The 71,458-nt window shown below is 45.0% G+C and overlaps 1 protein-coding gene across 2 annotated transcripts; it reads left to right on the top strand.

Moving 5' to 3' along the window:
- Positions 1-11,465: 11,465 nt before the first annotated feature.
- Positions 11,466-61,708, top strand: vps37d (VPS37D subunit of ESCRT-I). Of its 2 annotated transcripts, none has more exons than XM_080482520.1 (4): positions 11,466-11,676; positions 30,247-30,418; positions 51,461-51,543; positions 58,858-61,708. In XM_080482520.1, exons 1-4 carry the CDS (start codon positions 11,554-11,556, stop codon positions 59,386-59,388), a joined length of 909 nt encoding a protein of 302 aa, XP_080338646.1. In that variant the 5' UTR covers positions 11,466-11,553; the 3' UTR covers positions 59,389-61,708. The 2 variants fall into 2 exon arrangements, with proteins under 2 accessions (XP_080338646.1, XP_080338647.1); XM_080482521.1 differs by having other exon boundaries at positions 11,508-11,676; positions 30,253-30,418; positions 58,858-61,134.
- The last annotated feature ends 9,750 nt before the right edge of the window (positions 61,709-71,458 follow it).

The following is a 71,458-nucleotide window of genomic DNA, read 5'->3' as shown; positions in this document are numbered from 1 at the left end:
GGGCAATGTTGGGATTTATGGTTTGTTATTAGCATTAAAATACTGTAAGTAATAGATTACTGAAAGTAATAAATCATAGGAAGTAATTTATGAAAATTTGAAATTATTATTAAAGGTCTTTTACTCATTAACAAATCCTAAAGTAATTGAGCAATTACTTAAAAATAATTTATAAATTAAAAATTATTAATGAAAAATTATTAATTTGAATAAATTTGTTATTGATCTATTAATAATGAAAAGAGGGCACCACCAGATAAACTGGAAATAGCAAACTACAAACTAGTACATTACAAACAGTGAATTGTCAACAATAAATACACAATAATCCCCAAGAATCGTTCAATTCAGCTAACAGGCGTTTATTAACAAAAAAGTATTAATTCATAAATAATTCCTAAATCATCTCATAAATCAACACATTCAAATAGCAAACGACATCTAACACGGAGATCTAATCTATTAAACAGCAACACTATGTACAAAGTGTGTGTGTGTGTGTGTGTGTGTGTGTGTGTGTGTGTGTGTGTGTGTGTGTGTGTGTGTGTGTGTGTGTGTGTGTGTGTGTGTGTGTGTGTGTGTGTGTGTGTGTTGAGTGATGAGGGTGAATGGGCAGACGTTGGCGGGTCAGTGTGGTGACCGTGACGACAACTAGGGGCGTGCGGCAGCGCGCAGAGGGTGAGCGCAATGACTTGATGCGTCCACCAGGTGGATGTCAAGAGAAATTGCGATGACCCACGCGACCACTAGAGGCGTTTGACTCGCTTTTTCTGGGGATGCGGCGGTTGCTAAGCGGCCAGATCAACAAGATGTCGGTCGAGTGCGCATGCACGAGGGCGGTCTCGGAGTAAAGCAGTCTCACCTACTGTAAACGAACGGGCGGTTCCGTTTTCACGGTTCTGAGCGCCGGAGTTCTAAGTGGATGTCTGGACATGCAGTTAGAACCCTGGTGATCGAGGCAGATGTGGTCTTTGCAGCATCAGATAGCAGTTGGTTGCTACATGTAGCTGTGTGTGTGTGTGTGAGCTTATCTTGATTAGAGCGCAGGGGAAGTGCAGACCCGGGTTAGTGAACGAGGGGAGAGAAGAGAAAGGCAGAGAATTCTGGCGAGGTTCGGTTCTGAACCCTGGTTCCTCCACACAGAGATTGAAGTAGCTTCTGGAAGCTCACTTGGACCTCTGGTTCTGAGGTGGAAAACCCGAGTCCCGGACTTGGTTGGTGTGCGTGAACGCGCGTACACAAACATCTGGGCCGCGACGGCTTTATTAGCGGCACATTGAAACACATTGCATGTTAGCTTCACGCTAATGTAACATTTGCTGCCGAGACAAAGCTCTTACTGTCCTGCTGTGTTGGACAGCACCGCCCGTGGTGCTGTGTTGGACAGCACCGTCCGTGGTGCTGTGTTGGACAGCACCGTCCGAGGTGCTGTGTTGGACAGCACCGTCCGAGGGGCGGTGCAGTTCGGTGAGGCAGCGGAAACTGGTTGTTACCGGGTCTGAAATCAGCGCCGTGAATTCAGAGGGGGTGGGGTGGGGGGGACGCCGGCTCGCGTCTCCAAAATCCCCCAAAAAAGGAAAAGGGAAAAGAGAAGAAGTAGTCCAAACTGTGTCCTGCTCGTCTAGCGGGCTGAACTGGCTTTGGTCCTATGGTTCCACTTTTGTGCGCTCTCTTCCGTCCCGAGGCAGCAGAGACGTGCGTCTCTCTCAGTGGTCGGATCGAGAAGCGGGGGACAGTTGGTAGGAAGGGAGTCTCACCAAGTTGACTTTTGGACCCCTGTGGTGTCTGGGTCGGGTTCGACCAGTACCATTGGTTACCAACCTGGGGGTTGGGGTCGTTGCTTCCTCCCTGCTGCTTTATGACCTGTTCATTGTTCCTGGTGTTTCTCCTCTGGGGGAGAAACTGCTGGAGGAGTTCAATGGAATCTTAAGGCCAAACAGCGAATAGAGCAGAAGTCAGTTTTAGATTTGTTTTAAAACATTCTTTTGACAGATGATACCTTAAATCCTTCACTCTAGATATTTTGTGATTGGAAGGAGGACAGATTAGGGCCTCGTTTACCTGAAAGCAATGTGTGTTCACGTGCTGTCGACACCAGACAGAGTCGGAGCGTGTGTGTGTGTGTGTGTGTGTGTGTGTGTGTGTGTGTGTGTGTGTGATATATACATATTTATATATATATATATGTATATATACAGTATATAGTACGATATGTTGTATGATTCAAAAGAAGACGGGGTAATTAGGGTAACTTCAGTTGCCACAATGAAAAGATTTTAACTGAATTACATCATGAATGTCTTTTTTTTAATTAGCTCATTTTTTTAAATTATTTTTGTTTCATTTGAAACTTAAAAATACTGTGTCCTGTACATTAAATATGCCAAACACTGTCCCTGAGGTGGAGAACTCTGTACAGCCTGACAGCACGGCAACAACTTTTATCTTCATAAAATGTCAAACAAAGTCTGTTTTCTTTCTTCTTTTTCTTCCTGTTTGCTTCCAAGTTTGTTTTCCAGCCTCTCATGTCCCCGGGTGATTGTGTTTTCTTTTTTGTGGGATGTTTTCGTCATGCTTTTTGAGTTCACTTATCAAACCTCTGCATATTAAAGCTTTTAAATTATGCAGAGCAACATTCTTCTGTTGCTCTGAAGGGAACAAAGTGTTACGTTACGCTCTTGTTATGAAGAACATAATCAGGTAAAATCGGTAAATGATCCATGAAATGCAAAGTTGGTTTATAATTATCAGGCTCCTCTGCACCCTCAAATTGAAAACACAATCTGCTCTATAATTAAAGAAGCTGCAGAGTCGCTTCTGAGAGTCTCTTCAACTCTTAACTCTCATGTTGGACTAAAGAAGAAGGAGAGCTTTCCCCTCCCGGAGGTTTGTTTGGGTGGAGGAAGAGCTTTCCCCTCCCGGAGGTTTGTTTGGGTGGAGGAAGAGCTTTCCCCTCCCAGAGGTTTGTTTGGGTGGAGGAAGAGCTTTCCCCTCCCAGAGCTTTGTTTGGGTGGAGGAAGAGCTTTCCCCTCCCAGAGGTTTGTTTGGGTGGAGGAAGAGCTTTCCCCTCCCAGAGCTTTGTTTGGGTGGAGGAAGAGCTTTCCCCTCCCAGAGCTTTGTTTGGGTGGAGGAAGAGCTTTCCCCTCCAAGAGGTTTGTTTGGGTGGAGGAAGAGCTTTCCCCTCCCAGGGGTTTGTTTGGGTGGAGGGAGAGCTTTCCCCTCCCAGAGGTTTGTTTGGGTGGAGGGAGAGCTTTCCCCTCCCAGAGGTTTGTTTGGGTGGAGGGAGAGCTTTCCCCTCCCAGAGGTTTGTTTGGGTGGAGGGAGAGCTTTCCCCTCCCAGAGGTTTGTTTGGGTGGAGGGAGAGCTTTCCCAGTCGCCACCATGGATTTGCCTCGTCCACAAGAAAGAAGGAGAACTTTGTTCAGTAAAACCAGAAGTTTATGTATTTTCACCACTGAAGTGGTGGATCTCCACCTGCCAGCCAGAACGCTGGGGGGTCCAGCAGCTACATCCAGATGAGCATCGTGCTCCAGACAGCGGCCTCCACCTGCCAGACATGAAACCACACCAAGACGGAGAACCATCTAAACACTTTCCATCAACGGCGTCTAAAATCCTTCAGGTTCCCTCAACGGGTCGGCAACCCAGAGGTTCTGTGGAGATCAAGATAGTCATGAAGCGCTGCTTCCTTCTCCTGCACCTCCCACAACACCACCCAGCCACAACACCACCTACCCAAAACCCCACCCACACAGAACCCCACCCAGCTACAACACCACCCACCCAGAACACTATCCATCCAGACCACCACCTACCCAGAGCCCCACCCACACAGAACACCACCCAGCTACAACACCAACCAACTAGAACACCACCCATCCAGAACACCACCCAGCTACAACACCACCCACCCAGAACACCACCCATCTAGAACACCACCCAGCCAGAACACCACCTACCCAGAACACCACCCACACAGAACACCACCCAGCAACAACACCACCCACCCAGAACACCACCCAGCAACAACACCACCCAGCCAGAACACCACCCACCTAGAACACCACCCAGCCAGAACACCACCTACCCAGAACACCACCCACACAGAACACCACCCAGCTACAACACCACCCAGCCAGAACACCACCTACCCAGAACACCACCCACACAGAACACCACCCAGCTACAACACCACCCAGTGAGAATGGAGATGATGTGGAGTCCTCATGGTAGAGGGAGGAGGAGCTAAACACTCCAGTTGCCAGCTACTGGCAGCGGGAGGATATTGATCCATTCATGTTCCTGACAGAACAAACCAGACTGAACTGAGTGTTGAAAGAGGAAATCAGAGTCCAGTCAGGAATTATTACAAATTTAGAATCTGCATGTGAGAAATGTACATAATCACATTCTTTGATTGAATTTCCAAAGTAGTTGAACTCCCTGTGAAGGTAGAAATGACTTTCTCCACCTGAACCTCGCCTCAGCTTCTGGCTGCTCTCTGACTGGGTTTGATGTGAAAGTAGAAATATAAGTGTGAGCGCCACAAACCCCAACATTCACTCACATCTCACTACTGAGGCGAACTAGGCTGTGTGCTGCTCACGCAGAGGTTCGTCACATTTCATTGGACTTTTTGATGAAGCAAAGAAGGTTTCTCATCTTTTTTAATGAGTGGAACTCTTCTGTTGCCTGGACCATCCTCCTCATGTCCGCCAACTTTCCTCTCAGTGGCCTTCAAGACAAACGGCGGGGAAATATTTACTCTTTTAGATTGTGTAAATCAAAACTACGAATTACAGCTGTTAAAGAGTTCAAATCAAACTTTATTTGTAGAACACTTTTCATACAGAGAAACTGCAGCACAGAGTGCTTCACATAGAATAGAAAAAATAGAAGAAAATAAAATAGAAACACTAGCATGAACACACACACACACACACACACACACACACACACACACACACACACACACACACACACACACACACACACACACACAAAAAACCTGACATCAGAGGGATGTCACAATGTCCGGGCTCTGATGATCCACCCTGGGGGGCCGTCCACTCCGGGGGCTTTTCCACCAGATAGAACCAGGTTCTAGTTCTGGTCCAGGGCCAGACTCAGCACCAGTTCTTAGTCTTTCCACTACCAAAGCCCCGGACTACCAGGGGCTCAACTGCTGCTACGCTGGACCCACTTCATTGCTGGACCAGAGCGGAGCCAGACTGGGACCCGACACGTCATCAGCTGGGGGCGGAGTTATAACTGGAGGTATCTCTGGAGTTATCTCTGGAGGTATCTCTGGAGGTATCTCTGGAGGTATCTCTGGAGGTATCTCTGGAGTTATCTCTGGAGTTATCTCTGGCTGTATCTCTGGAGGTATCTCTGGAGTTATCTCTGGAGGTATATCTGGAGTTATCTCTGGAGTTATCTCTGGAGTTATCTCTGGCTGTATCTCTGGAGGTATCTCTGGAGTTATCTCTGGAGGTATCTCTGGAGGTATCTCTGGAGTTATCTCTGGAGGTATATCTGGAGTTATCTCTGGAGTTATCTCTGGAGATATCTCTGGAGGTATCTCTGGAGTTATCTCTGGAGGTATCTCTGGAGTTATCTCTGGAGGTATCTCTGGAGTTATCTCTGGAGTTATCTCTGGAGATATCTCTGGAGGTATCTCTGGAGTTATCTCTGGAGGTGTCTCTGGAGTTATCTCTGGAGGTATATCTGGAGTTATCTCTGGAGTTATCTCTGGAGTTATCTCTGGAGGTGTCTCTGGAGTTATCTCTGGAGGTATATCTGGAGTTATCTCTGGAGTTATCTCTGGAGGTATCTCTACCTACAAGGCAGAAGTGAGGCTGTACTGTCTTTCTGAAAACTCAAGCAAACACGGAGCCCCAGAGTGGTTATAGAGAAAAATATAAAAATAATGCGTGGGAACGATATAATAAGTCGTTCCCTGAAGTTAATAATACGAGGGAATGGGATTATTTAATCTGTGTTCGCTGAGCCGCGGTTCTCAAGAGTGCTGCAGAGCTCCACCTGTCAGTCTGCTACGTCAGATATAATTTAGAAGCAGTTTTCCATTGTCGTATATTTTTCACACTTTTCATGGTGACATTATTCTAACTAACGTCACGTCCAGGTCTTGTTTCACCTTCTGACCGCCGGCTGAGGAGCTGCAGCCGCTGAGCAAGGCAGTGTGAGGCAGCAGGGGGCGCTCCGCTCTGCTCCGAGACGCTCCAATATTATTTTATAACCACAGAACTTCTTTATAATAAATACTTTGGTTCATTAGCAACTAAAAAACAAACTACAAACTACTGTAAATGAAAGTTGGAGTTTTTAGACAGAAAATGAGTCTTTTAATGGCTTCATGTGAAAGAGAACTTTAATCAGAGTGTTTACGTAGGTTACCATGGAAACAGTTTTCAGAGCTTCGTTCTATCATCATCAAACACCAATAGAGACACGAAGAGACGTAATGTCTTCTGGCTCTTTGGTGCATCAGAGGTTCAGGTCAGACTAGATGGAGCGACCCGGACTAAACCACTGGTACGGTCCGTCTCCTGGTTCCTGGATGAGGCTGTCAGCGCCAAATAGGTGAAATCAGTGACGTATCACGTTTTGGAGTGACGCAGTGACGAGGCTCTACTGGCTCTGTTAACGGTGGAAAAAGAACCGGTTCTTTGGTGGTGCTCATTTAAGAACCGGCCCTGAACTAGAACCTGGTTCTTTTTGGTGGAAAAGCCCTACCTGAGAGGACCACAGCCTACAGCTATGGGGGGCCGAGCCACAGCGGACCTCCCCGACCCAGCCGGTCAGGAGCCCACACCACGGTCAGTGCTGAGCTGCACCGCCGTGGCCAGAACGGTCCCCGGGACGACGCCCCCCACAGGCAGAGCAGAGACAGCTCCTGGTGCGGAGCGCCCCCGTGAGGACACACTGGGGTAAAATAAATAGGAGTGAATAAAGTGAATCAATAAATGAAAATTAAAGATAAGAAAATAAAAAGAATAATCGACCAATAAAAATAAATAAATAGGAGTTTATAAAATGAATTGATAAATGAAATAAAGGATCAAGCTAAAACATTGACCACGTTAGATAAAAGAATAACAAGTAAGTAAAATAGTCAACTAATTTAAAGCTCAATTAAAAAGGCGTGCGTGTGTGTGTGTGTGTGTGTGTGTGTGTGTGTGTGTGTGTGTGTGTGTGTGTGTGTGTGATATATATATATATATATATGTATGTATATATACAGTATTAAAGCCTGTTAATCTAATGTGGGCCATAGTGACAGAACGAGGTCTCACCATAGGTCCTGGTCCTGACACTAGGAACCCTTAACGGGCCGGACCCAGAGGACCTCAGGGACCCCGACCCAGCAGGTCCTGGTCCTGACATTAGGAACCCTGAACAGGCCGGACCCAGAGGACCTCAGGGACCACGAGGGCTCATATCGTAAAAGCAGGTCAGAAAGATAAGAAGACCCAAGACCATTAAGACATTTAAAATCTAGTAATAAAATGTTAGAGTCCATCCTGAATCACAGGGAGACGATGCGGGGACTTTAAAACAGGTGTAATGTCTCGTCTTCTGGTCCTCGTCACTCGTGCTGCTGAGTTCTGGAGCAGCTGAAGGCTGCTGGGAGTTTTCTGGAGAAGACCAGAGAGCAAGGCATCACAATCGTCTCAGCCACTGGAGATAAAAGCATCAGCACCTCCTGCTGGCCAGAGAGAGGAATGGCGGACTCTGGCTCTGTTCTTCCAGTGATAGAATCCTGTTTTGGTTCTCTAAATGTGGGGAATCAAATCCAGCTCAGAGTCAGAGAGATGGCCCAGGTTTAAACCCACAGCCAGGGGTTCCAGTCCTGCAGTGATGGTAGAAGCCTGTCTCTCTGGCCTTCAGGACCGAGAACTGAAACCTCAGTTTGGTCCTTGCTGAGCTGGAGGACGTTCTCTGCCATCCATGATTTTAAATCTAAAATACAGTTAAAAAGGGCGTCTCATGGCCTTGTGTCCTCAGGAGACACGACATGTGATTAAGGCTCCATCTACACGACGTTTCACTCATCATTTCTGTGTTTTGGTTTCAGAGCAGGTTCACACACACACACACACACACACACACACACACACACACACACACACACACACACACACACACACACACACACACACACACACACACACACACACACACACACACACACACACACACAGCAGAGAACAATGAGCTCTAAACAGGAACAGTGGGAGAACGTGGACATTCTAGTGGACAGACCACCAAGTTGGATAGTTATTATGGTGACTGTCAAAATAAAACTACCAAGTTGGATCGTCATTACGGTGACTGTCAAAATAAAACTACCAAGTTGGATTGTCATTACAGTGACTGTCAAAATAAAACTACAAAGTTGGATAGTCATTACGGTGACTGTCAAAATAAAACTACCAAGTTGGATTGTTATTAGGGTGACTGTCAAAATAAAACTACCAAGTTGGATAGTTATTATGGTGACTGTCAAAATAAAACTACCAAGTTGGATTAATATTACAGTGACTGTCAAAATAAAACTACCAAGTTAGATTGTTATTACAGTGACTGTCAAAATAAAACTACCAAGTTGGATTGTTATTACAGTGACTGTCAAAATAAAACTACCAAGTTGGATTGTTATTACAGTGACTGTCAAAATAAAGCTACCAAGTTGGATTGTTATTACAGTGACTGTCAAAATAAAACTACCAAGATGGATTAATATTACATTGACTGTCAAAATAAAACTACCAAGTTATATAGTTATTATGGTGACTGTCAAAATAAAACTACCAAGTTGGATTGTTATTACAGTGACTGTCAAAATAAAACTACCAAGATGGATTAATATTACATTGACTGTCAAAATAAAACTACCAAGTTGGATAGTTATTATGGTGACTGTCAAAATAAAGCTACCAAGTTGGATTGTTATTACAGTGACTGTCAAAATAAAACTACCAAGTTGGATTAATATTACAGTGACTGTCAAAATAAAACTACCAAGTTAGATTGTTATTATAGTGACTGTCAAAATAAAACTACCAAGTTGGATTGTTATTACGGTGACTGTCAAAATAAAACTACCAAGTTGGATTGTTATTACAGTGATTGTCAAAATAAAACTACCAAGTTGGATTGTTATTATGGTGACTGTCAAAATAAAGCTACCAAGTTGGATTGCTATTACGGTGACTGTCAAAATAAAACTACCAGGTTGGATTGTTATTACAGTGACTGTCAAAATAAAACGACCAAGTTGGATTGTTATTACGGTGACTGTCAAAATAAAACTACCAAGTTGGATTGTTATTACAGTGACTGTCAAAATAAAAGTACCAAGTCCAGGAGAATATGGACTGGGAGTCGTGACACCACAGAGGAAACTTTGTTCTGATGGTCTCTACTGAGCATGTGCAGAACTACTGGTTACTTCCAACATGGTGAGCAGGACCAGGTAGTAGCAGAGTTTCAACCGTCGACCTGGAGTCTTTATCAAAAAGTCGTGTTCTCAGTGACTCTGAGCACCGTTGTCGTGTAACAATGACAGTTTTGTGTTTTCACTGAAACAGTGTCGCGGGAACGGGGAGTAAAAAGACAGCTGAAGCTTGGTAACCTCGGTATAATTCCATCCAATACTCTGATGAATATGTTTAAGTTATGCTGGATAAAATAACCCATCAGTTTATCATCAGGTAAGGCCACTGATTGTTATGGCTTTTCAATGAAAAACATCATCGATGTAAATATTTCAAACTCTCTTAAATGAAAAAGACAAGTGCTCCGATATTCCCTGTTCTTTTTTATTGTCCAAATCTGCTGCTGCTTCGTCTGTTGTTGTACTGAATGCAGAACTCACGACACCATCAGCAGCCTTTCCACTCTTTACACGGAGACGTTTCCAGAAAAAGAACCTTTTTGTCCCTTTACATGACAATGGAGCTCCAGATTTTTCAAGAAGTTGCTCCAACTCTGTCCACCTTGGGAGCGGTTTCCAAAAAGTTGTGTATTCAGTGGGTCCGAGCAGCGCTGTCATGTAAACAGACACCAAAACGAACGCAATGAAAGCTTTGTGTTTTTATTGAAATGGTTGTTGTATAAACGGCCCTCAGAGACTCCGTCTGAACGTCGGGAGTGAACGGGTTCAGTGAGTTCACAGGCAGTTTGGACCTCCGGGTGTCTTTGGGGCCCCCTGCTGACTGCTGTGGGCCCACAGCTTCTTCAGTCCGGCCATGAGAGTCCAGACTCTCCATATTTAAATTCAGAAAGCATGTCTCCGTTTATGAAGAAACCACTTAATCTAACAGCTTGGTGACCTACATTCAGCTAATAATCCCTCATGCTGGCCACATAATAACATGCTGTCAGCCTCCAGTCACTACTCACCTCACACTGGGATGTTTGTTAGAAATAAATGGATTTATGATGATTTAGAGGGAAACAGTGCTGAGCTGCAGCGCAATGTGAGCACAGTTTACTGATCAGCATGTATTTACTGTGCATCAAACCAATTAATAACAGAATATTGGCTCAAACATAATAAGTTAAGAAGATTAAAACAACAAAGAACATTAATAAGTCATTTGAACTGTTGAAGAACTGAAATATCTTTAAATTTTTTAATTTTTTTCATTTATTTGTAATAATTTATTTTAAAATGACCAACTGGCCGTTGGCATCTCAGTGGTGTAATGCCACTCTGTACCACAAGATGGTGCAGTGAGTCACTTGACACTCAAAGAAGCAACAAATTCTTACAAAAACTGGAAAAAAATAAAACTTTGTGAAACTCTGAGGAACACTGAGTGATTATTTAGACCAAGAGCCTAAAATTGGCATATCTAACCCTCTCATTGATAAAATCTTAACCGTATTTCACATTATGACCTGTCCTCGTCATTATTAGGCAACCATGTGGCGGAATGGCTGCTGGTAGATCCATATACGTCTGAATCTAATGTGGAAACGGGGGAAATGTACTGTCTCAAAACTCTATGACTCTGTCACCGCATTGACAGTAGTGCTGGTCCTGGTCCTGGTCCTGGTCCTGGTCCTGGTCCTGGTCCTGGTCCTGGTCCTGGTCCTGGTCACCACGGGCGTAGTAACTATATGCGTTTTCACTTGGCCATATAATCAAGAGGATCTTCACCTTCGCTGCAGTGGTTTTACAAACCCGGCCCAACGTGCTCACTATGTTGTTTTTATATTCCTGTCATGTCTGTGTAAGCCGACATTGTTTTCAGAACCTTGCTGCATAAACGTGAAACCTTTGAAACGTTGTCGTGTGAACGGGGTTTAAATAATCCCACAGATCTCTACTTCACATGGTAGTTGGTCAAACCGGTATATTTCCGCGTTGTAACATTATTATGAAGGAGCGTGCCGGAAGTGCTCTGATTGGCTGATTGACGCCTTGCGAGCTCGTAGCATTCCAATGTGCGCGAGATGTAACGGCGGTGAGGCGGACTCCGGTGCTTCAGACCGTCTCCAGGCGCTTTTCTCCCGGATAAAATGTCCCAGCTGGCGGAGGCGGGCGGCTGTCCGGACGGTTACCGAGCTCTGAGCACCGCGGAGCTGCGGGAGCTGCTGCGGGACGACGAAAAGATGGACCAAATCATCCGCCTCAACGAGAAGGTAGGGACCCCGCAGGCAGGCAGCCGGAGAGCCCGCTTCGCCCCGCGGCAACCCGCCTCTTCTCCCCCAGCTGTTCCCCCGCAGCTGCCTCGAACTGCGGCTGGAAATCACGCTTCATGTGCGGGGGTCGTAACGCAAACCCGCTTCCAGCTCATCGATTGTGTGCGTGGCGAGCGGTCTCCCTCCAGTCCCCCTGCGCAGCCCCCCGCTTCACCTGCGGGGAACGATTAGTTGTGAAAGCTGAAGGAAAGACCGAGTGTTTTCCGTGTGCGTGCTGAAAGAGGGATTATAATCTGCTACGTGCGGGATTATTGTGCAGGAAGCATCATATCGGGGTGCTGAAGCCCCGAGACGCGCCGTTTTGTGGTCTGACTCCGTCCGCAGAATCCTATTTAAAAATCTTGCTTTTTAAGATGTACCTCCTTTATCTTGTGAAGAGCCTATCAGGCAGAGGATGCCATGAAGGAAAAGTGAAGTCTGACCTCCACTCTTCAATTCGTCTAAAATAAAATACATGTAAATGGGGGAAATGGCAACTTTTATAACTGGCTGTCGTCGCTCCTCTTGGCCAAAAAGACACCCTGCAGCGCGGCTGTGATCGCCTTGGATTCTCTCCAAACCGCACTTTAAATCCAGTAATTTGCCAATTTGATGTAATTAACTGAAGCCGAATAGAGCAGAAGTCCCAACCCTTAAGGAAGCCGCTCACATGTTTTCCGCATACTCACAGTTTAACGTTTAAACTTGTCAAATAATGAAATAGCAGGTTTTTAAAGGGAATTCCTCATCAGTTACTCTCCCAGTAAGAGGCACATTTAGGGGTTAGTAGTGACCTTCCTGGCGTCAAGGGACACCACATCCCTCTTGATATCACACACACACACACACACACACACACACACACACACACACACACACACACACACACACACACACACACACACACACACACACACACACACACACACACACACACACACACACACACACACACACACACACACACAATGCTGTGTTTCCATAGCTCCACAGGGCTTTACATTGACATACATTCATTTCCTGGAGACTTAACTATAGCTTGTGCTTGCCCACCCTTGCTTTCTAAAGCAGACACCCTCACTCTGAAACTGATGGTTGACTTTCCGGGGGCTTACTGTTTGTCTCCCACAATGGGACTGTTTCAACACAGTTTCAATGCAAACACAAACCCAAACACTGTCCTGTTAACCTCTACAATGACAGGCATTCATCCTCAGGAACTGTTGCCTCCAGTTAAGACTTCCCCTGACTTTTAGGTCCCACTTCCAAGGCAATGTTTCAAGTGAAAACTAATTGTATTTGCATTTTTCTGAGGTCAGACGACCAAGTTGGATTGTTATTACATGACTCCCAGTCCAGGCACCGTGGAGGAAACATTGTTCTGGTTGTCTCTACTGAGCATGTGCACAACTACTAGTTACTATGACTTTGGTGACCAGGAGCAGTAACGGCATTTCTGCGTCCGATCATTTTAAAAAGTTGCATTTTGTGTAAAAAACGTTTCTTTTTCACTAGAAAACGTGTTAACGGGACCTAGAAATGCTGTAGAAAGTTTGGTAACCTAGGTATAATTTAAACCACTCAAAACTGTTTTATCTCTTTTAAATGCAAAACTTTATTGATGTACATATTTCAAAATGTTTTTGATAAAGAATGTAAGTGCTTGTGATATTTCCTTTTTTAAATGTCTAAATCTGCTGCTTCTTCGTCTGTGTTTGTACTGAATGCAGAACGGGGTGTAGATTGACTCACTACACCATTTTGTGGTATGAAGTGGTATTGCCAGTCTCATTGGAGTGCAGCTACCTTTTTAACATAGTTTTGGTTTCATGAAACTCAACATGTTGATGTCCTTGTTCGTCTTAATAACAGTACTCTTTCTCTTGCCCCTTAGGTTTTTGGGTTACCTAATGAAACTCGGTTCAGAGTTTTGAGTATTGCACATGTAGCTGTCATGATACATTTTGTGATATATTGTTCATTCTAGTTTAAACTACTTTAAGTTCCATATTGTATTTAAATACTAAACAAACCATTAGTGTTGTCACGATACCAACATTTTGGTATCGATACCGATACCACCATGTAGTGCGATACTTTCCCAAATAAAAAGAAAACACAAAAAATGTCATTAGATCCAGCCTGTCTTAAGTAGGATCAACGTCTTTAAATGGTACTATGCAGTAATCTTTATAACATTAAATGGCTAAAATAAAATATTTTCACATTATATTCTTTTATATTATTTATTATATTATATTTATGATACTAATATTTATAATAGCTTACTTTTTTTCCAGAGCTATTTTTTCATGGTATATAAGTTATTAGATGTGGTTCTGTGAACTCCTTCTGCAGGTCTGAGTGTTTGTCCTTCAGGAGGTTAGCAGGTTAGTAGGTTAGCAGGTTAGTAGTGTAGCAGGTTAGTAGGTTAGTAGTGTAGCGGGTTTGTAGTGTAGCAGGTTAGTAGGTTAGCAGGTTAGTAGTGTAGCAGGTTAGTAGTGTAGCAGGTTAGTAGTGTAGCAGGTTAGTAGGTTAGTAGTGTAGCGGGTTAGTAGTGTAGCGGGTTTGTAGTGTAGCGGGTTTGTAGTGTAGCAGGTTAGTAGTGTAGCAAGTTAGTAGTGTAACAGGTTAGCAGGTTAGTAGTGTAGCAGGTTAGTAATGTAGCAGGTTAGTAGGTTAGCAGGTTAGTAGTGTAGCAGGTTAGTAGTGTTTCCACTCTGGACCAGACGTGTTCTCTAACACTGTTTACACAGTGGAGCTTCAGTGTTGATGGAGACATCGTGCTCTTTTGTTTTGAAGCCAAAGTACTTCATATAGTACTTCTAGTACCTGTTTTTTCTACAAGTTACGGCCTTGTGGCTGTAGCAGTATTTCTCTCTCTCTCTCTTTTATTCCTCTCTTTCAAGAGACTCTTGCTCTTTGCTACTCCGTTAGTGATGAACTCTATTTCTTTTTACGGAGTTTCCACGGGTCATTTGATTCAGTTACACATGCTCACTCTCACATGGACACAAATACCATGTCATTTACGCATGTATTCTTTTCAAAGTACAAGCTTGGTTGGGAGAAGATTGTTTTGACTTTTATTTTGAAGTTGTGTCCAGGAATGTTGTTGGTAAATAAGGTCGAGTATGAAGCGCTTATTCAGTTGTGGATCTTGGGTCGGAGTGCGGGAGCGCGGATGCACCCCGTCTCCGCAGTTTTTTTCACACCTCTCTGAAACCGGAGTACAAAAAAAACGAACGCTGTTTTCCGCACTTTCGATTGTCCAAAACATCCCGTAACCCCCCCACGATCGCTGTCGATATCTCACGCGCACCCTCCTTCAACGATGGCTCTCCTAGAGGGCTTTTCCACCAAAAAGAACCAGGTTCTAGTTCAGCGCCGGTTCTTAAATGAGCACCACCAAAGAACCGGTTCTTTTTCCACCGTTAACGGAGCCAGTGAGAACCACGTCATTGCGTCACTCCAAAACGGCATACGTCACTGATTTCACAGATTTCAGGAACCAGGAGACGGACTGTATTCATCGGTTTAGTCCGGGTCGCTCCATCTAGTCTGACCTGAACCTCTGATGCACCAAAGAGCCACAAGCAATAAATCAATGTGTATTATAATAAACAGTTTCAGATTTATTATACAGAAATTGTTCTTTCTTATAGGCGAGGCTTATGTTAAGATAAAGTCAAATGAAGCATGTATTAATATGAAAGACAGTTTATTTATCTTCTACTTCAATTACAGTAGTAAACTTACTAAGTACTGTGACTTGCAGTATTGTAAGCGTTCACCACAACAAGCCAGCCGCTGGTCCATTGTGCTGATCAAAGCCCTAAACCAGGTTGGGTCACTATACTAATGCTGCGCTGGACATTAAGGATTTTGAGCGGTTTGCTCATCTGCACTGCAGTAGGGAAGCACCGATACACGTTTTTTCACTTCCCATCTGATCCCGATACTTAAATTTGTATATTTGCCGATACTATTCTGATAGCAGAGCTCTGTTTGCTTTAATATTATTATTATTATCATGATGACTTTATATGAGGCTGTAATAAACTCCTCTCTACAGTAAAGTATGAAATGTACTAATGTATACATGTATTCTCTCTAAAGACAACTTGAGGTTAGTATCAGGACAGAAAAGGAAGCAGTACAAAGTATTTTAGTTCCATGTGGACAATGTGGGGGTCTGCGTGACGTCATCATCTCATAATAAACTAGTTCTATCTTTAAAAGCTCAGAATGACTTTATTAATCCCTGGGGAAACTCTTGAGCAAGGCAGCAGCTACAGCAGTGCTTCCAGCTCGAACAACACAAATGATTGGGACTATTTTCAGAGAGTTTAGCGTGGAGGAGGACGCAGCTTCACGGAGGTGTGAATCGCCTGCTGACAGCCTGGAGGAGCTGCTGCTCATTGTTTTGATGTCAGTGCTGAGTCAGCGCCGTTCTCCTCGGAGAGCTGGAGTTTGAAAACGCTGACGTCTGGCTGCAGAGCGCCGCCTCGCTGTGCTACGGCTTTGCTAACATCCATGTTGCTGTGTTGCTTTGCTAACATCCATGTTGCTGTGTTGCTTTGCTAACATCCATGTTGCTGTGTTGCTTTGCTAACATCCACGTTGCTGCGTTGCTTTGCTAACATCCACGTTGCTGTGTTGCTTTGTAAATATTGCACGTTGCTGTGTTGCTTTGCTAACATCCACGTTGCTGTGTTGCTTTGTGGTGTTTTGAGTGTAAAATCCCTCCAAACAGCAACATGTTGCCATGAAAAGTTGGATAGCACAGTGCTACTTCCCTAGCCTGCTCGCTGGCTGCAAACTGTGGAATGGATTTCCTGACTCATTCCTCCTGGTCTCATTGAGACCCGCCTCCCTTCAGGAAATCCAGTCCACAGTTTGCAGCCAGCGAGCAGAGCAGCAGCAGGGAAACACTGGGGATCATTTCAGCACCATGAAGCAGACCAGGATCATGGATCAGGAACCTCTGCAGGTTGGACAGTAAATTCCTGATCCGTGAATTACGTCGATATCAGAACCCGATCCCGGATCGGATCGGCTCCATCCCTAAAAACCACGAGCCGTTCGGGCAAGGTGGGCAGATGACACGTGATGGATGCGCAAGTCTGCTTGTGACCAGATCACGTGAGCCGTCAAATCGCAGCCCTTGCGAATAGAAAATCTCATTTTATCATATCGCGATATTATCACAAATGCAATTAATCATTCAGCCCTAGTTTACACAACATTCTCAAAATGGGTGCCATGAATTTTCACACCTTCGTCTGGTTTGGTTTGTTCTCACGTTGCACCTCAGATAGCAGACAAACCCTGCAATTACAGCAGCTGCTCGTTTGGGAGCCTGAAACGAACACTGACCACAGAGGAAGTAAAGCATAACGAAGAAGAAACATGGCTCATTGATTGAGCCGGACCGACAGCAGATATCCAGCCCCTTTAGCGACTGGTGGCTGAAGGGGCTAATTAGCTCGTGGCTAATGGGTAGCCACAACCAACTGCTATATACTGCATAGTCTTCAGACTGGATATCAATATCAGTCTTCCTCACTACTCTACGTCTGCCCATGACACATCCTCCAATTTCTTTCCTGTGTCTGCTTCTTCAGATTTCTGCTGTTTGCTTTCTTTGTTTGCTACCCAGAATGCACTGCCCGCTGCGGCACATCCTCTCACGTAGTCGGCAGGAAAGTCCGCTGATTGTCCCTGACGCGTTCACGTTGGCCGTGAACCAGACCTCAGGTCACTTGCAGGTGAACCGAGGCCCACTCTTTCAAGTGGACCAGAGATCACTTGTTTAATCCGGATCAGAGTTCAGGGGGGCGTTCACACCTGCACAGATGAAGCAGACCTTCCCAGAAATGAAAGCTGGTCCGGATCAAACAGGGCCGGTGTGAACGCGGCCTAAAACTACCAAGTCCCAGGAGAATATGGACTGGGGTTCACGACACAATGGAGGAAACCTTGTTCTTATTGTTAATCTACTGAGTATGTGCACAACTACTAGTTACTCCGGCCATGGTGGCCACGACCAATAGGAGCATTTCTACCGTCTACTTGGGAGTGACCCAGAGTGCTTCAGAAACTGTCATTTTTGCCCGTCTATACAGCGATGGAGCCTGAGCATTTTCAAAAAATTGTGTTTTAAGTGGCTCTAAGCACAGTTATGTAAACTGACACCAAACCGCTGTGAAAGTTTTGCATTCTTTTTTGTGTAAACGGGTGTAAGCATTGATCCAGAAACAAAAATATCTCATTATAGACGCACAACTATAAATACACACTCAAAGGTGCACAGATCATTTTGCTGCAGAAGAAATCAGAACATTTTTCATGGGTTGCTCGTATATTTTATTAAAGACGGCAACATGTGAGTGATGTGTTATTCCTTTGCATGGAAACAAAGACGTTTCTTCAGTGCAGCCCAGAGCCAAAGATTTGGCATTTAACCTGCTGCTGCAACCGAATTAGAATTAGAAGGAGCCAAAATAGCTAGGAGGTCGCACTGTTTCCTCTGGGCTTGTCGAACACAGTGACCCAGAGACTGGGGGGGGGGTCTCTTGTCATTAGGTCATAATGCAGGACTTGTATTTGTAAAACAGACGTTGGGTTGCCTGCATTTCTGGATCCAAACAGGGTTCAGTCTGCGTCGTTCAGCTCCTGCTGAAACGGATGATTTCACAACTCGACTCTCATTTCCATACGAGCAGTGGGAGCAGCACGCTTCATGAAACTCGTGTGACTGAAGAATGTTATGTAAACCACTGAGTTTAATCACACATAATGATTCAGAATCATGAATGCTGCTGCCTGAGTTTGGCGCTGTGTTATTCTTACGCCCATTAATAACTGGCTGCACAATAAGCTGCACGTCATGTCGGGGAAACTGCAGCTGGATTACACGTTGCTGTGGTTTTTAAACAAACACAAACACCAGGTTTGTTTTTATCGTCGGCTTTGCAGGAGATTTGATTTCCAAAAATCTTCAGTAATCCTCTGAGGAGGAACCAGTTTACAAGTCAAGCAGGCCGCTATGAGCTGCTGTGACCTTTTGGCAGGTGGTTCTGGGTTGGTAGTTCAATTGAAAGGTCTCTTTCAGTCGTAATGGCAACAAACTGGAACCTTCAAGGAGCATCAAACTGTCCAGATCTGCTTCAGATTCTACAAAATTACTCCTGAAAAGCAGATGAAGGCCAAAACTGTCTTAGACGACAGGTTCAGGACATTTAGACAAGAGATGAACTGAACATTATAGTAAAGGGAACTACTGGTGGACACAACCTCTCCCACCAACATAACAATCAGTTTCAACAACCCCACAGCAGCTGAGGTTCAGATTTAGTTCAGTTCTCCATCCTTCAAATGCATTCATTTCAGTTGTAATTTGTTTTTCCAAAAAGAACAGGATTACTTTGTATTTTGCTAATAAAATCTGTGTTTAATTATTGTAATGTAACGTGTTATTGATGGTTCCATTCATTTCCTTATAAAAGTGGTGTTGTGGCAGCCTGCTACCTGTCATCCTCAGAGGAAGTGGCATTTCTCTAGCAGCGAGGCCACACTGCATACTCTGATACCATTATTTATGATTAGAACAGTGTTGATCAGAGACATTAAATTCAATGTGCTGTCCATCCTGGGGAGACTTCCAATGCAGCTCTTCATTTGACAGTTTGATGTCGACCGGTTGTAGGGTTGTAGGGTTGTAGGGTTGTAGGTCACTCTCGACAAGAAGACGGAGCCCGTGCGTTTCCAGAAAGTGTGGTTTTCATCCGTTTCCACAGCATCAGTCGGAACGCCAAAACATTTTCACCGTACTGTTTGCAGTGGGACAGAGTTGGGCTTGGGTGAGCTTTGTCATCCTGTACTGCTAAAAAGTCTCACCTCGGGAGCCGTTTCCAAAAAGTTGCCTTTTCAGTGGCTCTGAACGCCGCTGTGGCGTAAGCTGATGACCAAAACCTTCTGAAAGTTTAGCTTTTCCACTTAAAGTTGTTGTGGTAGGAACTGCCTGTTAATGTCAGAAAAAGCTTGTTTTTTAGCCTCATTGGGGACGAAAGACGAGCGCCTCTTTACAGACCTGTTGAACTACAGCCAGCAGCAGCGCTGCGTCTCGCCGTCTCCGGTGCAGAACGTCCGACTCCTTAAGTGCTTCCCAAATGTGTCATTTGTCAGTGAAGGCAAACACTGCCAGCCCTCTCCTGCGGCCTGCGCATCACAACGAGGAAAAGGCTTCCTCTCTGAAGGCTGCAGCGGTGGTTGTTGTTTAATAATCGGGGCAGACTGAGGCAGGAAATGGAGCGTCCGTTTGGATTCTGTTTGAGGAAAACGGGAGGGATGAGTGGGCTTTGGCTATTTATTCTCATGGTGTCTTTTCCCTGCAAACCATCTTTGGCTACGGGCACATTCTGCAAATTCCTCCAAACTGGAGCTCATACTTCCTTCTGATGACCCATAAAATGTGAGACAGATGCAGCGTACAGCGCCGGGCTTAGCGCTGTGGCCTTCAGGCTCAATGTGACAGACTGTTGAAAGAAAGCAAGTGAGCAGGAAAAGTATCCGTCAGAGGAATGCTGAGGCTGATAAAAGCAGCCCGAGTCGAGTCGGATTTCTACTGTGTGACGCTGCATTGAGTTCAAGACGCCATTAGTTAATGATGGGACTCTGTTGTAGGGCACGAATTCAAGGGAGTGGCATTAGTTTGAATAATTGATTGTTTTCCTATGGTTTGGTGACAGTTTGTTTATCCTCACCCTTCCCCCCGCACTCACCAGGTCCTCTCAACCGCCCAACATCACCACTGAATATCACCTTTACTACATTTAAACATCTTAAACTTTATTATTGTTTTAGTCTGACTGAAACCCCAGCTTTTCTAGATGGACTGCTGTTGGGTGCCCGGGTCTGGAATATGGTATAATGTGAAACGTGAAGGTCCGACTGCTCTGTATTCATGCAGATCCAAGGCAGGTCCACTTTAAGTCACATTATCTGAGTGTGTAACGCTTCAAATGAAAATATGTTTTAGGGTTAAATGTTTATGCTTTTTCGTTTCAGGAAAGTTTTGCATTGACAAGGCAATGTTTTGAAAACAATGTCCATTTTCATGGAAATGGCAGAAATGGTGAAAATGATGTAGTTTACATGTTGGATCAGTAGTTGGTGCCGTTTAAATTTGTAATGAAACCACACACACACACACACACATGCAGCAGAGAACAATGAGCTCTAAACATTAACAATGAGAGAACTCGGACATTGTCGTGGATAGACCAAGTTGGATTGTTATTACGGTGACTGTCAAAATAAAACCAACGATTCCCAGCAGAATATGGACTGGGAGTCACGACACGACGGAGGAAAACCAGGAGCAGCGATTTCGCCGTCCACACGGGACACAGCCTGAGCATTTTCCAAAAGTTGTGTTTTCAGTGACTCTGAGCAGCGTTTCTGTGTACATGGACACCTAAAAAAACACACAACAAAAGTTTTGCATTTCGCTTAAGATTGTTCTCAGCCACAAGCACAATGGCCTCTCATGCGCATTCAAAATCCTCCACTTCTTCAGCAAGGCCGCGCTGTGGTGAAGTGGTTAGAACAGGCACCACACAGCGAGGAATACCTGGTTAGAGTCCAGGTTGGAGCCTTGCTGTGCACAGTGAGTGTGTTCTCCCTGTGCTTGTGATCAGGTTTCCTCCCAGTCCAAAAGTGTGTGTGCTTTGCCCTGTGATGGATCCTGCCTTGAGCAGGATCACGCGGTTAGAAGACAGATGGATGTTGTTTAGTGAACAATCGTCTATGAAGAGCCCGGCCGGTCCGTGAGGATCACCTTGGAGCTTTTCACTCACTGCCAGACCTTTAGCGTTTCCTGCTTCATTATGAAGTGTCTTCACGCAGATGTCTTGTGTCTGTGGCCTGAGTCACTGCCGCCCCTCGCCGAGGCGCTTGCGTTGACGCGGCGAGTTTCCAAAGTACACAGAAGCCGCAAGCCACATGCTCATCAGCTGGGTTTCCAAACTCGCTCAACAAACTGCAGACTCAACACGTTAGCAAACCTTGACGGAGAAATGAACCGGGAGAGGCTGGGGACACGGCAGAAACCTTTTGTTTTCTGACTGAAACGTTCAGCAGCTGTCAGCAGCAGGGTTTGGTTGATGGCAGAGCGAACAGCCTCAGATGTAAAGAAACTTCTGCTCATAATCGTAGCTTCCAAGTGAAAGAGAGAAGGACGACAAGTTTTTGTTGGTAGAGACATGCTGAGTGGATTGAATGATGCATCCCGGCTCGTACAGCTGACTGTCCTGTCGGTTTTTAAAGATGTCCATCTCCTTAATGTCGGCTTTTTCTGGGGCCACTTCCTGTTAAATGATCGTCTTGTGTTTGTGCAGCTGATGAGTCAAGCTGTGGACTTCAGAGCTCACAAGCACAGCTGAAACTGTAGGGAAGGAAGTCGAAGCGCAGCTGTTGAGTTTATCTGTTGTGTGTAAACCTTTTACATTACTGTGTGATGTCTTTGGGGTGACTGTGGGGTGAAAAGGCCATTTATCTATCAAATATAACTGACACTCCAAACACACAGCAGGCGTCATCAAGAACTCACTCTGAAGAACAGACGTTACACTCTGAGGGTCCAGTTATATCAGACCCTTCATTTGACTATTAAACCATACTTAACTGTTCTGATAAGTACTAACCTTTAGCTACGTGCCGAAACTGTGTACTAGGGACTGTATTGGTATCGCGGTACTGACGCCTTTAAAACGATACTATACTGGGCCCGGCCGGTATCGGTATCGTTTTTTTTTTTACGTCGCCGTGTAGCGTCACTGTGTTGTAACCTGCCCCCAGGAGAGTTGTCAGTCTCTGTGGGGGGAGCGTCGGCCGGCTGCTACAATCTGCTTTACTTCATGTTACGTCTCCGTCGGGAAGTCACTTTGAATTAATGATCTGATTACTGATGAATTGGGTGTGTGTGTGTGTGTGTGTGGGGGGGGTATTACGGGATGTTTTGGACAATCGAAAGTGCGGAAAACGGCGCTCCGGTTTCTTTATTTGATTTTGATTTAAAAGAATTTCGTGCTCTGGTTTCCGAGAGGTGTGAAAAAAAAAACCGTCCGAGACGGGGTGCATGCGCGCTCCGACCCGAGAATAAGCACTTCATACTCGACCTTATTGACCGACAACATTCCTGGACACAACTTCAAAATAAAAGTCAAAACAAGGTATTTTCAAAACAATCTTCTCCCAACCGAGCTTGTACTTTGAAAAGAATACCGGATGCGCATGAGTAAATGACATGGCTGTGAGAGTGAGCATGCGTAACTGACTCAAACGACGGGAGGGAGAGGGAGAGGGAGAGGGAGAGGGAGAGAGAGAGGGAGAGAGAGAGACGCAACTGTTAAAGTATCGATAACAAAATGTTGGTATCGTAACAACACTGCTGCGTACTGATACAAGTTCTAATTAATTCTTCATCTGGCAAACGATATGTCACGGCTATTGTGGAGCTGCCAAACACCTCCGCACAGCCTCTGTGTCAATGCTACGTCACCTCCAACCGTCTTGAAGGCTCCAGTACACCATTAGGTCTACAGTAGCATAGCGCAGAGTGTAGCGTCTCCCTACGCTCTGCGCTATGCTACTGCAGACTGAGGGACCGAGCTGCTGGTAATGAGAGAATCAGTCACTCTTTAATCAAGGGCTCTGGAACTCTTTAGCATGTTGCATGTTGAGCAGGTCAACTAATGAGCGACATCAGGCTGCCTCTGCTGGTGATGAAGTTGCTGCTGTTGTAGGAACTTTCTTTCTCTTTCTCATTGTTGTTAAAGAATCTTCAAACAGCAGACATCACACTGACAGTGACGTCATGCAACACTCGCTGGGTTGTATCGGGAACGTTTTCAGAGTACTAGTACTCCGTTTAGTATCTGACCCCAGACTGGTATCAGTATCGTTGCATCCCTGCTTGTTTAGAGGTTTTTGAACTTTAATTCTTGTACACAGCATTTGTTGTGTAACGTTTTTTCAAACCTCCCTGACCGTCCATGATGTGATTCCCTGATTCAATCTCTGATTTGCCCCAAAAAACATTGTAAAGCCAAACCTTCAAAATGAAAGTAATGCAGTTTCCTCGCCCTTCCCAAGACTGTCTTATTGTGGTTTTCTTTCTTCTCTAACCACAAATATCCTGATTTTGCATGATCATGCAGCTGTGGATTGAAACCTTTCTTTAGTTGTGTACAGAGCTCAAGCACATGAACTAGAAGTCTGTGTGATGAGTTCCTTTGTTGTGTGTAAACACATTGGAACGATGTGTTGGCTATCGGAGGTGTTTGTACTGAGGGACGGAGCTGCTGCAGACGCTCCGACACTGCAGCAGCTCTCCTCCGGCTCTTGTTGGCATGCAGAGTCGGTGCCATGAATAACACAACATGTCAACCTAGAGTCAAAGCAACAGTCGTTTCCAGAGTGAATCCCAAGTTAAAGCTTTAGAAAATAACACCATCTTCATGTTCAGCTAAGCTTTATGGACTTTGACTTCAGCAGAACTCAGCCAGGCTTAACGTCTTTCTTCTGTCAAAACCCGACAGTCGTAAAAGCTTTCTTAGATCTGCTACTCTACGACGTGGTTGAAGGAACGACCTGGTGGGCACATGGAGGCCAGACGGCGGTCGCCAGACGGCGGTCACCAAGCTCGCTCTGGATCGACTGACTGCCTATTTCCTGCTCTGTGTTTCATGAGGAATAAATGAACGTCACAGTCCACACATACAAAGCATGAGAGCACTAAAAGTACGTCTGTGCAGCAGTAATAAATCTTTCTGCTAAAAAAAAAAAAAGGAACTTTATGAAAACATAAGTTTTGAATACCTTCTATAACTGCAGGTGCATCTCTAGAAGTGTGAATATTATTGAAAGCTTAATTGAGATATTATTTATTTCTAAAATTACAACAACATTTTCTTTATTTAAATTGTGATAATTATGAAACTTTTCTGAAATGCAAAAACTATGTGTTTTCACTTGAAATGTTGTGTAAATGGGACCTAAAGTTACCAACTTCTCTTGTCCGAAATGTGGCTTTTGGGGTAATCTCTGAGGATGCAGAGGAAACAAGACAATTAATTGCTGATTTACAGGATGTTATGTCAAACCACGGCGGTTGGTCTCCCGGGACAAAAACCTTCTTCACCACCAGAATAGAGTACCCCCATCATCAAGTCACCACATTCAGCAGTATCACCGCTGGAGATCAGCAGTGATACTGCAAGTTCCAGCCCATCCAGACATGGTGCTAAAGCAGCTGAACTTTTGAGCTGCATTCGATGAAAGACGATGTTCCAGGTGCTGATTTCATGATCTCCTACTGAAGTAACGTGCTTCTGTACCTCTGGTTGTGTCAGATCTGTGTTTCCGGTCATCTCCTCAGTCTGACATCGGCGTGCTATCCGAGTGGCATCCCTCAGTTGAGACTTTGATGTAAAAGCCACCATGTGGTTTGGATGTTTTTCGCTTGTGAGAATGGGACTTTTTACCCCGAGCCCCGCTTTCCCTCTGTCAGCAAGTGCTGCTGAGGTGTCTGAATGGCTCACGTAACCGCTAAATCACGTGCCATTTGTTGTTTCCCAGCCAGAGAAGACGAAGCAGACAGTCTGCACTAGTGATTGTGCTGGGAAACTCCTGTAAACACAGGATTTCCAAATCTGGTTAGGCTAAATGTGGGTGTGGGTGTGGGTCTATATTGAAGCAGTTTACTGCAGGACTGTGGCAGTGGACCACTTCAGGGGCGGCGTGCTCTGAAGGTTGCATTTGAAGATTGCAGTTGTGGTCAGTTGAAGTGCAACAAAGTTGCCTGAATTCAACAAAGATTCTTTAAATGTTGAAACGAATGTCTTCCACTTCCATGGCAGTGAATCAACCAGAAGCTCTTTCACAGCCTCACCTATCCCAACATTCAGGCCACATGTACACGGCATCGATTTCAAGTGAAAACACAAAATGTTAGTTGCATGTTTGGGTGTCCGTTTCCGCGGCATGCTCACCACGGCCGTAGTAACTTGTAGTTATGCGCATGCTCAGTAGAGACAATCAGAACAATGTTTCTTACCTGGTGTCACGACTCCCAGTCCGTGTTCTCCTGGACTTGGTAGTTTCTTTTGACAGTCACCATAATAACAATCCAAATTGGTGTTCTGTCCACTAGAAAGTCTGTGTTCTCCCACTGTTAAAGTTTAGAGCTCATTGTTCTCTGCTGCATGTGTGTGTGGCTTCATTACACAAACAAGAAACAGCCCCAACTAGTGGCCCAACATGAAAACTACATGGTTTTCAATGTTTGTGCCATTTGTGTGTAAACGTACATTGTTTTTAAAACGTTGTGTAAACGTGAAACTTTTCTCAAAAACACTGCATTGTCACTTAAAACATGGTGGAAACGGGGCCCACTGCAGTGGAGCGGGGTGAAGCAAAGTGCACACAGGCCCAACTCTGTTGCGCGGTCCCACCACAAAGGGTAGGGTTCAAATGCAGGGGAGGTTGTAAACGACGCTAGTATGTGACGTCATTAACCAATGGTAGTCGCGTGAGCAATGCAGAAGTGGCTGCAACTCAGGCGGCCGGCCCAGTAAAGCTGTGAGCCTCCTTTCTCTGTGACACAATGGAAAACTTTCTCCATCAGCAGCATCCAGCTCCCACTGAATCTCTTCTGTTACTGGGAAGAGTCCAGAGTGTCGACTGCGTTGTCGCTCCTTCTTATGAGACGCCTTCCTCAGTGCGAAGTTCCTCAACGGAGGGTGACAAAAAAATCATAACTGGTGGTTACGGTTTTTTTCGGTACCATCCACAACATTTGTCAGTGGCGCCGCACAGCAACCCGTTCCAACTCGGCACAGTGTGGTGAGAGTAGTGTTGTCACGATGCCAACACTTTGGTATCGATACTGATACCACCATGTAGTTCTATACTTTTCCAAATAAAAAGAGAACACCAAAAATGTCATTAGATCCAGCCTGTCTTAAGTAGGACCAATGTCTTTACATGGTATGTTACTATGCAGAGCTGATGTCTCAGGACTCCATGATAGGAGATTTTAACTGTCACCTTAATCCCTCCCTTGACAACTGTCCAGCAGGCTCTCACCCTCCTTCAAGACAAGCAAAGGCTTCTCACCTCTCTTTGTCATGAGCCTGGCTTCTTCGATGTGTGGAGGTCACTTCATCCCTCAGACCTGGGCTTTACTTTGTTTTCTGATACCAAAACTATTAATAACCAGTTTGTGTTATTTTATTCTAATTTATTTATATATATATAAAAAACTCCGATCAACCCGATAACGCCCACACTCTTATGCAGCATTTGTTTTGCACATCTGAATCTTCCTAAAGCCACAGAGGAACAACATCTGCAGCTTGATGCCCCAGAGCAGCAGTGACCCAGCCATTAGACTCTCTCTTGATGCTGAGAAGACATTCGACCACGATGAGTGGCAGTATCTGTTCCATGCTCTTACAGAATTTGGGCTCGGGGACAATTTTGTCAGGTGGGTCAGGATCCTTTACAACACACCAACAGCAGCGATCCTGACTAATGGGCTGAGATCCAACAACTCCACCGTGGCAACAGACAATGTGACCCATTTAGCCCTTTGCTTTTCCATATTGCTATTGAGCCACTAGCACAGGCAATAAGACAGAATGCATTAATATCCGGTATCTTTGTTGGTGACAGGGAGCATAAAATTGCATTATATGCAGATGACATATTAATTCACTTGTCCAACCCCCAAATTTCTATTCCCTGCTTGATCATGGTGATTTCATCTTTTGGAGTTTATTCAGGATATAAAATTAACTTTGCAAAATCTGAAGCCATGCCCCTGGGCTCTTTAACATGTGCTTCCAGTATAATGACGTCCTTTCCATTTCGCTGGTCTCCTGCAGGTTTTGTTTACTTGGGAATTAGGATAACACCTGTATTAGATGATTTGTTTGAGTCCAATTTTCCTCCCATATTGAATACTATAAAGGCAGGTCTGGACCATTGAGTCCCTCATCCCCTTTCTAGGTTAGGTAGGGTTGCCCTTATTAAAATGAACATCCTACCCAGACTATTATACCCTTTGCAAATGATTCCTATTTTACTTTCAAATAAGGTTGTCAGGGTGCTTGAAGACTGGCTGAGCTCCTTTATTTGGATCAAAAGGAGGCCCTGTCTTAAGATAACAAAACATTCAAATGGCAGGTATGGATGGTGGCCAAGATGTGCCAAATCTGAGACTCTATCAGCTGGATTCACACCTTCGAACGGTTTCAAACTGGCTTAGGAGTGACACCAACTCGATATGGCTCGACATCGAATCTTCCCTCTTTAAGTGCCCCCTGCTGAATTAGTTGATTCTGAAGAATCCTGTCTCTATTAACGACTTTTGCACCAATCCTGTTACTTTAAGTATAATTAGAGCGTGGAGGCTTGTTCGTGCTCTCGAAGGCCGTGCTTAGTTAACGTCCCCTCTCACTCCAATATCAAATAATCCCGACTTCCTGCCAGGTTGTGAGGACCAGGGCTTTGTAGTCTGGAGAAGGCATGGGCTGATAAAACTAGGTGATTTGTTCAGAGGTGAAACACTGTCCTGCTTTTGACAACTGGAACAACAATTCAACGTGTGCCGCAAGGGCGATTTTTTTCAGATTCCTACAGATTCGGGATTTTCTAATTAACACCACATTAAAAACTAATAACACATGTTGAAAACACTCTTTCTCTCTCCACAGATAGGAAGCATATCACAACTTTCTACAGAGCCCTCAACTTGAACTCACCTCTGACATCACAGCCCACAAAGCAAGCATGGGAGAGGGATTTAAACATCACCATCAGAGATTTAGAGTGGCAGAAACTCTGGTCCAATGCTACAAATATATCTGTGTGGCATTGAACCAAGTCAATACAGCTCAGAGTTGTGCATCGTATTCTTATAACACCTGCCATTAAGAACAAAATGGACCCCAATGTTTCACCACTGTGCTGGAAATGTAAATCGGAGAAGGGTAGTTATGCTCTTGTGTTAAATTGCAGCGATACTGGTCCTGCATTGTAAATGTACTGTCCTCTATTTTCAATGTCCCAGTCCAGCTGGACCCTAAGTGCCTCTTACTTGGTCTCACAGACAATGGTGTCACCAACAGAGATCACAAGAGGCTTTACAACATCATCAGGTACAATGAAGAGCAGTTCAGTGTGTAGTTAAAGGCAAGGCTCTGTGAACCAGACATGACAGAAGGTCCAAAACTCGCATAGAACCAACCGGAACCAACCTGGCAGGTTTGAGCATACATATGCCTGCAGACAGTGGCGAGTTAATGAAATCCAGCTGACAATCTTTGAGGATAGTGAAAGTGAGACGCATGGTCAGTGGAGCAACAGGATGCCTGGAGAGCCGAGGGACAGGACAGACCTGAAACCAACACATGGACCACAACATGAAGTAGGATGGGGGACGCCTTTGTCATTAGTACAAACCCAGCTTCACTGTTCTCTTATTGCACATTGTTTCACTCTTCTGAAGATTATACAGTGCTGTTATGGCCCTGGAATAAAAAGTTTTCCTCACTCTGTTAGTTCTGGACTCAAATGTCTACCCACAAGTAGTTCAGAGTGTGTTTTACCTGGAAGGGACTGATCCTTGACAATGAGAAAGTTTGAAGTTTCTCCAGAGAAGGAGGCCAGCCGGTGACGGAGCATAAACGTGAACAAGAAAAAACAACCTAATCCAGCTGCAGCGACTCAGAAATGATGTGAACATGAAACACGAGGAACCACGAGAGGATTAAATGATGTGGCACGGTGGGAAAACTTACCAAGACGACGCAGAACCTCTGTAACGTACCAAGACTCGACCTGTACCTGCATTCCCCACCAAAACATTACTGCCGGTTTACATCGCACATGCGCAAATAATTCAATATACCACATTTTCATTAGTTCATCACAGAAGCTGCAGGCAGAAGGAAATACTTTAATCACCTATTTTAACACAAAGTCATACGAGTCTTGAGTCTTTGGACATTGGTATACACACTTTTTGTTTGTGGTTGTCTCGTCGCAGGTCTTATCAGATACGTCTGTGATGGAATTTCTCAGATGTGAGTCAAAATCTGGATTTGACTTTCTATGTCATTTCCTCACTTGTTTGGCGTATCGAATAAGAGAAAAGAGGCTGAATACATTCTCAGAGCTCAAGGTGACAGCTTTAGATGTCGTCAGGAAACACCACAGTTCCAGAGATTCAATTTATGATAATCTGAGAGTCAGACATCGCTTATCAAAACAGACTTGTTTTCTCTTTTTGTAGGAAAGCAGTCCAATAAATGCCTCTCTCTTGTGGCCATGTATGTTACAGGAATGTATAATGCGATGTGCATAATTTAGTGAACAAGAGCAGTGCCGCTGCTCCACACTTGTGAATATTTAAGATGTTTTCATTGTGGGAAATGGCTGCTGATGTCTGGTTTTCTTCAGTTTCAGGAGCTCCAAGTGGACAGGGAGACGCTGCTGACCTCCAACAGGAGCCTAGCTGAGGAGAGCCTCGCCCGACGTCCCCGCCTCAACAACGGCAAACTCCAACTGGCGGACAAATACCGGGAACTGTCGAACCTGGCAACTGCATGCTGGGAAAAACAGAGTCAGCTTGGTGAGTTTACTGAAACGACGAAGAGGGAGTGGGGGGGCGGTATATATGGACGGGAGGCCAGAGACCGATCACTGTCAGGACATAAGTCATGAGGAGTGTGGTCGTGATGACGAGGCCAGTGGTTCAGATTCCCAGCCTGGACGGGTATGTGTTGCTTCTCTGAGAGAAAGTGAAGTACTGCAGAATTTTCTGATATGACGGACTTGTTTTTGTTTGTTTTATGAAGATAATGCCCAGAATCAAATCTAGTTTCTGTTGTCAGTCATTTCAATTGTACCTGTAGCGTCTTTGGGTTTCTAATTCTCGCTCAAACAGGAAGGAACCGAGAGCTTGTTTCTTTGTTGAAAAACGCTTGTTGGCAGTAAATCCGATGTCGTTTAAAAGCTTGTTTATTTCTCTTTTAAACAAAGCCACATTTATAGGGAAACATGCATTTGTGGGATGAGCAACTTAACTAAGTATTTACCCCTGAAAAATTAGCCAAATCTTCTGTACGACAGCTCATTCTGTAGCTACTGACTCCAGTTCTGCACTTCTGGTGAGTCGGACCTGCCAAGAGTCCCGACCGCGGCCTTGTTGAACCCTGCTTGGATCGGCTCGGTGACCAACACGTGCACGTTGGCTCTCCCACAGCAGATGACTGATTTTCCGTGTTGATCACCCTCATGAAAAAAACGAATAATGAAGCAATGGCAAAACAGCTGAAACTAAAGTTTCTCTTCATTAATAAAACCGGTCTTACAAATAAATAAAACCAATTAAATTTCATTCTCAGTGACGCAAAGGTCACAGGAAACAGGTTCATCCTCGTACCTGAAGTACTGGCAGGAATCAGAACAGTCGAAGGCTTTGTTCAAGTGAAGACGCATCTTGGTTCAAGGTTACTTTATTAGTACCCATAGGTAGACTAGTTTTACAGGTTTTGGGATCACTTGGCATGTCGTAACAAATAAAGACACTCGATGTCTCACTCGACCAATTATTATCTGCTTGTTTGGGTCAAGACAGACAAGACAAGTGCTCAATGTTCCACTATTCAGCAATAAATAATTAAGATCAGATCAAAAAGAAATGATAAGAAACCACAATAAAATCCTTTTCAGATAAGATTTGTGTTTATGCAGTAACATTTTGAAAACGATGTCCATTTACATGGAAATGGCAGAAATGCTGAAAACAAAGTTGTTCTCATGTTGATCCACGGTAATGAAACCTCACACACACACATCAGAGAACAATGAGCTCTGAACTTAAACACTGGGAGAACTCAGACATCCTAGTGGACAGACCACCAAGTTGGATTGTTATTATGGTGACTGTCAAAATAAAACTACCTTGTCCCAGCAGAATTTGGACTGGGAGTCATGACACCACGGAGGAAACTTTGTTCTGATTGGACATCAACTGAGCATAAATGTTATGCGCATGACTAGTAGCAGTGTCCTTGTCTCCACGGAGACGGAGCATGAGAGTTTTAGAAAGTTACGTTGTCCCCTGATTTTGAAAAGTTCCCCATTTTCAAAAAGTTGCGTTTTCAGTGACTGAACACCATTGTTGTTTAAACGGGATCCCAAAGCATAATGAAAGTTTTGTGTTGTCACTTAAACGTCATGTCAACGGGGCCTTAATGGGCCAAATCCACATCCTCAGCTGCTCATCCTCCAAATGCAGCTTCCTTTCAAGGTTGGCACCATTTAAAAGAGAATCAACTGGAGTGAGATGTATTGCCAGGAGTCATTTGTTACAACAGGGAGGTAATCTTAAAACACAAATGACCACAGACTTTGACTTCATTAGAAGAAACTATTACTCTCCCAATCAAAAGGTGGCGTCTGTCCCGCTTTCGGTTGAAACTCATTACTCGGAGCTCCCCCCATGGCTCCTCAATGTCTTCTCTTGTAATTGGAATAAGCGACGTGTCCGTTACCGAGACATAAAAGGCAAGGAACCCCCTGACATTTAAACGGTTTGACTCACTGTGACACTGGCTGGTGGAGAGAATGAGGGAAGTTTCACATCGGAGTGGAGAAAAGCTCGGCGAGTGTCAGCGAGACGAGCCTTCAACCGCTCAGCAAAAGCCTCAGCATGACGGCAGTTCGGTCATGGGAACGAAATGGAGCATATCAAATGCCAGCAGGAAGCTTGCAGCAGTTGTCAAGGAATTTGTGGGGTGAAAGGGGCCTTGTCTTTGTTTGGCCAAGTCATTGGTTCTGACGGGGCGGCTCCAGGGCGGCAGCAGAGGATGCCCCCTAAGCCCCGGTCCTGAATGTTAAGCCCCATGAGCGGGTTTCAAAAAAAAGTTCTTTACAGCGGCAGCCAAACCCGGTGATGAAATAACTCCGGCTCGATTTATTTCCATAGGTGAAGTGTTTATGAGTACCAGTGGAAGCTTCATGGTTGGCACTAATGAAAAGACACGAGCGGCGGCGCGATGGAAGCTGGAATGCTGGACTTCCTGCCCCACACAGACGCTGTCCCACCTCCCCAGCAACGCAGGATGGGCGGGGGTCTGTCTTTCCTCTGCCAAACATCTGAGTCTCGTTTGGTGTGACATGAGAAGGGAGGGGGGTGAATGAGAAGTGGTTTGTTGTGGCCAGAGATGAACTGAGGAGTGGATGAAGGCAGACAGCTGGGATGTTTAATGCTCCTTCAGTGGGAGCAGAGCTTGAAGTCGGCCTTGCGGCTGTGGTACGATTCCCTGATGGAGTTAGAATATTGATTATTTCTGCACTGCAGTTTCTCACAAATATTAGTGGTGTGTGTTTCACTGTTTCCCCGTCCTGCTGCTGAGCTGTCGACATACTGGTGACCGTATTCCTTCAAACATACCGCCTTCAGCTTCACTGGGAAGCCTGTTGGATTGAAACTGGGAGGGACACTGGTGTAGTGGTTAGCCCCATGGTCATCTCTGTGTAGAGTTTGTATCGTCTACCTGATGGTTCAGTTCAAACCACAGTTCTCTAAAAGCCACAAGAGGAACATTTAAAAAAAAATTAAAATCTGGATTTTATTACAAATACCTGCAGGATTGCAATATTAAGAATAACAACGTCACTAACTTGTGCTCCTGAAAGTGTAACACTTTGATACTAGTTGTGGAACCACCAGATGTTAACATCAAAATCTTTTAATGTGAAAACAGGAAGTCCAACATGAGTATCGAGAGTGTCTCTCTCGATTCGTTATAGTTGGCTACTTGACTTCACTTTGGATTTATTACTTTTATTTTGACAGTCACTGTAATAACAATCCAACTTGGTCGTCTGTCCACTAGAATGTACTTGTTGGCCCATTGTTAATGTTTAGAGGACATTGTTCTCTGTGTTTGTAATGAAATCACTCACGCACATGCAGCAAACAGCCCCCACTAGTGGACCAACATGCTAACTACATAATTTTCAGTGCCTCTGTCATTTCTGTAGAAATGGAAATCGTTTTTCTTCGTAAACACCATCCATTTCTGAAATGTTGTCGTGGAAACGGAGGCCTAATATTAGCAGCTGCTGCTTCTACTTCTTTTCTTTAGTGGCTCACTAGTCCATCTTGTGAAAAAATGTGGTATTACACCACAGCAAGCTGTTGCAAGTTAGTTTGATTTGGCAGTTATAGTAAATGGTCTTGATTAAGATTTTAATAGTTTGCTTATAAATGACACACCTTGTATCTGGTTCCTTCTATCATTTTTTTATTATCTAATGAGGATTTCATTCTTCCAAAGGGTAAGTGCATTTACAAATAAAATCTATTGTTACGAATGAGGTATTTCAGTGTCAAACTCTAAACAAATAAAGCACTTTTGTGTTGTTGAGATGTGTAATTATTCTCCCGAGTTTCACTTGAACTCATCAAAAGTGTTCCCTCGTCAGTCGACGTGACGAGCAACGCCTGAGGTGACGTGTTAATTTTGGAGCCTCTTTGTTTGGTGAATTAGTCGACTATAATTGTCATTTTTAGGAAGACAGAGCCGTTTAAAGGTAAACAAATTCATGGTGGTTGTTGTAAGGATGTGACTGATCCCACACAGCACTGGGTCTGTCTCTTAGCCCCTCTTGAGGTTTGTATTACTGATATTTCTAGGACAAGTGTTGACAACATCAGAGCATGCTGGGTATTTTTAGCTCCTGTACTATTTAAAATGTCCACACATGCTGTCAGATGTGGAATCAAAGCACTGCAGCGTCTTTGTGGACGAAAAACGTAGAAGTGTACACATTTTACAGGATGGTGACTGCAGTAACCGGCTCTCTATTTATAAGACATGTGGCCACTTTAAATTCCTCAGTGGGTGTTGAAAGACTTTCCAGGACTTCAAGGTAAAATCAGATGAGGTCCAGTTAAGGCAGGTTGAAGTAAAATCATTTTCAAACCCAACAAACTCTGTTCAGATTTCACTTTGCATTTTAAAGATGAACTAAAGTTAATAACCAAGGTCCAGATGTACAGTGTCAGGACAGCGCGCGGGTTTCAGACTCATTTACACGATGTTTGTTTCCACTGCAACGGCAGAAGCACTGTAAACTATGTAGTCAGCATGTTGGTCCACTAGTTGGCGCTGCTGTTTGATTTAGTACTGAAGCCACACACATCAGCAGAGAACAATGAGCTCTAAACTAGGGATGTCTGATGATGACCGGAATGATCCGATATCTACCGATCGGATCAGGGCCGATATTGGTGATTTGTGACTGATCGGGAATCGTCAAATCCAGCCGATCACCCCGCCGATCAAAAAAAAAAAAAAAAGGGAAAAAAGAACCTTTTCCCGTCAGCTGCCGTAAAGCAGCCCCGTGTGCCGCCTGCCGTAAACTGAGGTGAGCAGCCTGAAGCCACTGAGAGGATCAACCAGCGGTCTGGAGGGAGTTTAAGGTGGATAACTAAACCAGTCCTGAGAGGTGGAGCACCAGAGCTTCACCACAGTCCCGAGAGGTGGAGCACCAGAGCTTCACCACAGTCCCGAGAGGTGGAGCACCAGAGCTTCACCACAGTCCCGAGAGGTGGAGCACCAGAGCTTCGTTTAACACAACTAATCTGATAAGACATCTAAAAAGTAAACATGCGGCGGAGTACGCTCAGTTTACAACAACTATAGGAAAAGCTGCAGCGAAGCAGCAAACTCTCCACTTCAAAATAAAGGATTTTAAAATAAAGGTTAAGTCCCCACAGGGGAGCGATATGGTGAAGAAAAGAACCCAGAAGGTTCCTCTAGTTTGAAGGGAGACGGGGATATTCTGAATAAGTTTTTGAGAGTACTGTGTTCAGAGTACCTTTGTCAAATGGGTTTTACCACTTTGAAGTAGAATGAAGTGTTTATAATTCACATTGAAATGTAAATGTTTAGTGACATTCAGGTCAAACCTCTCATACTGCTTTAAGGTAAACTGGAATTTAATACACAAAGAAGTTACATTGGAGCCTGAGAGTATTTATGTTTAAGATTTATTGATTTATTTTTATTATTGTATTTGTACTTTTTTAGGACTTATTTTCAACCCAACCAGCCAAAGACACTTTGAAGTAGAATTGGGTTCTTCTGATTGGTTTGACTGAATACTGCTTATGTTGTAGTTTTTTATACTTTATATGTCAAACTGATTCACTGGGTTTCATTTTTAATTCTGTTTTTTTTTTTTTGCCACAAAATCCAGGTGAAGTAGTTTAAGTTAAGATAAATAAGAGAAACCAGACTGCAGAGTGTAACTGGGTTTTTGTTCTTCTGACTGAATAAAGTTTAAATAAGTTCTTAAGTCGTTCTGAGAAGAATCTTGATTCAATAAGTGAGTTTTACAATAAGTTCTAGGTAAACAAAGCTTCTGCCAATAGTACTTTTAGCTTCAGACATCTTAGTCGCTCCAAAAATACACTATTGAGTATCTTTGCTATAGTAATGCAAGTATCTGTATCGGCCGATACTCCATCCATCCATCCATCTTCTCCCTCTTATCTGTTCCCGGGTGGTGGGGGTGTCAGTCTGAGCACCGTCACCCAGATCACATTGCACCATTAAGAACCTTCCTGCAGGTGGAGAGCCCACAGGAAGGTGGCGCCCGGCGGGGGTCACGAACCCTCTACCCTGAGATTGTGAGTCTCATGCTCTACCTACTGAGCTAGCCGGTCGCTCGGCCGATACTCAATTCTGAAAAATGGGATCGGTATTGGGGGACAGACCACCAAGTTGGATTGTTATTATGGTGACTGTCAAAATAAAAGTACCAAGTTGCATTGTTATTATGGTACTGTCAAAATAAAACTACCAAATCTCAAGAGAATAAGGACTGGGAGTCAGGACACCACAGAGGAAACTTTGTTCTGATTGTCTCTACTGAGCATGTGCAGAACTACTAGTTACTGCAAACGGAGTGACCAGGAGCAGATTTTCAGAAAAGTTGTGTTTTCAGTAGGGACTGAGCCGATCTGATCCAGTATCTGTATCGGGTTCCGATACCAACGTAATCCAAGGATCGGAAAGTGTATTTTATTTTCCCAAGACTTTATTTATAGATTTTTCATTTTACAGGTATAAACATATGCCACCATTCCCAATCTCCCTCCCTCCCTCCCTCCCTCCCAATCACCCTCCCTCCCTCCCTTTTTAACGACTCACAATTCCAGAACATGTGTCCCAAAGTAGCCGGACCTAATTTACATGTTGAGCATGCAGAGCTGACGTTGGGATAGACGGTGCAACACTTCAAATTGAATTAGACTGTCTGATCCAAATAGAGGAGCTGTGAATCCGTCCTAAGCCAAGTTGCCAAGAGCTCTCTGTGATTTCAGTACTGAGGTTCCTCTCCCAGGATCATTTAGTTTTGGACCAAGATGGCGGCTTAATATTTTAGAATTTTGATGTATATTTGTGAAATGTTGACTTTTGTGTCAGGATGTAGCTCTAGTATTTCATCCATTATACTTTTATTACATGATTGTGGGGGTTTAAACAAAACTTCTAATTTGAAGAAATCTGAAAAAATGGGATTTGGGGATATTATATTTTCTCTGGAGTTTCTCGAAAGACATTAAAGGGATCGGAAAGTTCTGGTCCAACCTGCAGAGATTTCTGATCCATGAAGCCTCGTCTGCAACAGCAATGTGGATGTTTGTAAGGCAACACAACAATGTGGATGTTTGTAAAGCAACGCGGCAACGTGGATGTTTGTAAAGCAACACAGCAATGTGGATGTTTGTAAGGCAACACAACAATGTGGATGTTTGTAAGGCAACACAGCAATGTGGATGTTTGTATGGCAACACAGCAATGTGGATGTTTGTAAAGCAACACAGCAATGTGGATGTTTTATAGCAATGCAGCAATGTGGATGTTTTATAGCAATGCAGCAATGTGGATGTTTGTAAAGCAATGCAGCAAAGTGGATGTTTTAAAGCAACACAGCAATGTGGATGTTTGTAAAGCAACGCAGCAATGTGGATGTTTGTAAAGCAACACAGCAATGTGGATGTTTGTAAGGCAACACAGCAATGTGGATGTTTTAAAGCAACGCAGCAATGTGGATGTTTTAAAGCAATGCAGCAATGTGGATGTTTGTAAGGCAACACAGCAATGTGGATGTTTGTAAGGCAACGCGGCAATGTGGATGTTTTAAAGCAACGCAGCAATGTGGATGTTTGTAAAGCAACGCGGCAATGTGGATGTTTTAAAGCAACGCAGCAATGTGGATGTTTGTAAGGCAACGCAGCAAAGTAGCAATGTTAGCAAAGCCGTAGCATAGCGAGGCGGCGCTCTGCAGCCAGACGTCAGCGTTTTCAAACTCCAGCTCTCGGAGGAGAACGGCACTGACATCAAAACAATGAGCAGCAGCTCCTCCAGGCTGTCAGCAGGCGATTCACACCTCCATGAAGCTGCGTCCTCCTCCACGCTAAACTCTCTGAAAATAGTCCCAATGGTTGGAGCTGCGTTAGAGCTGGAAACATTGTGTTGCTGCTGCCTTGCTAAAGAGTTTCCCCAGGGATTAATAAAGTCATTCTGAGGTTCTAAAGATAGAACTAGTTTATTATGAGATGATGACGTCACGCAGACCCCCACATTGTCCACATGGAACTAAAATACTTTGTACTGCTTCCTTTACTGTCCTGATACTAACCTCAAGTTGTCTTTAGAGAGAATACATGTATACATTAGTACATTTCATACTTTACTGTAGAGAGGAGTTTATTACAGCCTCATATAAAGTCAACAATAATGATAATAATAATATTAAAGCAAACAGAGCTCTGCTATCAGAATAGTATCGGTATGGACAGATATCCACATTCAGGTACTGGGATCAGATCAGAAGTTCAAAAATGTGGATTTTCAGTGTTTCCAAGCACCGTTGTCGTGTAAACGGACACCCAAAACTCAATGGAAGTTTTCCATTTTCACTTAATCAATGTTGTGTGATCGGGGCCTCACGCCAGTGATGAGAGTGTGAGATTTCTCTTGATGGAGTTGAGACGGTTTCCCTGCTGTTTCCCTTCTTCTCACAGTCCCTGCTTTGTTAATGCTGCTTTAGTGCAACATCCATGTCTGTCACCTTAAATACAGCGTTACCAAACCGTCCTGAGGACTTCTCCTCCACTGAGTGGTTTTTACACCAGCAGCGTCTCAACTGCTTGATGGGAACAGAATAACTGGAGCTTCCCAAAGGTGTGTGTGTGTGTGTGTGTGTGTGTGTGTGTGTGTGTGTGTGTGTGTGTGTGTGTGTGTGTGTGTGTGTGTGTGTGTGTGTGTGTGTGTGTGTGTGTGTGTGTGTGTGTGTGTGTGTGTGTGTGTGTGTGTGTGTGTGTGTGTGTGTGTGTGTGTGTGTGTGTGTGATTTCAGCGTCATACAATCCAACTTGATTCGGTGCCATAAATAAGCTCTATATCTTCATGTATTATGAACTTTGTTGTCAGTTTTCTTTTAAAGTTGTATGAGTTCTTTGCGATCTGTTTGTCTATCTTGGGGGAAGTGGGTTTGGCCTGGCTGTAATGTTTTGGATGATTGGAGATCGGGGAGGTCTCTGTGGTGTTCAGCTGCACTAAAGCCGTTTTGTTACTGCAGCCAGACTGAACAATCTGTCCTGACGTCTCGAGTTTATCACCTTAGCAGCAGTTTAATCACGCCAGTCAATACAGATCATCACATCTGCAAGTGAGTATTTTACAAGATATTAGTTTGTAGTTGTAGTCTACTACAATTGGACCTCGGGAACCTGAAGGATCGGTAGTGATTTCACTGAACACGAGCCACTTTGTCTCACTGGGATCAGAAAAAGTTCCACGTGAGAAGAAACGTCTGGATGAAGTTAAGACGGAGAAAACAGATCATCCTCAAGAACTCCTCTTTTTCCAGAAATCTCCCAGATTTTATTAGTCCTTGATGTATTCTGTTGAATGCTTTTACAGCCTGTTTTTAGAAATGTCAGGCTTCTTTTGTCTTTAATTTTAGCATTATTACTCAGCTGTCACGACCAAAACTCTCGACTCCTCTGTTAATCCTGTCAGACGTCTGAAGTCTTTGTTTTCCGTTTTCAGGAGCAACCAATGTGTTGGAACTCCTCAAAGACTCGGAGAGCTTTGCAGGGGCAGATCCGGGGGATTTCTCGTGGGGGGGGTCAACAATGTGTCAAGATTCACATTTATGCAACGTTTTTCACCTTGGGATCCGTTTTCAAAAAGTTGTCGTCAGTGGCTCTGAGCACTGTTGGCGTGTACTGACCCCCAAAACACAACTGAAGTTACTGGATTTCTTTTGAGATGGTTGTGGTGTAGACGGGCCCTCGGCCTCTGTGGCTTCAGGCTGGGCGGCAGCCCCATCTGCCCCCGGGCAGCTCTGCTCTGGAGCTTAGCTTTCCAACAATAACCACCTCGTGTCTTTCAGCATTCGCTCTTTTACTTCCTGTCGTGTGTAATCCAGGTTTCAGAATGCCAGAGCTTCAAAGTCCAGACTGTGATTACAAATCAGCCTCAAAGGTCCGACGGCGTGCTGAATCCTCCGATCGGTCAGGTCTGGACCCGTTACTCTCTGCACGCCCTCCTCGTATGTGTGAGGCGGGCGTGGCCATCACAATGGGATTTTAACTTTGTTTGTTGCGATCACAGCAGATCAGAGTGAATGGAGACAAAGCTTTTATGTTCACTTCCTCTGCAGCGCCTCAGCTGCTCCTCCACAAAGCCCACGTCTGTTCAGGGACTTTCCAGGTTCAGATCAGCCTTCAAAGACTACGCCCTTCGACCCGGAGTCGACGAGTCACCGGGGGGCTGAAACTGTCTGGAAGACGCCTTCAGATACTGTGAATCAGGGTTGGTTTGTTTGTTTTTATTTACTTTTTGTTGTTTTTTCAGAAAAAGAAACAAAAATACAAACAATAATGGAACAGGCAATATTTGTATCTAATATTAATATCTCATACATCAATATGATGTGACCATCTTAAAGCTCTCCTTTATGGTAGAGTTTGAGGTTGTCGCCCCCCAGTAGTCTCAATAAACATTCATCCCTCTTTGCACATTTAAGTTCTTCCATGTCATTGAGGTACATGATTTTAAAGTTAAAACAGATTTTAAACTTAAAAACAGGCTCTAGGATGCCGTGGACATTTCGCGAAAATAGAGCCACAGAAGGACAAGCCCAAAAGATGGAAAAGTATTTCCACACAACTGTGAATCAGGGTTTTTAATCACAATTTCCCCAATTGAGCTCAATTTCTCACTAAATATCTAACGATTCCACATCTCATTAAGTACTGAGTTACAAACATTGACCTGCTGGAGTCACTTGATGACTGGGGAAGGCATGGCTCGGTTGGTAGAGCTGTCGTCTCCCAATCGGAAGGTTGTAGGTTCAATTCCCATCTCACCGCAAGACACTGAACCTCGAACTGCGTGTGTGTATGTAGTGTGGGGGTGAGTGGTTGGTGGTGGTCAGAGGGCCTCACCTCCGTCAGTCTGCCCCAGAGCAGCTGTGGCTACAGACGTAGTTTACCACCATCCAGTATGGAGGGAATGAAGAATGTGATGTGAAGCCTCTTTGAGTGTCCAGATAAGCTCGAACACTTAACGCCTATTGCATATTTTAGAGATCGTAGAAAAGGTGTTGCAGTGAGGGTGCTGAAGCTGAAGCTGAAGGATGTGCTGGGGAAACACGCAGTAAAGGAATCACTCCTGACTGAACTTCTTGTAGGTTTTTTCTTCTCCTGTTGTCGGACATGAGAACAGCCTCCGGGCTGCCGTCTCTGTTTTGAGGCCAATGTTTTTTTACACGCGACACAACAATGTGTTGAAGTGTTGTATTGAGGGTGTCTCTGTCTTCCTCCTCAACGTGTTCGCTTAGCACTAGTGAAAGATGTGGTTAACCCAGTAACTAGACTTCTTTCCTAAGGAGGAAGCTGCCAGACTACAGTGATGAGATGCATCGACAACAGAATCACCTGAGCGCTGTTTTCTTTGAATGCCTCTCTGTCACTGTAGTTAGCTCAGCTTTTCCACCTCAGCCTGTTTTATAATGTTGATTTGTCCCCAAAACACCAACATGAGCTTATTTTTATTAATTTCTCTCCATAGAACCCTCTCGCTCCGTTTCCTTCACGGTCACCCTGCACAGGAAGCATATTGTTGTTAATGTTGAGTTTCAGAAAAAGGTCTGCGCCTTTCGCCTTTGTGCAGTTTGTTTGTCTGAGTTTGACTGTTTGTCGTCTGCGTTCTGTCCCTGCTGGTTCATACAGAGGCGAACAATAAAAGAAAATAAACTTGATGCAAAGCTCTGAAAATTTCCTCCAGCGGCATCAGAAGCCGTCTTAAAGTGGCGCTAATCCCAGCGACCATGAACCAGTGACAGTGGAAGGAAAATAGATGTCACTCTGACTGACGGCTGGCTCCACGGCTGAACTCCTTATATCTGCAGTCCTCTTCCTCTCAGGGCTTCAGACTCCCGAGTAAAGTCAAGACAGCAAAGTGTGGCTTTGGTTCCTGTCGCGTTGAGCAGAAAGCCGTGAGGCCGTGACGGCTCTGGTGTTGGATTAAACACCCTCTGCCGCCGCCACGCTCTGTCGTACATTGTGTTAGCGAGTACAAACACGAGCACTAAAGTGCTGCAGGGGCCGACTTCACCGCTGATTCACTGGCTAATTTTCAAGCCTGGGAAATGTCCGTGTCCTGCACGGCCCCATCTGCACCACGGTGACCTATTTGTGTGTATAATCGGCAGCAGATCGCTCGCCTGGCGTGTTAAACTGCAATTCCTCACTTGATGTCTGTGGAGAGAACGTCGCAGCTCTTCTGGGAGCAAAAGAAGTATTGTGTTCATTATTATCGAGCGATGGCATCCCTCGTGTTTGTGTGGCTTCCAGCTGGCTCCTGCACTCGCTCTCATTGATATTCCGCTGCCTCGGCCCCGAGACAATGTCCCCGGCAGGTCAGACGGGCAAAATGTCCCACTTCCAGGCATGAATGGACGCTGCGAGGAAACCGCCACGCCACACTGATATTTCACTGACATTTCACTTTGTCATATACAGTAACTCAGTCCTCCCCCCTTATTTATCTTCTCCTCAGACTGCAGCGTTTCCACTTCACTTCGCAGCTTAAATTATGGCTGTCCGGCCTTCAAGCACAAGTCCCTGCCATGCTACATCTTCTTGACTAACCGACCGTCAAACCTGCCAGGAACCGTCTGGAGGCAGAAAGCAGCTGCACCTGGATGGAGACCTCGTAGCTCCGGACGGTGCAGGACCTGGAAAATCAAACCTGACATTTCTCAAGCACATCTAAGGCCCCATTTGCACGACAGTGTTTTCAAGTGAAACAACAATCTTTCGCTGCGTTTTGGGGGTCGAAGCCTAAAAACCTCACTTCTGAAAGTGCTCGGTCTCCTTGGAGACGGCGAAATCACTGCTACTACGCTCCATGGCCGTAGTGAATAGTTGTTCTGTTTTCTATCTCCTATCTTCATTACATAAACATCCAAATTGTGGCCCAACATGCTCAATACATCATGTTCAGTGTTTCTGTGGTTCAGTGTAAACAGACATTGTTTTCACATTTCTGTGGAAATGCAAAACTTTTTCACTAATGAAAACGCAAAAGTGTTTCTACTGGAAACAACATTGTGGTGTTAACGGGGTCTCATGGAGGAAGCGGGGAAGGATGTGCAGACAGTTGGTGTCGGGCCAAGGGGGAGGTGGAGGAAGATGACTCACTGTGGTGAAAGTAAAGTCAATCGTTCAGTTATCTTCATGACGATGTCTGCAAGGTACACAAACAAATGTCTCATAAGAATAAATCATGTTTCCATGCACTGTTCATGCACGCTCTGCATGTCAACATACTGTCCAATCAGATGAAGTCCTGTTGCACTGGACCAGAGATTATTTTAATTTCATCATTACATCTCACCTGGTGGCAACAGTCCAGACGTCAAACCACAAAAATCAAGGAAATCTGAATAAACAAAGTCAACATCTCATCTCCTTCTGAAAGGATGCTGGTAGAAACTGCAGTGATTTAAAAACTAAAAGCACTGTGCCATTGGTTCTGCTTCAAATTGGATTAGGTACTTTTATAGTCCACAGTCACCGTAATAACAATCCAACTTGGTAGTTTTATTTTGACAGTCACCGTAATAACAATCCAACTTGGTAGTTTTATTTTGACAGTCACCGTAATAACAATCCAACTTGGTAGTTTTATTTTGACAGTCACCGTACTAACAATCCAACTTGGTGGTCTGTCCACTAGAATGTGAGTGTAATGCCATTGTTGAGTTTAGAACTCATTGTTCTCTGCTGCATGTGTGAGTGGTATCAGGCTTCACTTTCCAAGCGCTCTACATGTTTAAATCGGCGTTAAACATTAGAATTGAACATTGTCTGCCAGTTAATCGATCTGCAATGATTTATTCATGAGTGTTACTGTAAACATCCCTGTGTTCACCTGCACTGAATCACATCCTAATGGGAGCAGGCGGCTGTGAAGTGGACCACACATCTCGGTTCCCCCGTTGTGACTTTGTATGACTGAATATGTTGCAGTGTTCTGACGGTATCTGTTAACCCTTCTGGTTTATCGTATTATCTGTGCAGCGCTTCCTGTGGTTGTGTGTTTGTGGTGCTTGAATGTTCCCATTGCTTGCTGTGCACCCTTCCAATGGCACCGTGGTACCTGCGTCTTCGGAGTTGCTCTTTCCGAGCACACGACCTGTTTGCACTTTTGCACCGCCGCACATGCTTGAACCAGAATAGCAGGTGAGGCTGGAGACACCCACGCAGCCGAGACCCCCGCTGCACTGAGAGTTTCTGACAGGCTCCTGGAAGGCGTCCTTGTGTTGCATCTGTTGTACAGACAAAAAGAGACAAGAGGTAAGGACTGGGACGTCTGACTGAACTGTCAGCGTGTCACACTCAAAGGAAGAAGACGGTTTCCGTAGAGCAGAGCTGGAATTCAGAGACCTGAAACAGGCAGCCGCTGCTGCTGCTGCTGCTGCCACTGCTGCTGCTGCCGCCGCCGCTGCTGCTGCTGCTGCCGCTGCTGCTGCTGCTGCCGCTGCTGGTGGTGGTCCACAACTCAGATCCTAAAAACTGGAGGAACACTGATCGTCTGAACATTTTAACCAGATATTAATGTGAAAATGGAAACTCGATGCATTTTAAAGAGAAAAAAATCATCAAATGAATGCATGATGACATAATAAACTTAAAACCAAGAAAACGTGTTCCTTTTGTTGAATCATTCATGTTGTTGTGCTAAACTTGTGGTGGCAGAGCTGCTGTCGCTCATTTCTTAATCACAGTCCTCTCACCAAAATCCTTCTACTGGAGACCTCAGACCTGACGGCAACAAGCCACACCGTCTGGATGCTCTAGAGGCCTCCGGCAGACCAACACCACAGATTATAGAGCATCTTCCTCCACTAACATCACAGATTAGAGCATCTTCCTCCACTAACATCACAGATTAGAGCATCTTCCTCCACTAACATCACAGATTAGAGCATTTTCCTCCACTAACATCACAGATTATAGAGCATCTTCCTAGACTAACATCACAGATTAGAGCATCTTCCTCCACTAACATCACAGATTATAGAGCATCTTCCTAGACTAACATCACAGATTAGAGCATCTTCCTCCACTAACATCCAGATTATAAAGCATCTTCCTCCACTAACATCACAAATTAGAGCATCTTCCTCCACTAACATCACAGATTATAGAGCATCTTCCTCCACTAACATCACAAATTAGAGCATCTTCCTCCACTAACATCCAGATTATAGAGCATCTTCCTCCTAACTGATGTAACTTCAGTTACCTTCACTACTTCCCAAAGCAGTAACTTGTTAATATAATAAAGTACTAACTTTGGGAACAGATACTGTCAATCGTATCATCATTCCTCAGGATTATTCATCAATTTAAAACAAAAAAGTTTATCAACATTAAACTACTTTCTTGTTTTTCTTCTTCCATTTAACCGCTGAAGGTTTCAGCTCTGGCAATTTTATATCTGAGCTTAAAAACGGCAGCGATGATTTTCTCTAAGTCAAGGACTGTAAATAAATAATTCTCCCTTTCAGCTCCAACAGAATGTCTGTTTCTATAGTTTGAGTTGCGTTCCAGTGAAGAACCTTACGGAGACGGCAGGATTCCTGAACACGTTTCTCTGATAACGAAACAGTTTGTGTGGAGCTTCACTGGCGTCAGACTGAATCTCATGTTTCAGATCTGGAGTGTGTCGCAGCTTCATGTTGCACATGTTTCAGAGAATCCCGTTGCTGGGCGTGACGGGTCTGCCGTCATTAAGAGCCCCGAGGTCCACAACAGAATAATGGGATCAGCTGTCGGGCGGCGCTGGCCCCCGGAGCTCTGCAGACAGAGACGCCCAGTCTGAGCAGGTTGAGAGTCGGCATGGCGACGCTTCACAGTGATTGGAGATGATGTGCAGTCAAAGTCGACATGCTGCTGCGTGGAGGCTGGTGCTGTGAGATCGCTCATCGATGTGACAGTTACCATGAACGCTCCGCGGGCCGACTGGCGACCGCTCTATGACGGCTGAGGAAGGGAACCAGAGCAAGAAGCTGAAATCCTTCTGGTTGTCGCCTGTTACTGTGAATAATCCCTGTCAAATGAGGCCAGAGTGACACTGCAGGCAGTTCATTTGCTCATTTCTCTTAGAAATGTGGGTGTAAACAAGCAGAGGGTTTATTGACAGCATTAGAAATTAAACTAATATAATATGGGGGGATCTTATATTGTGGAAAACCTCTTAAAACGAAGGTCTTTATTAAACAGTATCGTCTTATAATTAGACAAATGTGGTTTATTTGGTTTAAATTGCATTTTAGGGCGTATCACAGTGTTAAGATTTAGGCTTCGTTCCCATGACAACGTTTAAGTGAAAACACATCTTTTTTGCTTTTTTGTTGACAAAATGTCAGTTTCCACAGAAATGGTAGAAATGCCGAAAATGATGTAGTTTTCATGTTGGGCCACGAATTGTCACTCTTGATGGATTGTTATTGTGGTGACTGTAAAAATAAAATGACCAAGTCCCAGGAGAATGTGTACTGGGGGTCATGACGGAGGAAACGTTGTTCTGATTGTCTCTACTGAGCATGTGCAGAAGAGCTCGCCACAGTCGGTTGACTGTACCCCTGTTGTTCCCCTCATTACAGGCAGTGAACTGTCCACAGACGGTGGACTGTCTTGTGGTGGTGGTTGTTGCACAGACAATGGGCAGTGATCAGCAGATTACAGCACTAAAACAGCCATTGTCCATCCGCCTGGTTCGCCGGCTTCATCCAACCGAAGGTCGTGGGGCTCGAGGTGACCCCTGCTGTCCCTGAGCATGCGAACCACTGCACCACATGCACACCACCGTCCACACCACCTGCAGTACCAGTTTCAGGCAGCGTCTCAGTAGATGAATGTTGGATGGATGGATGTTTGCTTTAGCTGGTGCTGAGGAGGATTCACAGTTTGAGAAACATCTCAGCTCATTGTCTCATGCACGCCCTCCAGGTAAACTGTGACTCCTCGCCAGCACCACCCACTTGTTAGTGCAGCGCCGGCTGTTCACCCCCCCCCCCCCCCCACCCCCCCCCCCGCCGTCAGCTGTGGAAATGTGGGTCACATAGCTACTCCAACACTGTGTTTTCCTGGCTGTCACCTCTCGTTACACCGCCCCCCTCCCCGCCTGGTGCAGCGCAGGGTCAGCGAGACGTTCCAGCGAGTCAGTTTCCTTAATGCTCCTCGCCACAGACGAGTTGGCGAGCAGCCAACAACGACAGAACCGTGAGGTTATTTATTATTAATGCCAAGGTGATGATAGCGGGGGCGGGGGGTACTTTCTGCCTCAGTCTCTTTGTAGACGGAGGAAACCCTGGTCCTGGTTACTACCAGTAGTTCTGCATATTCGCCTGGATTTGCTACTTTTATTTTGACAGTCACCATAATGACAATCCACCTTGGTGATCTGTCCACTAGAATGTTCGTGTTCTCCTGTTGTTAATGTTTAGAGCTCATTGTTCTCTGTTCCGTGTGTGTGTGTGTGTGTGTGGGGGGGGGGGGGGGGGGGTTCCATTACAAACACAAACAGCAGCACCAACTATTGGCCAAACCTGCTAACTTCCTCTGTTCTTTGTTTTCAGTCTTTCTACCGTTTAATCATGTGATCATGAGTCTTTTCTGAAAAGAAAAGGCATAGCGGTGAGTTTTCACTTGAACTGCCGTGGTGTGAACGGCGCTGCAGAAAAACCTTTCCAAGTTTATCTCCGGCAGAGATCTGACTCGTTCCAGCCAGAGAGCTTCACTAATGGGGAACATGTGAGGAGAACGTCTCCACGAGGAGAAACACGTTGTCTTGTTCTGTCTCTCTGAGCGTGGGGGGTGGAGGAGTCCCCAGAGGGCCTGAGACCTATTAGAGGCATTACTGTGACCTTGATTTGCCCCTGAGGCTTGTGGGGGTTGTCACGGCGGCCACAGCGTCTCTCGGCGACAACACACACTTTCCAGTCAGCCGGGTCAAACCCGGGGAGGAGGACACAGGCTGGGACCGGACCACGGAAATATTCAGCATCGTCCTGGTCCTGTTCTTCGTGTTCCAAACCCAATGGCCAACGAACACTCCATAGTTCTGAATACACTTAACATGATTAGAATGTGTTAAAAAGATGCATAGTTTAATTTGAAAGTTCATATGATGGTTAAAAATATTAAAATCCCACTAGAATTCATGTTTTTATATGATTTGGCGCGTGTTGATAAAAGAGGGCACTTCCCCTTTAAGACCGCTTACGTGCGTGAGATTTACTGTTGATTTCAGGGAACAGGGAGACGGCGCTTCAGGAGCAAACGGCTTTCTTACCTCTTCTTTTTGTCAGCCTTTAGTAATTAATAACAAGTGTATTACTCTTTGTAAGTCAGTGGAATCATAACTTTAGATCCGAGTAATTAAACAGATATTTATATTTTTTCTTTATTACAACGTCTCTGGAGTGGACTTTAGTGAAGTGTGGAGCTGGGCGAGCTGCGGACACTGCCTGTGGAATACAATTCTTTACTGACAGTTGACAAAGGAGTCAGTCATTTTATAATCTCAAGTCATTTCAAACCTATTTTATAAACCAGCTTCTATTTTCCTCATTTATCTGTTCACTTATTTATTTATTGAACCAGGAGCGGCCCGATGTCTGATCGGCTGAGAACCTCGACACAAAGCAGCTCATCACACCAGAAAGCTGAATAATAAATAACCACAGAAATGTTAGGTTGCCTGTACAGACTGTGGGAATAAGGACAAACAGATCAATACATGTAGAAATGCAGTAAAAGTAAATAAAAACGTTTTACACATTGTGTAAGTAAACAAATGTGAAAACGTGTTGACAAGCAGGGAATAAATAGAAAATACCCATATTTTATATTTTTAGACAAAAATGTTCTCATTTGCGTTTGTCTTGACGATATTCATTATTGACTTAATATTTTTGAGCATTAAATTTATGCTAAATTAGCAGCTTGCAGTCCTTTTGTGAACTTTGACACTAAATAGAACCCGTCTTCCTTCCCTCTGATTATTCAGCAGATTAAAATAAGATTTATTCACAATGGACTCCAGTACTAGTGAAGTCCTGGTGAAAGGCGCTGAGTTTTACTCTGGGGAGTGCAGGGTTTAATGCACTGTGGGCACTAGGAGCGCCTGAATCGCCTGCATGTTGCTGCAGCGTGTTCTTAACACGCCTCACTCTAACTACACCGTCTGCATCACCGTCTCACTGGAAAACACTGCTTTTATCATGATGGCTGGCCAGGCGCCTCACGCCCGTCTGCAGGTAATATCCATCCTCACAGAGCGACGCAGGAGGCCGGGAGAAGAAGTCCTCCCCTTCCCAGGTTATATCTAAAGAGCAAACACTGATCGCCCTGAACCAGCCATGTTTGCTTCTAAACCAAGGACACCCTGGGAAAAAGTGACTTTCACTCTCAAAAGCAGAAAACCCCGTCTGGCCGTCAGCCCCAGCTGGGCGAGTGAGGGTGAACATTCACCCCCACGTTCACTAGAGCTGCTTCTAAAGCAGACGGAGTGAAACCATCTAATAACAGTTTAAACTGGTTATAGAGCGAAGCTGTGAGACGGTGCGGACGCTCTCACCAGACCCACACACTTTCCACTTCTGTTCAGGTTCCACACAAAGTTTTCCGGAGGTGTTGAGCCCCTCAGGTCTATATTCTGTAAATAAACTACCATGTCACTCTGCTTGTTACTTCCTGCTTCCTGTTTGTCGCTCTGCTGGACGGTTTTCAGGTTTTACCTTCTTGGCTCTGAGCGTCTTATTAGATTGCAGCGAAATGAGGCTAATATTGGCACACTGCATAACGAGAAAACCCCAAGGGAAGAACTGTGTGTTTTTATCACTCCTAGAAAGAATAGAAATCACCAAGGAGTGAAATTAGAGGTAAACTTCAATGAACAATTGAATCCAGATGGAGACGATTCAGTTCAACATCAGTTAAAATGTGGTGAAGCTTCATGTCGCCGTTTGTTTCTGATGGAACGTTGATTAGATCCTCACACACACACACACACACACACACACACACACACACACACACACACACACACACACACACACAGCTGACATGGCGATACGCTTTTCAGTTATCTGTGTGTGTGTGTGTGTGTGTGTGTGTGTGTGTGTGTGTGTGTGTGTGTGTGTGTGTGTGTGTGTGTGTGTGTGTGTGTGTGTGTGTGTGTGTGTGTGTGTGTGTGTGTGTGTGTGTGTGTGTGTGTGTGTGTGTGTGTGAGAGAGAGAGAGAGAGCCGGGTTTTGACAGCAGAGGACACATCTGTGTCTGATTTTCTTTTTCTAGATTCCCTGGTTTGACCGGATGAAATGTCGGCGGTGAATCAGAGAAACGTTGTGAGGCTCTGAAACAGATTTTATTCCTGCGGTCAAACAGTGAGGCCTCGTCTGGAAATAGCTTCATATTTACATCTGTTTGTTCCTCGCCATCAGCAGCGTCTCCCCGTTGGACTTTGTGATTTGGAAAATAATTTCCAACTCCAGTGATGTCATACCTCGTCCCCCTGTGGCTCTGCTCTGCCTCGTCCCCCTGTGGCTCTGCCTCTTCCCCCTGTAGTTCTGCTCTGCCTAGTCCCCCTGTGGCTCTGCCTCGTCCCCCTGTGCTCTACCTCGTCCCCTTGTGCTCTACCTCGTCCCCCTGTGCTCTGCCTAGTCCCCCTGTGGCTCTGCCTCGTCCCCCTGTGCTCTCACTCGTCCCCCTGTGCTCTACCTCGTCCCCCTGTGGCTCTGCCTCGTCCCCCTGTGGATCTACCTTGTCCCCCTGTGCTCTACGTCGTCCCCCTGTGGCTCTGCCTCGTCCCCCTGTGGCTCTACCTCGTCCCCCTGTGGCTCTGCCTCGTCCCCCTGTGGATCTACCTTGTCCCCCTGTGCTCTACCTCGTCCCCCTGTGGCTCTACCTCGTCCCCCTGTGCTCTACCTCGACCCCCTGTGGCTCTGCCTCGTCCTGGTCTCTCACCTCACAAATGTGTTGTTTGTTTTTCGTTGCAGAAGCTGACGTACAGAAGCACGGCCTGCAGACGGTGCAGAACCTCCTGCAGGAGGAGGTGGGACGTTCAGAGGAGCACTCAGAGGTAAACCCTTCATGCTAACAGGAGCTTTTATCTCCTCGGCAGCTCTACTGAGGATGAATCTGAAATCCTGCAGCCTCGCTGAGCCCAGCAGCTCCGGTGCAGAGCGATCTGTTGGGCTGTGAGGCTGGACTGTGAGACAGTCTGCAGACCGCCAGCGTCTCACAGTAACTGAACTCCCACACAGCCCCAACGTACCACACAGACACTGCCGCTTCACCCAACCTGCCGCTTCACCCAACGTTCGCTTCACCCAACCTGCCGCTTCATCCAATCTAAGCTTCACCCAACCTTCGCTTCACCCAACCTACCGCTTCACCCAACCTAAGCTTCACCCAACCTGCCGCTTCATCCAATCTAAGCTTCACCCAACCTGCCGCTTCACCCAACCTGCCGCTTCATCCAACCTAAGCTTCACCCAACCTAAGCTTCACCCAACCTACCGCTTCACCCAACCTGCCGCTTCATCCAACCTAAGCTTCACCCAACCTAAGCTTCACCCAACCTACCGCTTCACCCAACCTGCCGCTTCACCCAACCTGCCGCTTCATCCAACCTAAGCTTCACCCAACCTAAGCTTCACCCAACCTGCCGCTTCACCCAACCTGCCGCTTCATCCAACCTAAGCTTCACCCAACCTAAGCTTCACCCAACCTACCGCTTCACCCAACCTAAGCTTCACCCAACCTACCGCTTCACCCAACCTAAGCTTCACCCAACGTGCCGCTTCACCCAATCTAAGCTTCACCCAACCTGCCGCTTCATCCAACCTGCCGCTTCATCCAACCTGCCACTTCACCCAAAGTCACATGAATTACACACAAACCCAAATCAGAAACAAGAGTTTAACACGTGCGTGCGTATTCATGAAAAACTGACTGTGCTGCTGATTTAAAGCTAATGGACGGACCGTCACAGTGCTCAGATGGCAGACAAGTCTTTAAAGTTCAAGAGGTGAAACCCAGCCAGAGTCATAAAACTAAACGGAGCGTTATTAGACAGAAACTGGAACCGGAACCAAATTATCTGAACTGATGTCAGAAACAGAGCTTCACATCTGAGGAACAGAAACCATTAAATAGTTTAAATTTTTAAAGGATGATTCGAACATTCAAAGTGTATTTTTTTCCACTCTGCTGGTCAATAGTCTCAGTTTCAGCTAAATGTGTGCTCTATGTGTGAAGCAGCGTAACCTGATTTCTCCCAGTGACCTGGTTTTCTCTCTGATCACACACACACACACACACACACACACACACACACACACACACACACACACACACACACACACACACACACACACAGCTGTCCAACACTGTAAAATAATGAGCAATAAAACCAACCGACACAAGTTGAATCACATGACAAGAGGGGGAATTCTCTTTGTGACGTGTCTTTAATGATTTTGTTTGGAGAAACTGAGAACAGATGAAGGTGGAGGATCATCGGTGTGTGTTTGTTCCTCCACATTATGATCACTAAAGAGTCTGATTATCTCTTTACCACGACTCCTGTTTGGTGGATATATCGGGCAGAAACTGAACATCCTGTCCTCAAAGTTTATATTAGTTTATATTATAGTAGATGTTTTAAAAATGGAAACGTGTGAGTCTTGGAGTCAGTTTGACATCAGCTGGGTCAGACCACCTGGAAACTGCAGCTCTTGTGGGATGTTCCCAGTCTGTCGTGGTCTGTGTCCATCAGAAATGGTCTAACCCAATCAGAACATTTCCTTTATCATGTCATGACTCCCAGTCCATAAACCTGAAACTTTTCTGAAACAAAAATGTGAAAATGATGCGTTTCCACTAGAAATGGCCAGAGAAACAAGAGGAACTATCTGGTGACCTGAAGCTAAACGAGCAGGACGTTGTTGTTACGAGGCCATTTAAAGGCTTTAAAAAGCTTCTTTGGATGAGGAGGTATGGGTGTAAAGAACAGTTCGAGGACACTGGAGACTGTAAATAAAACTGTAACCATGAAACATCTGAGAACATCTGCAAACCAGCTGCTTAACACGTGTGGGAGTCCATGTCCCATTACCAGGATATAAAAAATGTAATTCCATGTGGTTTTAATATCCTGCTTTTAAAAGAAATCTAATGAAACTTGTAAAAGAAGTGTTGTCTTCTAACCAGGGTCGTCTTGCATCCAGACCAAGATGTTATTTACAGTTAAAGTTACCTGAGGATTGTAGTGATAAACAACATGGCTTCATTCTTGTGAGTGTAGTTTGGATCATATTTCCTGATTATAAAGAAAACATCACAGCCACAGCTGCCATCAATGAGCCTGACGAGTGCGATGGATCAGTGGCCTGACAAAGATCCCAGAGGATGGAACAGTTAATCTTCCATGTTGTGTAAAGTTGCTGTACATGTCCAGGTGTATGAATCCACAGCACTGATGGTTGAGACACGATGTGTTTGTTTGAATCTGAGCCTCCTGGATCACAGCCTTGATGAAACGCACCGAGCGAACAGGTTTCAGAGCGTTTCATCCGCCGGCCATCTCTAACAAATCCTGTAATGACTTGGGAGTTTAGATAAAACGGGAGATTAAAGCTGCCGACCTGAATCAAATATTTACAGTGAGCGCTCAGGTTTGATAAGACTGCCTGGTGGGAAGTCTGTAGATGGCCGGTCCAGGGACTGACTGACTCAGAGGTATTGATCGCCGGTGGGGGAGGTGAACGGCTCGTGCGCAGCCTTCTGCAGCACTGCGAGAGCTTCATGTGTGAAGAAGACTCCTCCACGTCCTGATCGAGGCCAAAGGAAGACGCAGGAAGTGAAATGGGAGCGTGTCTGATTGCATCACGTCCACAGATAAAGGATCAGACTGCAGGTGAAGCTGGTAGCATGTAACATGCAGATAAATAATTCAGGATCAATCACACAATCCAAGGACCCTCATCAGGCAGGGTGGTGGAAATGTACACAGCACATACCAGGAATACTTCAAACACTGAGATTACAGCACTCGGCAAATACAGGAAAAGGGGATTTTCTTTTTTTATAATCTGCACATGCATATTTCCCTCACCATCACTGTGAGAGACTCCATGGGGGATAGAATTAACAACCAAATACCAAAAAGCAGAACAGCTTCATGTCCAGTAAGACTAATCAGAAGATTCAGCCTGAACCTTTCAGCACAAACACACTCCATAGCATCAGGGATTGAAAAGTGAAGGTATCTATTGAGGAGCAGAAGCTCACACTGTGTTCAGGCTGTAAACTGGTCAGAGGCGCTGCTCCATGTGTTCTGTTGGTCCATGTGAGATGATGCAGTGACGGGATTAACAGGCAGTGATGGGATTAACGTGCTGGCCTGCAGCAGGCGTCAGCCAGCAGCTCAGCTGTTTGATCTGAGATATAATACTTGACATTGGACACCACCGTGTGCTCTTACTCTTCCCGCAGCTTCACATTATGCTCCGTTTTTACTTTTTCATTCTGTGGATTATTTCTCGTGGTTCAAAGAAAGAAATGTATCCTGACCTATTTAATCAGCAGCTTAAACAGACAACATCACCACTTCCGTCCTCGGCTCCTGTCTGATTGGACATTGATTTGAAGATTTTCTTAATAACATTTAAACTCGTCCAGGTCGGCCCACCGGCTCCACGAAGAGATGTTGAACCTGTTCCTCAGGTGGCGGCCGTCTGCTTCTTTTTTTAAACCAGAGTTTAGAGTGAAAACTCTGCAGGAGCCACCAGGACTCCTCCACTCAGTCTGACCTACCAGAATCAGAGTCTCACTTTGTGTGAGGCCGTCACATCCTTCCTCTTCGCTGCCTTTCTTTTATTTATGGTGTTTACTTTGATCTCCTTTCATCTTCAAATGTCGCATGAATTCTGCCGGCTTCAGTTTGACTTGTCTTCAGTTTCTTGAGCTGTATTTAACGTGAATTTTAACTCCACTTAATAAATAATTAATTTCTTCTTTCTGAGTAAACATCTTTCTGCAACTGTCAGCCAGGCAAGACATTGCTTGTAATTTGACACCAGCCTCATTACCTGGCCAGCAACTTTGGGGGGAAAATATAGACATTTTAATTTTTACTACTCACCAGTCACTACAACATGTAGAAGTGTGAAATTATGCACACACACACACACACACACACACACACACACACACACACACACACACACACACACACACACACACACACACACACACACACACACACACACACACACACACACACACACACACACACACACACACACACACACACAGGGTCTGCATGCTAATCTTTGCTTTACTAACAGTTACTGTGTGACACCATCACACAGTAACTGAACACCGTCTGACCCTCCAGACATTTTACAAGACAAATCAGCTTCACATCAACTCATGTTAGAAATGTTCCTTTACCAGAGACACTCAGGAAGCAACGCTACAGACCAGCTTCCCTTTGTTCTCCATCACCTGGTGGAGACTGAGGACAGCCTTCCTGCTCTCTGGTAACCTCCATTCTGAATGGAGCTGATTGTTCTCCATCACCTGGTGGAGACTGAGGACAGCCTTCCTGCTCTCTGGTAACCTCCATTCTGAATGGAGCTGATTGTTCTCCATCACCGGGTGGAGACTGAGGACAGTCTTCCTCCTCTCTGATAACCTCCATTCTGAATGGAGTTTCTTGTGTTCCGCCATCTTGTTTTGTAGTTCCATCACACACACACCCTCCACTTCTCGCTCTCCCGCTACACACACACACACACACACACACACACACACACACACACAGCTGTATATAGGTAGTTAGAATCTGTGTTTTTATTTGTTTTCATTGTAAATAAATGTAATTTTTGGAATCATACTTACTGTCTTATTAATGAGCTCAAAGGTGAATGAAATGTCGACCTCTTCTGTGTCAAAACTCCAAAATCCTTCAAGCTTTACGGTTATTTCTGGTAATTGTAATTAACTTAACCATTAATTCACATTCCAAGTTAACTGTTAAGTTTATCTTATGAGACTGATAGAACTGAACTGGCTGTCATTTCCTGTTACACAGGTGGAGCTCCTGAGGGGTCTGATACAGATCAGATTAAATTCTCAATGACAATTAATAACTATCTTTGATAATTATTAATCATTATCGATAACCAAACTACCACAACGCAACATAAATGGCACCCCATGGGTGGACTGCACTATATACATGGTACCTAGTGATTATTATGAGGTAAGAAATCCCTACATGTATAACGCCTTCATTCTTCCATATTGGAGTTCTGGTGTGGGAATATGGGGAATTAATATGTTGCGGAAGCCGTGAAAGAGGAGACTGACAGAGTTGTCGAGTCGTTTTTTTTTTTTTTTTTTAATTGCTTCACACAGCTGGACAGTAGACCTGTCAAACATTTCACCCAACACCCCCCCACACGTCACCCACACACCCACTCCACTCTGAATGAGAGCACCTCCCTCAAGGTGCACCACAATGTTGATAATAAATATAAAAGTGAACTAAGGGAGAGGAGCTTCACAGTACAGCTGTCTGTGGGCGAGTTGTCCGTTCACTGCTGTGGGGAGGCGCCGCTGTTCAGCTGCTTTATGTGTCTTTTTAAAACGTATGCTTTTAGTCCGACTTGGTTTTTATTTTTTCTTCTTCTTTCCTCCTCCTCGATTTTAAACTGCATGTCTTTATGTGTAAAAATACATTACTATTCATCCTTGGTCACTAAAATGTGACAAATTCACTTACTATAGTCTATCTGGGATGATCACAGCATTTGGAGGCTGGGCTAACACGCTTTAGAGCTCAGCAGGGTTCAGACTGATCCTCCATGTTGGTCCAAATATACAAGAACTTCTGTCTTTTGACACCAAGTTTGCTTTTAATAGAAATGTAAGGCCAAGATGACATATTGTCGCCACTTCGTTATTTTCTTTTCTCCGTCCACACGACACCATAAAAATGACTCCAAATGATGTAGTACATACGCCAGGCCTATAGGTGGAGCCGTAACTCAGCTACAGAAAATGGAGAAGAAGACACAGAGCATCCTCCTATTGGAGGAGTCCACCATGTGGCCTTATTAAAACGACGAGCATCAATAGCTTCTGCAGCTCCATGGAGCCGTGTTGTTGTTCAGTGATGTCACAGAGAGGGAGGCGGGGTTATGGGTCGAGAGGTGATGATGTCATTTTCAGCTCATATGCTTCTTGTCCTTCCACACGTCAAAGCCGAGGCGGCGTTTTTCTAATTTCTCCACTCTGGAACCCGTTTTCAAAAAATACAGTTTTCAGGCTCCTAAAATGTGGATGAACGGACAAAAACTATGGTTACATGAAACGGCGTGGTCGTGTGGGCGGGGCCTAAGTTAGTGCAAACACACCCGTTAGATTTAAGTACAACTTTCCCCCCTGATGTGATGGAAATTACCCGAGGAAACTTCTTGGAGATTTAAATTAGACTCCCAACGTAAGACACTTCTACTTTTTTCTGTCCTGACGTCTTTGCTCCCGTTTACACGATGTTTCCTTATTGTGGTTTCATTTCATAAAATCAATACGTCACCCAGTTCTAATGGGATGAATATTTAAATCTGTGATTCATCATTGAACATCCATCCATTCATCCATCTTCTCCCTCTTATCTGTTTCCGGGTGGTGGGGGTGTCAGTCTGAGCACCGTCACCCAGATCACATTGCACCATTAAGAACCTTCCTGCAGGTGGAGAGCCCACAGGAAGGTGGAGAGCCCACAGGAAGGTGGAGAGCCCACAGGAAGGTGGCGCCCGGCGTGGGACTTGAACCCTCTACCTTGAGATTGAGAGTTTCATGCTCTACCAGCTGAGCTCGCTGGGCCATCATTGAACATATTTTTGAAAATAGTTCCAGTAAAGATGATTCCTGAAGTTTGTTTCAGACCTCGATTATAACGTCCTCGGTTTTCTGAATCATGGATCAATATTGATCATCCATTGAAATGTATTTCCATCATTTAGCAGAGACGATGTTGGAGGATTAATGATCTCAGTGTTTCAGTTATTGTTCTGTCATTTCGTCTGAAGCGTCTCTGCAGCTGTGGAGTCCAGCCGAGAAACTCAGAGGGAAATAGTGTCTTACATGAAAACGGTTCAACTGAAAACGCTCAGAAAAGTTTCTCGTTTACACGGAACCCGCAGGAATGTTGAAAACACTGTAGTCAGCATGTTGGGCCATGAGTTGGTGCCGTTGTTTGATCTTGTGATGGAACCTGCATGCACACCAGAGAACAATACGCTGTAAACGTTTCCACGGTTCCCTCCGTTGTGTCGTCTGCTCTGATGCCGGTCTGCTTGTGCGCCCGTCTTCACAGGAGCTGCTGCAGAAGTTCATGGAGGGGAACGTGAGTCTGGACGAGTTCCTGGACTCCTTCCAGAGCTCCAGGAAGACGTACCACGTCCGCCGGGCTCAAGCCGAGAAGCTGCAGGAGGTGGTTCAGGCCAGGAAGCAGCCGGGGAAGAGCCGGCGAGCGGAGGAGGGCGGCGGCGTCCCGGAGGGCAAGAAGGACTTGGAGCAGCCGCAGGAGCCGCACAGGCCCAACGGCTTCATCGCACAAGGACCGCTCAGGGTCTTCCAAGTACGCTACGGCCTCACGCCGGCCATCCTGCTCCCCCATTACCCCGTGTCCCCCCCCGCCTCTGCCCCGGCCCACCAGAGCAGCACCCCTCCCCCAGAACCTCCGCTGGGACAGATCCTCAGCCCCGGCACGCCGCTCCCGGCGCACGGCCAGCCGGTCGGCCTCCGGGTCATCGGACAGCTATCGGGCGGCTGGGCGGCCAACGGGCGGCCGGTTCGAGTCCAGCAGCTTTACAGGCCTCAACAGCCCGAGCCCCCCTACCGATAGACTGCAGGGGGCGTCGGAGGGCTGCGATGTTCCAGACTGATGCGGAGACGCTGCAGGTCCGTCTCTGCTCTCCATCCATGACTCGGTAAAGCATGAAGGGAAGACGAGGTGAAGCAGGACAGGCAGGGAGCGCTAGGGAGGATCTCGGTACGCAGGTCAGCTTCCAGTACATCGTCTCATCGCTCACCGTCACTTCCTCTCTGCGTCTCATCAGGCCAAAGATCCTCAGACTCATCACACATGTTCATCTCAAACTACTAACACACCAAAAACATCCGTTTAGTTCAGCTGCTGCACACATAAACACGTTTTATTCCTTATCGATACAGCTTATAAGTTATGAAAATGGAATATCTAAATTAGTAGAATATTCAGTAACTACTTTTTGTAATGGGAGCCGTCATTTTCACAAATCAATCAGTTTGAGTGTGGAAATCAAATGAAACCATTTCATTAATCAAAACTTTCAATCTTTTGAGGTTCCCCGGTTTCTCTAAAAGTCCAAACGTGTCTTTCTTTTCTGCCAGAAAGGAGAAATTAATGCTCTGATTAACATCCGTTTCCATGACGACGAGATGCTCGGCTTCCTGGTTAAAGGCAGGTTGATCACACATCCTTCTTCCAGTTACTGTGATCTCATGTTAAATATATTTTCTGAGTCGGTGCCGGTCCCTCCAGGTGGTGACCCGGGTCAGTCTGGACCTGGAGGGCCGGGGTCCCGGGTTCGAATCCCGGTGCCAGCAGTACAGTGTGATGTGTGGTGACCTGGCCGGTAAATGGGTGCAGGAACAGAAGTGAACGGCTCCTACTCACTCTTTATCTTGATTTATCTGAGGAGCCTGAGACCCCGTTCACATGACGACCAGACTTCAAACCGTCCGAATGTAAAAAAACTGTTTTCGTTGATTTTCAGGCTCTTGTCTGCTTCTGTGCTGAAATCTACCTGAAAGACCTAAAACCATGAACAGTATGGTTCATCATGACTGCACACACAAACCAGCCATAACATTATGACCGCCTGCCGGACACCATCATGTTGTGCACTCCACTACCTTCTCATGGGAACCAGCATGAACTGATGCGGCAGTTTGTTGGATTATGGATTACACAGGTGAGCCGTCGCGTCCCGCCAGCAGCCGTCGCCTCTGATGGACACCGACCAACACAGTCGTGCTCAGACTCCAAATCCAAATCTTTCTGGGACTGAATGTTGACTTGCTCATAACTGGACCCACGTTCATCTGGTGGTCATAATGTTATGGGTGACTGATGTGACCTTCTCCCTTTCATATTTCATTGTAGCGTCTTACTTGACATCCACATTCATGCAGATTCATCTCAAAGGTTTAATTCTTTTTTGCATTCAAAGAAGTTTCCACCACAATAACTTAAAGGTGCAGTCTGTGTATTTAAAGTAATGCCACTACTTTGCTTTAGGCGGCAGAAGATTTAAAAAGAAAAGAAGATATGACATGTTGCACCTCCGGGCTGTCACACAGATTAAATTAACGTTTTCCTACATCATCCTGCTCTTTTCATTTCCATTAATGAGGCTGATGCTTTAAAAGGAGTTATTTTAGCCGGATTTCAATCGAAGCGTATCAAACCACCCCCGATGAGAAGAGCTTCTATTGTTTTCTACTGAAGCACAGGTTGACAAGCACAGGAAACATTTCATCTTCATCCGATGCAGGACAGAAGAGACGAGGCTGCGAGGGGAAAGACGGCATCAATAAAGTGGTGTTTAATATAATCTTTGTTTATTTTTTCATCTTTTCTAAAGGAAGCAGCGGGAATCGGACCTCAAGTCAAATGTTGTGGGAGGACGGAGGATTATTTCATATTTATGTCTAAATATTATTTAAACATCTTTGTGGAAAAACTTTTTTAAAAATTGCAAAATTTGATTTGTTCTAGATTTTCAAAGTGTGGGTTGTTTTCACCTCTGGGGGGCGCCAGAGAGAAAATATCGGGTGGGGGCGGGGGTGTTTGTCCCAAATAAACGTTGAATATGTCGCTAAAGCTATAAATATTTATTAAAAACTTTTAGAAATCTTCATTTTCTTGATTTATATTACACCAGATTGAATTTTGTTTGTTTCCTTGGAATTATTAATAAATTTAGGATCTTTTATTTTGATGAACTGTAATTTGAGAACACTGAGAAAGTGCTTCCTGTTTGTAAGGGGTTAAGATTATTTCTATCTGGTATTATGTGGTGGGAACTTTCATCCTCCCACACTTTGAATTTAAACTCATTTTGATTTGAGTGAAATTGGACGTAGAAGAAGGTTTTTCAAATAAAATGATTAAAACACTCTTTCATTGTTTTATAAAACTCACTTTTGTTAGCAGATGAACAGAAACAACCTGACTCTTGTTTTAGTGAAAATACAGACGAGCCTCAGATTTTTATTCTTTATTAATTTTTGTTTTGTTTTCAGCGTCTTGGCAGATGGACTCTTCTGAACATTAATTCTCAATTCCAGTTTCTGAGTTGGTAATTCTCTCTTATATTGGAGCAGATTTAATAAAAGGCTCCGCCCCCTTTAGAATGATGGCAACTTTAAAAAACCTCAAGCTTCATTCTGGAGATTATTTTAATTTACAGAAGTTCTTCGGAAATTCAGTTTCGATTTGGAAAGTTGTTTTCAAAAATTTTAATTTTCAATTTCAAACCAAAAATGTATTTCAAAGGAGAAAAATACATTTAATGTTAAAAAGCTCAACAATAGAATCAAACACACATTTCCAACGAGAGCAATCCCATTTCTGACGTTCGCCAACTTTGGCCTCGACTCAGAAAAAAAAGTAATGTTTCCGGATCACCCCCAAAATGTAATGGAATCTTCCAGAGCCCATTTATCCCCCAAATCTGAGCTGTAGTTCTGACGTACTCTTGCTATCAGAGGGACAAATACACACCCATGATTTAAATACGTACTAGATGTAATAAATCTTCAAAAAAGATCAACTCAACTGGAAAACTTGATTTTAAACTGGAAAATCAAATTCTACACAAAATGACATTTAAAAAGTTTTCAGTGCAAAAAAGTGTGAGTTGACTGATTTTAAAGTAGTTTTTTTCCTGAGGTCGTGTGTCTTTTTAAAATCCTTCATTTTTCTTTGAAGTTCACAACACATGGATGAGAACGTTCTTTATTCATGTAAATCCATTTTAACGTCTGTTTTCACCAAGCTGACGGAGGAGCTGCTCCTTCAGGAGGGTCAGGTGAGGTTTCTCTTCAAACAGCTAAACCAGAAACACGCGGGTTGTAATGAGTCAGAAGTTCCTGCCTGAGATGCAGGAGACGTAAAACACATTGTCCCACAGAATCTTGGGGTCAGGGGCGTCGGCCGTTTCACAGCAGGACTTTCTTTTAGCTTTTACAAAGAAACAAACCATTGAACCAAATAACTACATTTAGCTTCATAGTTTTATAGCATCGTAGCTTTGTAGCATCGTAGCTTCATAGCTTTGCAGCATCGAAGCTTCATAGCTTTGCGGCATCGTAGCTTCATAGCTTTGCAGCATTGTAGCTTGTAGCATTGTAACTTTATAGCTTTGCAGCATTGTAGCTTTGTAGCATTGTAATTGTATAGCTTTGCAGCATCGTAGCTTCATAGCTTTGTAGCATTGTAACTTTATAGCTTTGCAGCTTCATGGGTTTGTAGTATCGTAGCTTCATAGTTTTGCAGCATTGTAGTTTCATAGCTTTGCAGTATTGTAGCTTCACAGTTTTGCAGCATCGTAGCTTTGTAGCATCATAGCATTGTAGCTTTTTAGCATTGTAACTTTATAGCTTTGTAGCATCGTAGCTTTGTAGCATCATAGCTTTGTAGCATTGTAGCTTCACAGTTTTGCAGCATCTTAGCTTCATAACTTTGTAGCATTGTAGCTTCCCTGCTGAGCTGGCTGCAGGTCTTCGTCTCAGAGGATGTTAGGAGACGTCACGAGGAGTTAATAATATCCACAATAGCTTATTTCTGCCCGGCATTAGCTCACATACAGTACAGTCAGAGTCACAGGAGGCTTAAAGCCCCCCCACAGGGCAACTGAAGTCCCCACAGGGCAACTGAAGTCCCACAAGGCAACTGAAGTCCCCACAGGGCAACTGAAGTCCCACAAGGCAACTGAAGTCCCACAGTGCAACTGAAGCCGCCGTGACCTCTGACGTGAATCATACATGAGAAGGGAAAATACCAGTTTTCTATTTAAATCAATCACTGTTTCAAATAGCTTTTTATCTCAACTGCTTTTCTATCAGGGAACTATTTTCTAGTATTTAATAGACATTTCCATTTATTCCATATTTATTACATTTATACTATTTAAACATTTTCACCCTTTTCCGCAAAATATTAGAATTTTTCATTGGCTCAGATTTCTTTTTCCGATTTCTTTTTCAAACCAAAATGCCTATTATACCTAATTATTTATCACCATCAGTGTTTGAACAAAACCAGGAACTCGTCAATCATGTTTTGAGACCTGTATTCTCACCTTTTTGTCTGTTTTGCAGAAGGTTGTTTTATAAAGATTCATTGTGAAGGCTCAATGCCATTTTTCTTACGTTTTTCCAGATGAAATGTCCGGTGACCCCCTCATACGGTCACATCTACAGTAATGTGTGTCTGTGTTTGGAGCAGAATCATGTTTGATTCCTCCAGCCGCGGGGCACTGCCGATGATTCAGATGTCTGTTCTGCATACATTAGCCATCATTAATTCATGTTAAAGGGCACCGTGGGAGGAAAAGCTGTATAAATACATTTAGTCAGTGCAGTCGTTAAGAGTGGTGGAGCGGCTTCACGCTGCACAACACAAGGCCGTAATGTGCTGTGACAGCTACTTTCCCACACAAAATAATTGCACAAAATGATCTAAAGACACATTTATTTATTTAAATCTCCCAGCCTCTTGAACCAAAATGAAGCTTTGGAGCCGCGGCGGCTCGTTAGCGGCAGAAACGTTTGAGTTGACAGACGAGGTTTCGCTGCACTTCTCCAGTCATTGGTGTTGGTTATGTAACGAGGATCCTGGATTCAGTTTGACATCTGCAAGTAAACCCTTAATTCTAGGAGTTATTCACAAAACCATTAAGTACTTTAGAAATACACAAGCGGAGTTACATTTCCCTCCGAGCTGCTCACGGGAAAAACTTCTTTAAAAACCTGAACTAAAACACCCGGCGGCAGGAGGAGGGTCACGGTTCGGACGGGTCCAGAGATGTTTAGAAGAGAAGTTTTCTTAAAGTCCGTCCACAAGACTTTTTCGGGAGCCTGACAGCGAGTCGATGGACTCAGATGATATTGATATCAGGTTGATGTGACCCGTCCAGGTATAGCCTGCCTTCAGGGTCAGCTGGAATCACATCCAGAGCTCCGTGGATCTGAACTAGAGGACGTCGAGATGATGGATGGATGGATGGATGGAGGCAACATGAACACTGTTGCCATGGTGACCAACAGAGCGAATCACAATCGGCAGAAATACCTGCAGGACAGATGAAATCATGTCGTCCAGCTCTGGAGGGGGACGCACGCAAACGTTGCAAGTGATCATGAAGACGGCGAGGAAAACGCTGCCTCCAGTCTCAGTGAGTTAATCTCCGGCTCAAAGGTCGACCAGAAGTGGAGCTGACCATCGGCTGCCGTCGGTTTCCTCCACCCGGAGGAGGAAGAGACGCAGGCGGACAGAGAGATTTTCATTATCTTTGTTTGAGCCAATGGAGATGGAGACGGCAGCGGACCTCTTCATGGACCTGATCTGGATTAAATATTCCTGCATGAAGACATCAGGGGTTCCCCCGAGGCTACAGGAAGTCCTTCACAGTGAGACTCAGATTTATGAGCTGTGGGGAAAAAAATACATGACATGTTCGTGAATTACATACACAGTTGGCTTAATCCAGCCCTTAGATAGTACCCCAGATAGTGGGGGTGCGAAGCCTATGGGGGGGCACGATGCCTGGGAGGGGGGCGTCGGACCCCGGGAGGGGGGCGTCGGACCCCGGGGAACATGCTTCTTTTGTGGTACTAGAACGTACTCTGTGAGGTGTGGGCGACAACGACGATAATCTGTGGAAAAAAGATGATGCAATCGCCGCCCCTCCCCCCCACCGCGGTCTGCAATGTACCTAATAACCACAACAATCTCCGACTACGAGCTCCAGGTGGCGCTGCAGAAGCTACTGACGCTAGTGAGTCGGAGGAATAGCAGGACCATAGATCTATAGAACTCAGAGTTCTATATGTCTATGAGCTGGAGTCTAAATTTCTATGTGCTCCATGTCTTCTTCTGCGGTTTTGGTGTATTTGGTGAGTCACAGCGCCCCTAAAGGTCTTCCATATGTACTACATGCCCAGAGGCCTCGAGTTGAGCGTTCATTGTGACGTGTGGACAGAATTGTTTTTGAAAACCTCAGAGAGAGAAAAGATTGCTTTGGCTCGTTTGGATGTGGCCATGTTGGCATCAGACAGCATGAAGAGAAATAAATTAAGGCGTCACTTCAAGACATTATACGCTGATAAGCCGCTTGAGTTTTTTCAGCGAAAATGTGCCGAATATTACCAACAATCATCTCGCTTTGTGAATGCTACCACAGCCCCCCCCCCCCCCCCCCCCCCCCCCCCCCCCCCCCCCAGCTCTCCAGGATACGCTTGTAAAAGAGATTATTAATCTCAATGTGGTTCTCCTGGCTAAATGAAATAAAAAGAATAAACCAAGAAGCACTGTTAGCATCATATAAGGTGGCGTACCAAACTGCTGAGTGTAAAAACCCCCAGAGCACCGAGGAGCTGATCCTGCCTGCAGCATTAAACATGCTGGATGAACAAGTGCTGCAGAAATATAAACAATCCCTCCAATGACATGAAATGTTTTCCTCTTTCTAGACGGGCATAACAGAAAAGAATTGAGAAGCACTGGCCTGATCAATCAAACTTTATTGACGTCATACAACAAAGACATTGTCGCACAAGATGCTTTGGACTGGATCCATATCTGTTGACATGAAGAGAGAAACCGAGCAGGAAATAAACCAAAACAACCAACAGACACGTTTAGCTCTTTTAGCTCTTTTAGCTCTTTTAGCTCGTTTAGCCATTTCTACCGTTTTAAACCAGCCTGCTCCTCTTTTACTTTCACTGTCACTTTACCAGTTTTAGTCTTAAACTCTGTTAAAACAAAATGTCCTTTTGAGTGATTTATTTTTTATTTTTGCTGTTGTAATAATTTTGTTTTTGTTTAATTTATTTGTCAGTTTTAGCCATTTTATTCATATATACAGTTGTGCTCATAAGTTTACATACCCCGGGAGAATTTATGATTTCTTGGCCATTCTTCAGAAAATATGAATGATAACACAAAAATCTTTCTTCCACACATGGTTGATGGTTGGGTCAAGCAATTTATTGGCAAACAACGGTGTTTACTCTTTTTAAATCAAAATGACAAAAGAAAGCACCCAAATGACCCGGATCAAAAGTTTACATACCCCAGTGACTTTGACCTGATAACATGCACAAAAGTTGACACAAACAGGTTTGAATGGCTAATCAAGGTTCCCACCCTCACCTTTGACCTTTTTGTTTGTAATGAGTGTGTGTGTATAAAAGGTCAGTGAGTTTCTGGGTTTCTGACAGACCATTCATCTTTCATCCAGAGCTGCACAGACGTTTCTGGATTCTGAGTCATGGGGAAAGCAAAATAATTGTCAAAGGATCTGCGAGAAAAGGTAATGGAACTGCATAAAACAGGACAGGGGTATAAAAAGATATCCCAGGAATTGAGAATGCCAATCAGTGTGTTCAAACGCTGATTAAGAAGTAGAAAATGAGTTGAAACCAAACCATGGTCAGGTAGACCAGCAAAGATTTCAGCCACGACTGCCAGGAAAATTGTTCGAGATGCAAAGAAAAATCTTTAAATAACTTCAGCTGAAATCCAGGACTCTCTGGAACATCGTGGTGTGGCTGTTTCAAGATGCACAATAAGGAGGCGGTTGAAGAAAAATGGGCTGCATGGTCGAGTCGCCAGAAGAAAGCCATTTCTGCAAATGTCACAAAGTATCCCTCTTCCATTACGCCAAACAGCACAGAGACCAGCCTCAACACTTCTGGAACAAAGTCATTTGGAGTGATGAGACCAAAACTGAACTTTTTGGCCACAACCATAAACATTACATTTGGAGAGGAGTCAACAAGGCCTATGATGAAAGGAACACCATTCCTACTGTGAAACATGGAGGTGCATCACTGATGTTTGGGGATGTGTGAGCTACAGAGGCACAGGGAACTTGGCCAAAATGGATGGCAAGATCATTGCAGCATGTTATCAGAAAATACTGGAGGAAGACTTTCACCCATCTGCCTGGAAGCTGCACATGGGACGTTTATGGATGTTCCAACATGACAATGATCCAAAACACGAGGCCAAGTTGACCTGTCATTGGCTACAGCAGAACCAAGGGAAGGTTCTGGAGTGGCCATCTCAATCTCCTGACCTCAATATCATTGAGCCACTCTGGGGAGATCTCAAACATGCAGTTCATGCAAGACAGTCCAAGAACTTACAGGAACTGGAGGCTTTTTACCAAGAAGAATGGGCAGCTTCACCATCTGAGAAAATAAAGAACCTTATCCACAACGACCACTAAAGACTTGAAGCTGTCATTGATGTTAAAGGGGGCAATACATGGTATTAACAACTGGGGTATGTAAACTTTTGATCCGGGTCATTTGGATACTTTCTTTTGTCATTTTGATTTAAAAAGAGTAAACACAGTTGTTTGCCAATAAATAGCTTCACCCAACCATCAACCATGTGTGGAAGAAAGGTTTTTGTGTTATTATTCATATTTTCTGAAGAACGGCCAAGAAATCATAAATTCTCCCGGGGTATGTAAACTTATGAGCACAACTGTATGTATGAACACCCCCAGCTAGCTCAGTAGGTAGAGCATGAGACTCTCAAGGTAGAGGGTTCATGTCCCACGCCGAGCGCCACCTTCCTTTGGGCTCTCCACCTTCCTGTGGGCTCTCCACCTGCAAGAAGGTTCTTAATCTGGGTGACGGTGCTCAGACTGCCACCCCCGCAACCCGGGAACGGATAAGCTGGAGAAAGTGGATGGATGGATGGATGGATGGATGGATGATGGATGGATGGATGATGGATGGATGATGGTTGGATGATGGATGGATGGATGGATGATGGATGATGGATGGATGGATGATGGATGGATGATGGATGGATGGATGATGGATGATGGATGGATGGATGATGGATGATGGATGATGGATGGATGATGGATGATGGATGATGGATGGATCCACACAAAATTCGAGAAGAAGATTACTTGAAACTAGAGTAATTATCTGTCTATACTGTGAGTAAATTGTACTTGATAAGAAAACTTGAAATAAGATGTTTTAAAATCTAGATTTATAATTATACTGTAAAATGAAGGACTGAAGGATTTGCAGTGTAGCCAGGGAACACAGGAGTCCTTTTGGAAATGGGTCTGGTGGACAACTAAAGGAAGATGAAGCGCTTCATGGAGCCATTACAGAGGAGCTATAGAGCCACATGCAGACTTCTGCTTTACATTATATTATATTTTCTCTTTTTCCCTTTGGTGAAGTAAAGTATCGACCATCCATCCATCATCCATCCATCTTCTATCCCACATATCCACGCCAGGGTTGCGAGGGTCAGGTGAGGCCTTTTTAATGTATAATATGAATAAAGGACTAGAATGAATCCAAAGTGTGTCCAGGTCTCCAGGTTTCCAGGTTTCCAGGTTTCCAGGTTTCCAGGTTTCCTGGGGCGGGCTGATGAAGTGGAGCAGCTCTCTGCAGCCTTCCAGATCTGTCAAGAGGTTTTTCTAGCTTCCAGCAGCTCCGTCCTTTGGGTTTTACAACCTGTCACTTCACTGTTTGGGTTGAACTTCACCACTCCAGCCGTTTCCAGTGACAACAGAGCAGAAACCAGAGACTTACGCTCCACCTCTGAAAACACAGTGATTTAAGAGGTGGAGGAAAAACTGGAGGCCGCAGACAGAAAGCAAAGCTTCCATAGTGCGGAGTGTAGAACCGGAACCTCTGCCTGGCGTCGGTTCAGAGCCACAGAGGAAGGACCGGCAGGTGGACGACTGAAAGGCCCCTGCTCCTCTATCGCTGCTCTGCCGGCAGAGAAGCTTCATTAAACGTTACGGTGGCGAGTTGCTGGAATAAAGCCTCGTGGCCAGATTTACCAATTCATTAAGAAGTGATTTACACACACTCTCCTGGGGACAGCTTGAGAAGGAGATCAGTTAATTATTTATGTAAAGTACATTAGGCCAGACTCTGCTCCGCCCTGCTCCGCCCTGCTCCGCCCTGCTCTGCCCTGCTCTGCCCTGCTCCGCCCTGCTCTGCCCTGCTCCGCCCTGCTCCGCCCTGCTCCGCCCTGCTCTGCCCTGCTCGGCGAGAAGCCGCTGAAACAAAAACCACATGAATAATTTCACTGGCAACCGGCCAGCTGGTGATTTCCTCTGTGTGTGTGTGTGTGTGTGTGTGTGTGTGTGTGTGTGTGTGTGTGTGTGTGTGTGTGTGTGTGTGTGTGTGTGTGTGTGTGTGTGTGTGTGATCATAATGAAAACAATAGAGCATCAGGGGTCTTGCACCATCCCTTCCTGCTTGTGTTTCCTAGCTGCTCCAGTCCTGCTCTTGTGGACAGACTGAACTCTGAAGCTCCTGGTCAGAACTGAAAGGTGGGATCAACATGTGGGCCCGATGATCCGGACTGAAAGAACCAGCCTGGTTTGTACCTTCAGCCTCCAGTGGCGTGTGAACGTGACTATGATCTAGTACATTAGTCCAGTGTTGGGGCAGATTGTACAGATGCACAAAATAATAAATAAAAATCCTTTCAATTTCTGCAGCTTTGTGTCTTCCTGTCATTATTTGCTCGGGCATGCGGCAGTTTGGACACGTTTTCTGTCTGCTGCTGCTCACTGACCCTGTTCCAGCAGCATTAAGCTGTTTCCTGCCATGAACGCCAGCGAGCGACCAGCTGGGGAGGAAATCTATCGTAACAGTGGGGGGGGTCAGAAACAGGAGTCCAGACGAGGGTTTGGAGTGTTCCTCCGAGCCGGCAGCTGTTCTGTCTCCGTGTCCACCTCAGCTTTATGCTCAGCAAAGTTTCATGTTTACACAGCAACACTCTGAAAACGTACGTCTGTTTCTGGCAGCGCTTCCATCCCAAGAGCATGAGCATTAACGTCCCTATTAGTGGATGCTTTCACAACCTCTCTCCACGGAGACGGACTCCGAGGCTTCTGGTTTGGGAGGATGGAGGAGGCGCGGGGTTTTCTAGCTCCCACTTTTAACCTTTCATTTCTCACCATAAACCCCATTTCTCCTTCTGAAATATCTTGGATTAATATAAAGCAACAGAAAATATGTCTCAGTCCAGGAGACAAACCAGGAAAGACTCTGTGGCTGGTGCTCGTGGTGACGCCAGCTAAACATCAGACCTCCTCCAGCAGCGCTCGCCTTGGACTTCAAAACATCGTTTACCAACTTGGACATGAAACTTGACCAGATTCAGGCCACGGTGTCCTGGCAGGGACAGCGTCTCACCGTCTCACCATCTCATCGTCTCACCGTCTCACCATCTCACCGTCTCACCATCTCACCGTCTCACCGACCTCGAGTCTAACGCAGAGGAGGCTAGCCAACGTCTGGAGCAGCTAGAAGCTACTTCAGGGGGACAACGAGGGGCCGAAGGCTCAGCTCTACGAGGGGCCGAAGGCTCAGCTCTCTATGAGGGGCCGAAGGCTCAGCTCTCTGAGGGGCCGAAGGCTCAGCTCTACGAGGGGCTGAAGGCTCAGCTCTACCAGGGGCCGAAGGCTCAGCTCTACGTGGGGCTGAAGGCTCAGCTCTCTGAGGGGCCGAAGGCTCAGCTCTACGAGGGGCTGAAGGCTCAGCTCTCTGAGGGGCCGAAGGCTCAGCTCTACGAGGGGCCGAAGGCTCAGCTCTCTACGAGGGGCCGAAGGCTCAGCTCTACGAGGGGCCGAAGGCTCAGCT

The sequence above is a fragment of the Lipophrys pholis genome (genome assembly GCF_963383615.2).
Source record: "Lipophrys pholis genome assembly, chromosome: 16".
Classification (NCBI taxonomy): domain Eukaryota; kingdom Metazoa; phylum Chordata; class Actinopteri; order Blenniiformes; family Blenniidae; genus Lipophrys; species Lipophrys pholis.
The sequence above is the reverse complement of the archived record's forward strand: the minus strand, read 5'-3'. Positions and strand labels throughout refer to the sequence as shown.

What these genes read in the sequence shown, in the direction of transcription:
- vps37d (XM_080482520.1), top strand. Translation starts at nt 11,554, where the DNA reads ATGTCCCAGCTGGCGGAGGCGGGCGGCTGTCCGGACGGTTACCGAGCT. An exon ending in TCATCCGCCTCAACGAGAAG is followed by an intron (nt 11,677 to 30,246) that starts GTAGGGACCCCG and finishes GGTTTTCTTCAG; the next exon opens with TTTCAGGAGCTCCAAGTGGA. An exon ending in GGAAAAACAGAGTCAGCTTG is followed by an intron (nt 30,419 to 51,460) that starts GTGAGTTTACTG and finishes TTTTCGTTGCAG; the next exon opens with AAGCTGACGTACAGAAGCAC.